Source organism: Bufo bufo, chromosome 4, assembly GCF_905171765.1.
Source record: "Bufo bufo chromosome 4, aBufBuf1.1, whole genome shotgun sequence".
Classification (NCBI taxonomy): domain Eukaryota; kingdom Metazoa; phylum Chordata; class Amphibia; order Anura; family Bufonidae; genus Bufo; species Bufo bufo.
In genome coordinates, this window is record NC_053392.1 from 606349897 (window position 1) to 606421985 (window position 72089).

At 41.9% G+C, this 72089-nt stretch overlaps 1 protein-coding gene across 1 annotated transcript; it reads left to right on the forward strand.

The window, feature by feature from the left end:
* Positions 1-14323: 14323 nt before the first annotated feature.
* CAPN14 (calpain 14) lies at positions 14324-49493 on the forward strand. Its single transcript, XM_040430605.1, has 22 exons — positions 14324-14365; positions 21188-21549; positions 23468-23534; positions 24019-24137; positions 26539-26675; positions 28488-28662; positions 29017-29082; positions 29180-29265; positions 29563-29637; positions 31775-31935; positions 32036-32199; positions 32763-32774; positions 33745-33950; positions 34084-34123; positions 37387-37443; positions 38396-38453; positions 40388-40452; positions 41623-41691; positions 42810-42888; positions 44768-44884; positions 46547-46602; positions 49430-49493. The coding sequence occupies exons 2-22, from the start codon at positions 21268-21270 to the stop codon at positions 49454-49456; spliced, it is 2118 nt and encodes a 705-aa protein (XP_040286539.1). The 5' UTR covers positions 14324-14365; positions 21188-21267; the 3' UTR covers positions 49457-49493.
* Positions 49494-72089: the final 22596 nt, after the last annotated feature.

The following is a 72089-nucleotide window of genomic DNA, read 5'->3' on the forward strand; positions in this document are numbered from 1 at the left end:
GGCTATAGTCCTCCTCACACAGCTGCTATGTTTGTTACAATGTGTCAGTGTAAGTAAAACCTACCAGCATAGAGTCCAGAATAGAAGAGGAATTTCTCACTGCTTTCATTTACCAATAGTAATTTCTGTGAACTCTCTGACCCATATATTAGTAGAGTGCGGGTCTTGGGGCTATTGGTGAAGTGGCAAACTGAGATTGGGCAGGTAAATTAAACTGGGGGTAGAGTTCCCCTTTAACCCTTTATCACGCTATGATGTAGCTGTAGATCATGGTTTGCAGTGCTGTAATGCAGTATGCCCACAGTAGTTTTATCTGGGAGATCACCCACAGGAGCATGACTTTCCTTTTTTTTTCTTTCACACTGTGACCTCTGCTTATTTCTCAGACACTGTAATAATACGTTTCTCACTAGTGCCCGGCCAGGACCTTCCACCTTAACGAGATCATGACAGTAACTTCAGGTCTCAGCACTTCTTAGTGATGAAGTATGGCGATTCAGACATGGTGTGGGCTCCGCGTGTCTCCCTATGTGTTTTTTGGCAGACACTGTAATAATATGTATCTCACTAGTGCCCGGCCAGGACCTTCCATCTTGACAGTAACTTCAGTTATCAGCACTTTTGGGTAATGAAGTAAGGCCAGTCATTCATAGTGTGGGATTTGCTTGTCTCCCTTTCGCTCTATATGTATTTTTCTTCCCCCAATAAGTATCAGAAGGAGCCTGGCAATGCGAGGGCACTTGAAGGATAAGAAGGAGACCAGACTGCAGCCCCACCAGTAACACTGCATTGAGGATCCTACGATGGGCACAGACTTCAAGCACTTTTCGTTATATGGCCAAAGTAATTAGACAGAGAACGTTTTTATTATGTAAAATAGTAACAAAATGCAATAAAACTGCAACCTGTGAGTAACATGGGACGGGAGAGGAACTCTGGACATGTCACCTTCAGAAGAGTTGTGCAACATGAAACACTTCCAGTCCATTCTTCAGGCAGTGTTCCACATAATATATAAGGTCCAAAAAAAGAGCGGCGGGGTCCACTGGTGGGGTCAAAGGTCAAGATAGAAAGTTTTTCCTAAATATTGCATAAAACCAATGAATGACAACTATCTGATCCATATGCTAATAAAGTAGAATCTATAGGGAATGAGTAGAGATGATATAGATATATGTGTGAACAATTATTAGGAGGGAAGGGTTAAATCGGGACCTAAATCGGGAAGTGTATCGGCTAATGGATTCATAATTCGAAGGTAATCGGCCCCTTTAAGCAGGGATAAGTGCTACTAAAGTGAGATACCAGGTGTTTAACCCCTTAAATCCAGTGGTCAATAATGACCAAGACATCTAAGTGGGTAGAGAGAGGACCCCCAGGCCTGCCATGTACAGAGGCTTATTTGGCCCGTCCTTAGTTAGAATTTACTGGAACTGATAAAAGTACAGTGCAATACAGAAGTACTACAGCGTATTATATCGACAAACAGATGATTGCAGGTTCAAATCCCCTACTGGGAGTTAGAAAAACTTTTTTTTTTTTTTAAGTTTAAAAAAGTAGTAATAAAAAAATGATATATATAATGAATAACCAAAAAGAAAACAATAAAAAAAAATCACCCTTTATACTTCCGTAAAAAAATAAAATCCTACATAATTGGTATCATCTTGCCCATAATTACCCATGCAGTGTAATGATCACGTTATTTATCCTGTATGGTAAAGAAAAGGTAACATTTTTCTTCATCTTACCTCCAGAAAAAACGCATTAAACAGTGATTTAGAAAAGTCGTACGTACTACAAAATGGCAAAACAACAATGGGTCTTTGAATGACATAAATATATATATAGATATATAAAAAAAAAGATTTTATTGTGCAAACCCCCCCTCCCCCCAAAAAAATACCAATACATTTGGTATCAGCATTAGGCCTCATGCACACAACAGTATTTTTTCACGGTCCGCAAAACGGGGTTCCGTTGTTCCGTGATCCGTTTCTGTTTTTTTTTTCCGTGTGTCTTCCTTGATTTTTGGAGGATCACCAGACAAGAAAAGTGAAAAAAAAAGTCAAGTTTGCCTTGAAAATTATAGGAAAAAAACGGACACGGATCACGGACGCAGATGACAATCTTGTGTGCCTCCGTGTTTTTTTTACGGACCCATTGACTTGAATGGGTCTGCGAACCGTTGTCCGTGAAAAAAATAGGACAGGTCATATTTTTTTGACGGACTGGAAACACGGATCACGGACACGGATGACAAACGGTGCATTTTCCGAGTTTTCAACGGACCCATTGAAAGTCAATGGGTCCGCAGAAAATCATGGAAAATGAAACAACGGACACGGAACCCAACAACAGTCGTGTGCATGAGGCCTAAGGCCTCATGCACACAACTGTTCTGGTCCGCATCCAAACCCCAGTTTTTGCGGCTCGGGTGCGGACCCATTCACTTCAATGGGGCTGCAAAAGATGTGGACAGCACTCCGTGTGCTGTCCGCATCCGTTGCTCCGTTACGTAGCCCTGCAAAAAAAATATAACATCTCCTATTCTTGTCCATTTTGTGGACCAAAATAGGCATTTCTACAATGGGCCGCCTGTTCCGTTACGCAAATTGCGGAAGGCACATGGGCGGCTTCTGTGTTTTGCGGATCCGCAATTTGCAGACAGGAAAAAAAAACGGAACGGTCGCGTGCATGAGGCCTAATTGTTCTGACCTGCAGAATACAGTTATCATGTGATGTATACCGCATGGCCGCATGGTGAAAGCCATAGAAACAAAACCCAAAATACGACGGCAGAATTGCTGTATTTTTAAACCGAGAAAAAAAAAAACACCATGCAGCAGCACTCTGCAAACAATAATAACGTACAATAATGCCATAGTTCTAGAAAACATTCTGGCGCTAATGCTACGCTTATTTTGTAAATTTGAGATTCTTAGCAAATACATTTTGTACAAAATATTTTGGGCCCGTCTGCCAGCGTCAAGGTGATCTCTGTAAGACGGGAACCTAACACTAAATACTACCTGTTATGTGCCTTAATGACCGCCATAAAATTCAGGGAGTGCAGGTTCCACATGCATGCGGGGTCCACTCTGCCATTTACCATTTTTGGTGCCATAATGGCCTCCATTAAATCCAGGGAATGCAGGTACCAACATGCATGCCAGGCCCACTCCACACCTCTCCTGGTGCCAGACGGCTTTCAATGAGTGCAGTGAGAGCAGGATACAGCTTTAGGGCTCGTTCACATGAATGTATTTTGCGTTCAGTATACGGGCCGTTTTCTGCGTTCCGCGTGCGGTCCGTATACAGAGCCATTCATTTCAATGGGTCCGCAAAAGATGCGGACAGCACTTTGTGTGCTGTCCGCATCCGTTGCTCCGTTCCGTGGCCCCGCAAAAATTGTTGTGTGCTGTCTGCATTTGCCACGGACAACACACGTATCCATTGATTTAGATGTGTCTCTTCACATTTTCAGTATTTTTTTTACTGACATTAGGTCAGTAAAAAAAATCACGGGGACATGCACTACTTTGATTCGTGATGCCGACCAAGCACGCCCATAGAAGCCTATGGGTCTGTGAAAATCACGGATCCTTTACAGACATCTTCACGGATGAAACACGTACACGTAAGTGTCTGTTTTCTTCTGCTTGTGTAGTTGCATCATTGCTATGGACATGCCCGCGGCGCGCCATCGTCAAGGTGCACCGAGGTCACCTGGTCTCATTTTTAAAGAGGAATTTCCTATATTTCCCCCTTTGCAGAGAATAACAATGGGCATAAGAGAACGAATGTTGTGACTGCACATCCTGTGATGCAATGATGTATGGAGAGAATATTCCTTCCAGTAAAGCAGTATTGTGTAATCATCTGCTAATCCGCATAGCACCGTGGCCCTCGTGAGTCAGTCTTTTCCCAGCAGCTGTTACTTTTCTTTCATTCAGGAAGTAGAACTTCAAAGTGAACTCAGGTGACTTGTAACTGACAGCAAGCAGAGGTGTCAACACCAAAGCAAGGAGGAGCGTGAAGAATGGCAGCAGAATGGTGGCTTTTGTACAGCAGACACTGTATAAGGTGCCCTAATATAGAGAAGGGGGGTCAGTGCACCCTAAACATTGGGCGCACCGTGATGGCGATCCTATCAGCTCTATAAGATTGTGCTCATTCCTTGTATTTCTTAGGCCTCATGCACACGACCGTTGTTTTATTCCGTGTCCGTTGTTCCGTATTTCGTGATTTTCTGCGGACCCATTGAAAGGCGGCTAATGCACCGTTTGTCATCCGCGTCCGTGATCCGTGGTTCCAGTCCGTCAAAAAAATATAACCTGTCCTATTATTTTCGCGGAAAACGGTTCGCGGACCCATTCAAGTCAATGGGACCGCTAAAAAACACGGAGGCACACAAGATTGTCATCCGCGTCCGCGTGTCCACGTCCGTTTTTTTCCTATCATTTGCAAGGCAAACCTGTCTTAGATTTTTTTTTACTTTCCTTTATGTCTCGTGGTCCTCCAAAAATAAAGGAAAACACACGGAAACAAAAACGGAAGCGGATCACGGAACAACGGAACCCCATTTTGCGGAACGGAACACAACAACGGTCGTGTGCATGAGGCCTTATCGGGAAGATTCCACAATGGCGTCGTAAGAGTCACAAATTTACGTGTTACCAAAAATGGCGCAAACTGACCCAAAGTTATCAGAGTGGTGCAAGCTAGTATAATATATTTGAAGTTTGTTAGTCATCTTTGACGCATTTCTGTTTCTTATGTCACCTCGTGACCGGCGCCATAAAATGATGCACGTCGTTAATAAATTTGGCGCAAGGCTTAGGCTCCATTCACACGTCCATAGTGTATTGCGGATCCGCAAATTGCGGATCCGCAATACACCCGGCCGGCTCTCCCCATAGAACTGCCTATTCTTGTCCGCAATTACGGACAAGAATAGAACATGTTCTTTTTTTTGCGGAGCCGCGGACGGGAAGTTCGGGGCCGAAGCCCCGAAGTTCAGGGCCGCAGCACGGAAATGCAGATGCTGACAGCACACTGTGTGCTGTCCCCATCTTTTCTGTCCCCATAGAGAATGGATGGGTCCGCACCCGTTCTGCAAAATTGCGGAACGGATGCGGACTCATTTGCGGACGTGTGAATGGAGCCTTATAGTAAAATAACCTTCTTTCATTTTTCAAGACAGTCGATGTAGTTTTATCCCCTTCATCATTAGGGCTCATGCACACGACCGTATGGCTTTTTCAGTGTTTTGCGGGCCGTTTTTAACTGATCCATTTTTCAGTTTTTTGTTTCAGTAGTGTTTCCGGTTCCGTTCCGTTTTTCCGTATGGCATATACAGTATACAGTAATTACATAGAAAAAATTGGGCTGGGCATAAAATTTCCAATAGATGGTTCCGCAAAAACGGAATGGATACGGAAGACATATAGAGTACATTCCGTATGTGTTTTTTTTTTTTGCGGACCCATTGACTTGAATGGAGCCACGGAATGCGGGCAATAATAGGACATGTTCTATCTTTGAACAAAACAGAAAAACGGAAATATGGAAACGGAAAGCAAACACAGTTTTGGTTCAGTATAAGTAACGCATACTGAACAAAAAAAACGGCCAGTATACTGAACGCAAAAAACGTTCGTGTGCATGAGCCCTTACTCCAAGGCCAGATTCACACAGGAAAACAATCTTGCACTTCACACCCCCACCACTAGGGGGCAAAGGAACAGAGACTTAATGTTTGCATATGTGGTTTTTAACCCCTAGGCACATTTTTGCTGAACAATCCTATGTAATCGGCATAGATCAGAGGACCTCCGGTGAGCGCAGCGGCCTCCTCACAGCTTAACAAGCACAGCGCCGTACATTGTATAGTGGCTGTGCTTGGTATTGCAGCTCAACCTCATTGACTTGAATAGGACTTTGCTGCGTCTAGGTCATGTGACCGATGAATGTGATGTCACTGGTCTAGGAAGAGGCTGTGGTGCTCACCAAGCAGCGCAGCCTTTTCATACAGCTGATCAGCAGGGGTGCTGGGAGTCAGACCCCCACCAGTCAGACATAGATGACCTATCCTGAGAACAGACCATCAATATCAAAATCCCAGAGAACCCCTTTAATTTTACTTTTCTGTATTGTCATTTCCCTCTTTGAAGTTGAAAAAATGACATAAAGGTGTATAAAGAGTAAAAAAAAAACCTGGAAGGCCTAATAAAAGTTTCAAACCAATAAATACATTACTCTTTATTATAGCAAAAATTTACTGAAAATCATTTTTGTATATGATTTTAAAAATATTACAATGAAATGTAAAAAACAAAAACAGAGTTAAAAGTATCTGGTCCCTAAAGGGTTTGTCTTATTAAAGAAGCACTCCAGCAAAACATTTGCTTCTCTAGTGCAGCATAAGCTATTATTAAGGAATAATGTAGACGCTTGTGTGTGCACTTGTTTTAGTAGATGTGCCATTTATTGGTTATCTGGCTCCCCTAATTCAGCCTAAATTTCCCATCATGCCTCTGGCTTTGTGGAGTCTCATCACACATGTATGGACTCTTCTCACACTGCACTTGCTCTGCTCTGAGTACCAGCTAATCAAGGCCTTGATTAGGTGGTACATATAGCTGTACAGGGTCCCACAGGCGACCTTAATTAGGTGGTACATATAGCTGTACAGGCTTCCACAGGCGACCTTGATTAGGTGGTACATATAAGCTGTGCGGGCTCCCACGGGCGACCTTGATTAGGTGGTACATATAGCTGTGGGGCTTCCACAGCCGACCTTGATTAGGTGGTACATATAGCTGTGCAGGGTCCCACAGGCGACCTTGATTAGGTGGTACATATAGCTGTGGGGCTTCCACAGCCGACCTTGATTAGGTGGTACATATAGCTGTGGGGCTTCCACAGGCGACCTTGATTAGGTAGTACATATAGCTGTACAGGCTCCCACAGGCGATCTTGATTAGGTGGTACATATAGCTGTACAGGCTCCCACAGGCGATCTTGATTAGGTGGTACATATAGCTGTGCAGGCTCCCACAGGCGATCTTGATTAGGTGGTACATATAGCTGTGCAGGCTTCCACAGGCGACCTTAATTAGGTGGTACATATAGCTGTGCAGGCTCCCACAGGCGACCTTGATTAGGTGGTACATATAGCTGTGGGGCTTCCACAGCCGACCTTGATTAGGTGGTACATATAGCTGTACAGACTCCCATAGGCGACCTTAATTAGGTGGTACATATAGCTGTGCGGGTTCCTACAGGCGACCTTGATTTAGGTGGTACACATAGCTGTGCTGGCTCCCACAGGTGACCTTAATTAGGTGGTACATATAGCTGTGCAGGCTCCTACAGGCGACCTTGATTAGATGGCACATATAGCTGTGCAGACTCCCACAGGCGACCTTGATTAGGTGGCACATATAGCTGTACAGGCTCCCACAGGCGACCTTGATTAGGTGGCACATATAGCTGTGCAGACTCCCACAGGCGACCTTGATTAGGTGGCACATATAGCTGTACATCTCTTCCTCTCATCGGTTGCTTGATGCACAAAGAGGTGACTAGGAGCAGCACACTACATGTGAAGGGTCGGCTCTCCTGAATGTACAGTCGTGGCCAAAAGTATTGAGAATTAGATAAATATTGGAAATTGGAAAAGTTGCTGCTTAAGTTTTTATAATAGCAATTTGCATATACTCCAGAATGTTATGAAGAGTGATCAGATGAATTGCATAGTCCTTCTTTGCCATGAAAATTAACTTAATCCCAAAAAAACCTTTCCACTGCATTTCATTGCTGTCATTAAAGAGGACCTTTCACCGATTATTACCCTATGAACTAACTATACAGACATGTAGAGCGGCGCCCGGGGATCTCACTGCACTTACTATTATCCCCGGGCGCCGCTCCGTTCTCCCGCTATGCCCTCCGGTATCTCCGTTCACTAAGTTATAGTAGGCGGAGATTCCGGTCACTAAGTTATGGTAGGCGGAGTCTGCCCTTGTTCTGCTCTAGCGCTGGCCAATCGCAGCGCAGAGCTCACAGCCTGGGAGGTTATTTTCTCCGAGGCTGTGAGCTCTGCAATGCGATTGGCCAGCGCTACAGAAGAACAAAGGCAGACTCCGCCTACTATAACTTAGTGAACGGAGATACCGGAGGACATAGCGGGAGAACGGAGCGGCGCCCGGGGATAATAGTAAGTGCAGGGAGATCTCCGGGCGCCGCTCTAAATGTCTGTATTGTTAGTTCATAGTGTAATAATCGGTGAAAGGTCCTCTTTAAAGGACCTGCTGAGATCATTTCAGTAATCGTCTTGTTAACTCAGGTGAGAATGTTGACGAGCACAAGGCTGGAGATCATTATGTCAGGCTGATTGGGTTAAAATGGCAGACTTGACCTGTTAAAAGGAGGGTGATGCTTGAAATCATTGTTCTTCCATTGTTAACCATGGTGACCTGCAAAGAAATGCGTGCAGCCATCATTGCATAAAAATGGCTTCACAGACAAGGATATTGTGGCTACTAAGATTGCACCTCAATCAACAATTTATAGGATCATCAAGAACTTCAAGGAAAGAGGTTAAATTCTTGTTAAGAAGGCTTCAGGGCGTCCAAGAAAGTCCAGCAAGCGCCAGGATCGTCTCCTAAAGAGGATTCAGCTGCGGGATCGGAGTGCCACCAGTGCAGAGCTTGCTCAGGAATGGCAGAAGGCAGGTGTGAGCGCATCTGCACGCACAGTGAGGCGAAGACTTTTGGAAGATGGCCTGGTGTCAAGAAGAGGGGGTTAGTCAGCACCTCCCAGTGCGCAGGTGCACGCTGCCATGGCAAAGACCTAGAGGAAAAAGAAGAGACAATGCAGCAGCACTCTGAAAATCAAAGTACAACAATGCTTACAAAAATTATGGTGCTAATACTACGCTTATTTATAAAAGCGAGATGCTTGGACAATGCATTTTGTACAAAACCATCTAAGCCCATCTGCCGAACGTCAAGGCGATCTCTGTTAGACGGGTCCTAACACTAAATACTACCTGTTATGAGCCATAATGACCGCCATAAAACTCAGGGAGTGTTGGACCCACATGCATGTTGGATCCACTCTGCCTTTTTCCATTTTTTGTGCCAAAATGGCCTCCATTACAAGGGATGACGGTACCAACATGCATGCTGAGCCCACTCTATACCCTTCCTGGTGCTAGACAGCTTCCAATGAATGTAGTGAGAGCAGGCTACAGCTTTATATTGAAAATAATTAAAATCAGCATATGGGGCAGACAGGCTAATCAGGAGTGCACGACTCGCTGGAGTGCCACATCTCCAGCATTGTAAATCTGCAAAAAAAGGGGGTTAGTCAGCACCTCCCAGTGCACAGGTGAACGCTGCCATGGCAAAGACCTAGAGGAAAAAGAAGAGACAATGCAGCAGCAGTCTTCAAATCAGACAAAGTACAACAATGCTTACAAAAATTATGGTGCTAATACTACGCTTATTTATAAAAGCGAGATGCTTGGACAAAGGCAGAGTGGATCCAACATGCATGTGGGTCCAACACTCCCTGAATTTTATGGCGGTCATTATGGCGCATAACAGGTAGTATTTAGTGTTAGGACCCGTCTAACAGAGATCGCCTTGACGTTCAGCAGACGGGCTTAGATGGTTTTGTACAAAATGAATTGTCCAAGCATCTCGCTTTTATAAATAAGCGTAGCATTAGCACCATAATTTTTGTAAGCATTGTTGTACTTTGTCTGATTTGCAGAGTGCTGCCGCATTGTCTCTTCTTTTTCCTCATGGTGTCAAGAAGGGCAGCAAAGAAGCCACTTCTCTCCAAAAAAAACATCAGGGACAGATTGATTTTCTGCGGAAAGTATGGTGAATGGACTGCTGAGGACTGGGGCAAAGTCATATTCTCTGATGAAGCCTCTTTCCGATTGTTTGGGGCATCTGGAAAAAGGCTTGTCCGGAGAAGAAAAGGTGAGCGCTACCCTCAGTCCTGTGTCATGCCAACAGTAAAGCATCCTGAGACCATTCATGTGTGGGGTTGCTTCTCATCCAAGGGAGTGGGCTCACTCACAATTTTACCCAAAAACACAGCCATGAATAAAGAATGGTACCAAAACACCCTCCAACAGCAACTTCTTCCAACAATCCAACAACAGTTTGGTGAAGAACAATGTATTTTCCAGCACGATGGAGCACCGTGCCATAAGGCAAAAGTGATAACTAAGTGGCTCGGGGACCAAAACGTTGACATTTTGGGTCCATGGCCTTGAAACTCCCCAGATCTTAATCCCATTGAGAACTTGTGGTCAATCCTCAAGAGGCGGGTGGACAAACAAAAACCCACTAATTCTGACAAACTCCAAGAAGTGATTATGAAAGAATGGGTTGCTATCAGTCAGGAATTGGCCCAGAAGTTGATTGAGAGCATGCCCAGTCGGATTGCAGAGGTCCTGAAAAAGAAGGGCCAACACTGCAAATACTGACTCTTTGCATAAATGTCATGTAATTGTCGATAAAAGCCTTTGAAACGTATGAAGTGCGTGTAATTATATTTCACTACATCACAGAAACAACTGAAACAAAGATCTAAAAGCAGTTTAGCAGCAAACTTTGTGAAAACTATTGCTATATTTGTGTCATTCGCAAAACTTTTGGCCACGACTGTAGATGCCCAACGGCATATGTAGGCTTAGAGTAGGACCTGCCTGACTGAGACCACCTTGGCGCAGGTAGGTGGGCACAGATGTGTTTTGATCAAAATATATTGGCTGAGTCTCAGATTTTATCATATCAGACTGATGGATTAGTCCATATATAATGCTTACATCTATTGTGCATTATTTTCAGTGTTTTTTTTTTTTTTTTGCATGTAGAAGAATAGACTGGAGATTCTGAACACGGTAAACACAGATAATGTGAGTCATTCTAGTAATGTTTATCTAACTCTCACCAATCCATCAAATTTGACTATTCACCTCAGACTAGGTAATTCCCAGCTTCCTCAGAGGACACACTTGCTGACACACAGGGCCACTGACTTCACTGCTTAATTCTCTAAGAAATCTTAGTGTAATACTTCCTGATGATCTCTTATCTAATCATGTATCAACTCCTCACAAGATCATTGCTTGCTGTCATTGAACAGTACTAGGAAAATAGAATGGGCTGCACTTGTCGTCCACAGGTTGAGACGCTTCCGTGAAGTGGATGTAGTCCAAAAAACAATTAGTAAGAGAAGTACCACTGCACACTCAAGGTTTTCATGTAAATAAAAATTATTTTATTATGACATATCCTCCATATAATAAGTAGGCAGAACAAGGAAAGAAATGGCTGTTATTAAACGTGACTACAAATCCAGACCTTGATCACAAAAGTCACAGAGGAGAGATGATAGTTTGAGGAGGACCCCCGTGGCACAGCGTGTGGGACACATGCCTCCAGCCTCCGCAAAATACATACGGTCATGTGCATGAGCCCTTAGACCAGAGTTTGGTTCAGATCATTTGTCTGTATTGCCCCCTCGGTGGTTCTGTATGACCCATTCTACTACTATTGCCGGCATTTGAAGATCTCAGGGCTGTGTGGAAAATTCTTGGTGAATAAAAAGGGCAACTTGACTGATTAGAAGGGGGTGTACATACTTTTGGCCATGGGTGGTTTGATTTAACTCTCAGTAATTGGACCTTCCATAAAACCTAGGTTTAGGAAAGACAATTGTCATGAACATAGTGAATAATGTTGCCCTCTAGTGGTGATCTGCTGTAATAGCGAGCCAGAAGAATCTGCTTTTCCTTTGATGTAGGTTAGAAAAACATGTCTGTCATTATTCCATATGAATAATAACTTGAAGTGACTATCAACAAATTATGATAATCATAGCCTATAAAAATGATTAGCATAGTGTAAGAGGAGCTGAAGAATATTTAGCAACCCTGCTTGCTTTTTGTAAAGGGTTGTGTAATTCTTAGGAAAAAGGGGCTGGATATTTAGCAGAAACAGCGACACTCTTGTCCTTAGGTCGTGTATGGTATTGCAGCTCTTCGCCATTCAACTGGCCACAAGATATAGGCCATGGACAAGTGACGCTGTTTCTAGAAAGAAAAGATCATTCCTCTAATCTTAGGCTGTCTCTTTAAGGATTCCATGCCTCTACAGCTGGTACTGACACATAGGATGTAACTATGGACATGCACATGTAAGAGCCAAAAGTACACAGCTCCTTTAAGCTTTAAGTGAATGTTCACTCTTGAACCTAATTGTATTTCTTACATCTAAACCAATCAAAAATGAAGTGCTGATGCACAGCTCCAAATCCCCTGCATACGCACAGAGATAAATGAAAAAAATCTGTCTACCTGCAGCCACCACTAGAGGGAGTGCAGGAGCTTACTGTGTACAGTATGCTGAAAGCACCTGTTCTCCCTCTAGTGGTGGCTGTAGGTAGATAGAATTATAAGTGAGCTCCCTCTAGTGGTGGTTCCAGTTAGACAGAATAAAAAGTAAGCTCTTTCTAGTGGTGGCTGCAGGTAGACAGAATTATAAGTGAGCTCCTTCTAGTGGTGGCTGCAAGAAGACAGAATTATAAGTGAGCTCCCTCTAGTGGTGGCTGCAGGTAGAATTATAAGAAGTAGGCTCCTTCTAGTGGTGGCTTCCAGTAGACAGAATTATAAGTGAGCTCCCTCTAGTGGTGGCTGCAGGTAGAATTATAAGTGAGCTCCTTCTACTGGTGGCTGCAAGCAGACAGAATTATAAGTGAGCTCCCTCTAGTGGTGGCTGCAGGTAGACAGAATTATAAGTGAGCTCTCTCTAGCAGTGGCTGCAGGTAGACAGAATTACACGTGAGCTCCCTATAGTGGTGGCTGCAGGTAGACAGAATTATAAGTGAGCTCCCTCTAGTGGTGGCTGCAGGTAGACAGAATTATAAGTGAGCTCCGTCTAGTGGTGGCTGCAGGTAGACAGAATTATAAGTGAACTCCCTCTGGTGGTGGCTGCAGGTAGACAGAATTATAAGTGAGCTCCCTCTAGTAGTGGCTGCAGGTAGATAGAATTATAAGTAAGCTCCCTCTAGTGGTGGCTGCAGGTAGACAGAATTATAAGTGAGCTCCCTCTAGTGGTGGCTGCAGGTAGACAGAATTATGAGTGAGCTCCCTCTAGTGGTGGCTGCAGGTAGACAGAATTATGAGTGAGCTCCCTCTAGTGGTGGCTGCAGGTAGACAGAATTATGAGTGAGCTCCCTCTAGTGGTGGCTGCAGGTAGACAGAATTATAAGTGAGCTTCCTCTAGTGGTGGCTGCAGGTAGACAGAATTATAAGTGAGTTTTCTCTAGTGATGGCTGCAGGTAGATAGAATTATAAGTGAGCTCCGTCTAGTGGTGGCTGCAGGTAGATAGAATTATAAGTGAGCGCCCTCTAGTGGCGGCTGCAGGTAGACAGAATTATAAGTGAGCTCCCTCTAGTGGTGGATGCAGGTAGATAGAATTATAAGTGAGCTCCGTCTAGTGGTGGCTGCAGGTAGATAGAATTATAAGTGAGCTCCCTCTAGTGGCGGCTGCAGGTAGACAGAATTATAAGTGAGCTCCCTCTAGTGGTGGCTGCACGTAGACAGAATTATAAGTGAGCTCCCTCTAGTGGTGGCTGCAGGTAGACAGAATTATAGTGAGCTCCCTCTAGTGGTGGCTGCAGGTAGACAGAATTATAAGTGAGCTCCCTCTGGTGGTGGCTGCAGGTAGACAGAATTATAGTGAGCTCCCTCTGGTGGTGGCTGCAGGTAGACCTTGGTAGATTTTCTTATTTGTTTTTGTGTTATCTCTATGCAGGGGATTTGGAGCTGTGTATCAGAAAAATGGAGATCTGACCGCTATAAAGATACATTAATATGAATCAGCACAGTGTTGGACACTTAAGTCTAGAACCAGTGGGATGTTGTACAAGTTCATGCCCCTAGACCTGGATCATGGCCACCCTTATGATTTGGTTGTCACCCAGCTTTCCTGCATTTCTAAATGGCAGAATTGTCCGGTCAGGTATGTGTGACTGTATAACACACATACTGTCACCCAGCTTCTCCAGAAGCTACAAGGCAAGGTATGCACAGTGATCTTGTGAGTACTTTGTGTCCCGCAGGTTGCAACATGCAGAGAACAGGGCGGCCTGTGAGCACCAGGGGGCAGGTGTTATACCTGTGCCTGCATTCTAAGCCGCTGACAGCAGAGGTGGAGCCGCCACACGTCACCGGCCGGGCGCCTTATAAGCTGGGATTCAGAAATTGGGAGTCATTTACTGCAAGAGACACAAGGAAATAGTAGAGAGGACGAAAGCTGCTACATAAAACAGGTCTGTCGCCTGCTCTGCTATACTAGAAGTGGCCGATAGCATTATAAGGATAGATTATTATTATTATTATTATTGTTATTATTATTTTGCCTTTTATAGGGTAATATTATTTTATCTTCTATCTCGTGCCTGTTACATAATTTATTATATTAGTTTTATATTTTATTTTATAATTTTATTTTTATATTTTTTATTTTATCTACTTATAAATCATTTTTATTTATTAATACGTTTTATTTGTTTAGCTTTCTGAAAAATGATTACATTATTATTACATTATTCGCAATTTAATTTCTTAAAATGTTGTTTTCTTCTTCTTGTATAAATTGGTTTTATGATTTTATTAGTTATCCTATAGTCTTCTATAGGGTAATGTTATTTTATCTGTATCTAGGTTGATACATTATTCACTAGATTATTTTTATATTATTTTTGGATAATTGTTGTGTACTTGTAATTGGAAGCAGAGTTGAAACTATAGGGGGTGTGCAGAAGTAGCAGCCGTACCTAGGCCCATCTCCCCGAAAAGGCCATTCTGTATGGAGGATGGTGGGGAGGGGGGCTGTCACTGATTCTGCATTGGGGCCAAGGTGCTTGAAATTACTCCTTTGGCTGTTATTAAAATTGATCGGTCTTCACTAATGATCGGCTAAGGGTCTCGCATACAAACGTTGTCTTTAGCCTGCACTGCATTAAAAAAAAAATCTAGTGCTATTTGGAAACCATCAACAAGCAGGCCAATTGCTGCTGGCAGATTTTGCTATGACTTCATTCTATTTATGCCTTGTGTGAATCCCACCGTGTAAATGATAAGCCGTACAGTAAATGGAGACTGGCGTATATATGAAATAGTTTACTGGTGTGAATACATGTTACAATGTATCATGATCTGGAGCCAAAGCCAAAAAGATCACCTATGTTCTAATCGTACAAAAAAAAAAATCCCCAGCCATCTGCTGGCTGATATGTGGTACTGCATGTGTTCTGTAATATAAGGTGTAGAACTACAAGTCTCAGCATTGCACCAAGGAGACCTGGCAATGCATTATGGGAATATTTACCCAGTTTTTGCTATGATACACTTATTAACCTTTCATTATGAGTCGCTCCAATTATCGGAGACTTTTATAATTGAGCCTTACGCCTGCTCTCTTGAAATCCTGCCAGAGGGCAGCAGTCCAAGTAGTTCAGACACAGTCAGTGTCATTTAGGAGTTTTATGGGTAATATAGATGGTTACATAGATTATTTTTTTTTGCATTACTTTGTGATAAATTAGGTGTTTTGCGGCAGAGAGTAGATTCATTTTATACATTTTGGTATTTAGTGCTTATAAAAGACCCTCTGTTTGTGCGACCCCCACTCCATGTACTCACACCCCACGGGGGGGGGAGGGGGGGGGGGCAGCTATTTTTGCGGACTGGCACTATATATTAGTTTCCTACGAAGTAAACAACATGTGATGTGGCCACCTGCTGTGAAAGGGAAAGAAAGTACAGCAACCGTCACGCGATGTTCATGTCCGTGTTCAGTAAGACTAGAAAAATGCCGGAGTTATGACATCTGCAGATATTTCCAGGTGGAACGTACTGTATTCAGCTTTATGTAAATGCAGATTACTAATACTGCAAAACAGAGACAAGATGAGAGGCAGCGAGGGCGCGGTCACATGGGGACGCTGCATCACCCCAAACATAGCAGTGTGAACTGTGACATACCGCAAAGAGGGTGAAAGCAGGAAGAGATGACAAAAGAGGGAGGGAAATAAAGACCAGGGATGAAGCTGTGAGATGGGGGTTTCTTCATAATCGTTTCCATAGGAGCAGTATTATAGTAGTTATATTCTTGTACATAGGAGCAGTATTATAGTAGTTATATTATTGTACATAGGAGGCAGTATTATAGTAGTTATATTCTTGTACATAGGAGCAGTATTATAGTAGTTATATTCTTGTACATAGGAGCAGTATTATAGTAGTTATATTATTGTACATAGGAGCAGTATTATAGTAGTTATATTATTGTACATAGGAGCAGTATTATAGTAGTTATATTCTTGTACATAGGAGAAGTATTATAGTAGTTATATTCTTGTACATAGGAGGCAGTATTATAGTAGTTATATTCTTGTACATAGGAGGCAGTATTATAGTAGTTATATTCTTGTACATAGGAGCAGTATTATAGTAGTTATATTCTTGTACATAGGGGGCAGTATTATAGTAGTTATATTCTTGTATATAGGGGGCAGTATTATACTAGTTATATTCTTGTACATAGGAGGCAGTATTATAGTAGTTATATTCTTGTACATAGGAGCAGTATTATAGTAGTTATATTCTTGTACATAGGGGGCAGTATTATAGTAGTTATATTCTTGTATATAGGGGGCAGTATTATACTAGTTATATTCTTGTACATAGGAGGCAGTATTATAGTAGTTATATTCTTGTACATAGGAGGCAGTATTATAGTAGTTATATTCTTGTACACAGGAGGCAGTATTATAGTAGTTATATTCTTGTACATAGGGGCAGTATTATAGTAGCTATATTCTTGTACATAGGAGCAGTATTATAGTAGTTATATTCTTGTACATAGGAGGCAGTATTATAGTAGTTATATTCTTGTACATAGGAGGCAGTATTATAGTAGTTATATTCTTGTACATAGGAGACAGTATTATAGTAGTTATATTCTTGTACATAGGAGCAGTATTATAGTAGTTATATTATTGTACATAGGAGGCAGTATTATAGTAGTTATATTCTTGTACATAGGAGCAGTATTATAGTAGTTATATTCTTGTACATAGGAGCAGTATTATAGTAGTTATATTCTTGTACATAGGAGGCAGTATTATAGTAGTTATATTCTTGTACATAGGAGGCAGTATTATAGTAGTTATATTCTTGTACATAGGAGCAGTATTATAGTAGTTATATTCTTGTACATAGGGGGCAGTATTATAGTAGTTATATTCTTGTACATAGGGGGCAGTATTATACTAGTTATATTCTTGTACATAGGAGGCAGTATTATAGTAGTTATATTCTTGTACATAGGAGGCAGTATTATAGTAGTTATATTCTTGTACATAGGAGCAGTATTATAGTAGTTATATTCTTGTACATAGGGGGCAGTATTATAGTAGTTATATTCTTGTATATAGGGGGCAGTATTATACTAGTTATATTCTTGTACATAGGAGGCAGTATTATAGTAGTTATATTCTTGTACATAGGAGGCAGTATTATAGTAGTTATATTCTTGTACACAGGAGGCAGTATTATAGTAGTTATATTCTTGTACATAGGGGCAGTATTATAGTAGCTATATTCTTGTACATAGGAGCAGTATTATAGTAGTTATATTCTTGTACATAGGAGGCAGTATTATAGTAGTTATATTCTTGTACATAGGAGGCAGTATTATAGTAGTTATATTCTTGTACACAGGAGGCAGTATTATACCAGTTATATTCTTGTACATAGGAGGCAGTATTATAGTAGTTATAGTCTTGTACATAGGAGCAGTATTATAGTAGTTATATTCTTGTACATAGGAGCAGTATTATAGTAGTTATATTCTTGTACATAGGAGCAGTATTATAGTAGTTATATTCTTGTACATAGGAGGCAGTATTATAGTAGTTATATTCTTGTACATAGGAGGCAGTATTATAGTAGTTATATTCTTGTACATAGGAGCAGTATTATAGTAGTTATATTCTTGTAGATAGGAGCAGTATTATAGTAGTTATATTCTTGTACATAGGAGCAGTATTATAGTAGTTATATTCTTGTACATAGGAGCAGTATTATAGTAGTTATATTCCTGTACATAGGAGCAGTATTATAGTAGTTATATTCTTATACATAGGAGCAGTATTATAGTAGTTATATTCTTGTACATAGGAGCAGTATTATAGTAGTTATATTCTTGTACATAGGAGCAGTAATATAGTAGTTATATTCTTGTACATAGGGGGCAGTATTATAGTAGTTGTGTTCTTGTACGTAGGAGGCAGTATTATAGTAGTTATATTCTTGTACATAGGAGCAGTATTATAGTAGATATATCCTTGTACATAGGAGCAGTATTATAGTAGTTACATTCTTGTACATAGGAGCAGTATTATAGTAGTTATATTCTTGTACATAGGAGGCAGTATTATAGTAGTTATATTCTTGTATATAGGAGGCAGTATTATAGTAGTTATATTCTTGTACATAGGAGGCAGTATTATAGTAGTTATATTCTTGCACATAGGGCAGTATTATAGTAGTTATATTCTTGTATATAGGAGGCAGTATTATAGTAATTATATTCTTGTACATAGGAGGCAGTATTATAGTAGTTATATTCTTATACATAGGAGCAGTATTATAGTAGTTATATTCTTGTACATAGGAGGCAGTATTATAGTAGTTATATTCTTATACATAGGAGCAGTATTATAGTAGTTATATTCTTGCACATAGGAGGCAGTATTATAGTAGTTATATTCTTGTACATAGGAGGCAGTATTATAGTAGTTATATTCTTGTACATAGGAGCAGTATTATAGTAGTTATATTCTTGTACATAGGAGCAGTATTATAGCAGTTATATTCTTGTACATAGGGGGCAGTATTATAGTAGTTATATTCTTGTACATAGGAGGCAGTATTATAGTAGTTATATTCTTGTACATAAGAGCAGTATTATAGTAGTTATATTCTTGTACATTGGAGCAGTATTATAGTAGTTATATCCTTGTACATAGGAGGCAGTATTATAGTAGTTATATTCTTGTACATAGGAGCAGTATTATAGTAGTTATATTCTTGTACATAGGAGCAGTATTATAATAGTTATATTCTTGTACATAGGAGCAGTATTATAGTAGTTATATTCTTGTACATAGGAGCAGTATTATAGCAGTTATATTCTTGTACATGGGAGCAGTATTATAGTAGTTATATTCTTGTACATAGGAGGCAGTATTATAGTAGTTATATTCTTGTACATAGGAGCAGTATTATAGTAGTTATATTCTTGTACATAGGAGCAGTATTATAGCAGTTATATTCTTGTACATAGGAGCAGTATTATAGTAGTTATATTCTTGTACATAGGAGCAGTATTATAGTAGTTATATTCTTGTACATAGGAGCAGTATTATAGTAGTTATATTCTTGTACATAGGAGCAGTATTATAGTAGTTATATTCTTGTACATAGGAGCAGTATTATAATAGTTATATTCTTGTACATAGGAGCAGTATTATAGTAGTTATATTCTTGTACATAGGAGCAGTATTATAGCAGTTATATTCTTGTACATGGGAGCAGTATTATAGTAGTTATATTCTTGTACATAGGAGGCAGTATTATAGTAGTTATATTCTTGTACATAGGAGCAGTATTATAGTAGTTATATTCTTGTACATAGGAGCAGTATTATAGTAGTTATATTCTTGTACATAGGAGCAGTATTATAGTAGTTATATTCTTGTACATAGGAGCAGTATTATAATAGTTATATTCTTGTACATAGGAGCAGTATTATAGTAGTTATATTCTTGTACATAGGAGCAGTATTATAGCAGTTATATTCTTGTACATGGGAGCAGTATTATAGTAGTTATATTCTTGTACATAGGAGGCAGTATTATAGTAGTTATATTCTTGTACATAGGAGCAGTATTATAGTAGTTATATTCTTGTACATAGGAAACCATTACTGCATGCTGACAGTTGTACCGTAGTTTTGCAGCAGATAGGGACCTACTTTGTCTGTAGGACACGTGAATGCTAATTAAGAAACAGAACATATCATAATTACTTTCAGTGATTAGGCAGAACAGATGTATTGTACAATCCTTTCATTACCGTATCCAATATGATGACATACATACGTGTACCCTCTGACCTGGGTTGGCACATTAATCTGTCATTCTTTGTTATTCTTACTTTCTGCTGGATTAGTTGGTGGCATCACATTGATGGGTTTGGTATTATGGCTCAGAAGGTTGTGCCACCTCATGTGACTGCGCTGGCACTGTTGTTGTTGCTGTCTGCTACACGTGAGTGAACTCTCTATCTTGTGTAGACCAGTGACTAACCAGGTTACAATCCGCAGCCTGCGCCCGGGGTTCCTGACTCATCCACATGGCACCTGTCTTCAGCAGTCATGCCTGATCTCTAGTGAAACTCACTGACTCTACACATTTTGATGCCTGTGGCAAAAAAAGTTTTATTAAAGTTTTAGGATAAAAGCTCCCACTGGAAAAGAAGATGGTGCCACCCTGAGCTATGGGTCCTACTCCATAGGGGGACCATGTACACATCATTTAAAGGGAAGTTCCATGCGATGTGCACCAATGATTGGTTTATCTCCTTTTAAGTAGCCAGATTTAAAATTTAGGATCTCGATAAAGCTGCGTGATAACAGTTCAAATATTTAATTCCACTGCTCCATAATAATTTCCCCTTTCAGTAAAGCTGACTGACAACCAATGATAGCCGCCATAACATTTCCCTACTGGGTGCCACACAGCTTTTCCAGATATCTGACAGTAATTTGCCTAGTGACACAGTTATGGATCCTCTCCTGCCCATAATATTGCTTAAAGGGATGCTTCAAATACACCTTTTCATGCCTGGTGCGGGGCCCAAGAGGGCGGAGCATGACAAAAGGATTCAAAGAAGACCAAAGACAGAATCCCTGTGTCATGCTCCACCCCCTCAGACCCTACCCTTGGCATAACTCATCATCCCTTTAATTGCGTCCGTTTTGGATCTCATATTTACATATTGCATATGTTTGTATTTTTCAGTACACGCCTGGGAATCACCATAATCCTTTTGAGTATTGTCTTGGAGGACTAATTGGAAGGATCTCCATCGATAGACCTTTATGCCAATCAGGTCAGGGAGGCGCAAAACCTCGACCAAACTCTTCAAGATGCCTCGTCTCTCCTTCATCACCGGGGGGAAGAAGGCAAAGCGGATGGTACGAACAGGGACCTTCAGGAAGCCTCGGAAGCTGCAGAGTCAGGACTACCAGACCTTACTGGAGAACTGTCTGAGGAGGAAGCAGCTGTTTGTGGATGAGACCTTCCCGGCCGAGATCAGCTCCATCGGCAGCGGAGACCTGTTACGAAAAGTGCCGCCGTCCGTGGAATGGAGGAGGCCACACGTGGGTGAAATTTTCTATTACAGTGACACGACTTGAGATTTGTTACAATTGTATCCATTCTAGACAATGGTCTGTAAGATAAACAAACTGAACTCCAGACTGATACATTGTAACAAGCTGTCAGGACAAGAGATTCTGATAGAGGATTGACTAGACTGGATACAATTGTAACAAACCCTCAGCTGCAAGCCGTCTTAAGTCTGTACAATTTTAACTGAATCTCCTCCATATATTCGTTGTCATATACGTCCCTAATATCACAAATCACAATTTATACCTGAATGGAACGTTAAAAATGAAAATAATAAATCTTTAAAACGTATGTTTATTTAAAAAAAAGGAGCGAGGACCTAAATCTCCCCCCCTCCCCCATGAGGTCATACCTGCTAGCCTTAGGTAACATAAGCAGTGATGGCCAGTTCGCCGTGTTCGCCCGCGAACATATGCGGGCTGCCATCTTTTTTCACAAGTCCGGCGATGCACGGGTAAGCCCTTAATTCAAAATACCGGAATGCCGGATTCATCCTTCCTGTCTGCGCAGAACGGTAAAAATGTGAAAAAAAATCGAAACGGATCCGTTCTTGCAATGTATCCTGATCAGTCTTAAAATGCCATCAGTTTGCATACGTTTTGCCGGATTCCTCTGCTGCAAGTGTGAAAGTAGCCTTAGTCTTAGGCCTTGCAGTCCTTGCAGTGATATCTGCTGTGCATAGTTGCAGGGTGGCGCATTTGGTTGCACCCTCTGTGCGGCATTCACCTCCTGCAGCCAACCACCAGTCTTCTGTGGCCCAATGTTACCATCAGATTAAGGCCTCATGCACACGACAGTATTTTTTCACGGTCCGCAAAATGGGGTTCCGTTGTTCCGTGATCCGTTTCCGTTTTTGTTTCCGTGTGTCTTCCTTGATTTTTGGAGGATCACCAGACATGAAGGAAAGTGAAAAAAAATCGAAGTCAAGTTTGTCTTGCAAATGATAAGAAAAAATCCGCGGCCGCGGATGACATTCTTGTGTGCCTCCGTGTTTTTTCACCTACCCATTGACTTGAATGGGTCCGCGAACCGTTGTCCGTGAAAAAAATAGGACAGGTCATATTTTTTTGACGGACTGGAAACACGGATCACGGACGCGGATGACAAACGGTGCATTATCCGAGTTTTCAACGGACCCATTGGAAGTCAATGGGTCCGCAGAAAATCACGGAAAACGGAACAACGGACACGGAACACAACAACGGTCGTGTGCATGAGGCCTAAGGCACTTCAGGTCCTTGAACGCTGCTTGTATCTCACTAGATGCAACCAGGGTTAGGGCTCATGCACACGACCGTATGTATTTTGCGGTCCGCAAAAAAAAACGGATCAACAAAAAATACGATGACATCCGTGTGCATTCTGTATTTTGCGGAACGGAATAGCTGGCCCCTAATACAACAGTCCTGTCCGTAATGCGGACAATAATAGGACATATCTTTTTGCGGAACGGAAATAATGCTAAAGGAGTCATTTCCGTTTTTTATTTTTTGCAGACCCATTGAAATGAATAGTACCGCATATGGTCTGCAAAAAAAACCTTGCTATCTCAGGAGGATTCAGGGATTGCTAGTCCAGCGATTGTCTTGTCTATTTTTACATTTTACAGCTCCAGCAACTTTTTTCTCCCGTATGTAATTAAATATGCTCCAGCTCCACAGGGAATACGCCGGCAGCGACGGCGGCGCATTGTGTAATATTTACGGCTTTCATTTTTTTTTTGCGCTTCGTGCACCTCTGTACTTAATTAAGAGACGGGACTGGCTGTAATTATTGCCGCACTGACGGGACTCGCATTTTTTATGTCAGACTGTAAAAGTGCGCGGAATATGCAAAAAGATAATGAGAAAAATGAAACACTGAGCTGTAATGTCCTCATCTTCACAGGAGCTGGTGAAGAATCCGCAGTTCCTCGAAAACGCCAGCCGCTTCGATTTGCACCAGGGGATCACAGGTAATAATGGGACTGTCGGCCTGTAAGGTGTCCAGATCAGTGGAGAATGGAGAGCCCTCAATTATTATTTGATGGGTTCTACTCCAGTCACATCCAAAGCTGCGTTTACAATCCTGCTGAATCCAACATGCTCATTGAGGTCGCTGAGGCCGAGAGCGAACAAAGAGGCAGAATTACAAATGCAGCTTTGAATGTGACTGGGGTACAAGGTATAAAGTAAGTAAAACAACATTTTGACAATATTATTGTTCCGCGGGGGCAGGGCTGTGTCATAATCTACACGTGTGTAGTTATCTTACCCTTATTTACCAGATCTTAGTGAACTTGGGATATTGGGAGTATGGCTTTACCTTTGCCCATAGACCTTAGCCCAAATTTGGCCCTTCTCGGGGATAGAATATATTTGGGGTGTGATAATAGCAGATCTGGTGTATTAAGGCTTCCTAGAGGGCTGGGTCATCTTTTTACTTTTACTCTCTTGTAGAAAATTGCTGGTTTTTGGCCGCCCTCGCCTCCGTCACTTTCCACAAAAATCTACTCAGTAACGTAGTCCCTCGCAACCAGAGCTTTGACAAGAATTATGCGGGAATCTTCCACTTCCGAGTGAGTATATAGCTGTGCCGATGAATTCTTCGTGTTATGCTTAGTGTAGTTCCTCGGGGGTGGTGCTTACTATAGAATTTAACCATAGGATATATGTGTGTCTCCGGAGGCCCCTCATGACACAATGTATCAGTTTTGCCTGGAATGTTACTTTTCATAATTAGCTGTGATCTGAAACAAGCCTGTGCATCGTTGATGAGGCAGTCTTCTGTGCAGCAAATACTAAAATAAAAAAAAGAATTATTTAAAGTTTTCCCTTAGCTGTTTTTTTTTCTTTTCTTTTTGTTCTACATAATTTCTCAGGCTTCATAATGGCTGAGTAGTAGAGATCTAAAAACAAGCCTGTGCAACATGGAGAGGCAGTACCCTGTACAGGAGACGCTAAAGTAGACTTATAACTTACCATCTTTATTCTGTCTGTTTGCCCCTCCGATGTCAGCCTCTCAGTTACATGTTTCTGTTGGCTGTGTAGGAAAGTTCTAGAACAGGTCTGTGCAGCGTGAAGAGGCAGTATACTGTACAGAAGATAGTACATCTAATGAAAGATTATAAGCATTCTAATCTTTATTTTGTCTGGATGCTCCCTCCAATGTCAGCCTCTCAGTTACATGTTTCTGTTGGCTGAGTAGAAAAGTTCTAGAACAGGTCTGTGCAGCGTGAAGAGGCAGTATACTGTACAGAAGATAGTACATCTAATGAAAGATTATAAGTATTCCAATCTTTCTTGTGTCTGGATGCTCCCTTCGTCAGCCTCTCAGTTACATGTTTCTGTTGGCTGTGTAGGAAAGTTCTAGAACAGGTCTGTGCAGTGTGAAGAGGCAGTATACTGTACAGAAGATAGTACATCTAATGAAAGATTATAAGCATTCCAATCTTTCTTGTGTCTGGATGCTCCCTCCAATGTCAGCCTCTCAGTTACATGTTTCTGTTGACTGTGTAGGAAAGTTCTAGAACAGGTCTGTGCAGCGTGAAGAGGCAGTAGACTGTACAGAAGATAGTACATCTAATGAAAGATTATAAGTATTCCAATCTTTCTTGTGTCTGGATGCTCCCTTCGTCAGCCTCTCAGTTACATGTTTCTGTTGGCTGTGTAGGAAAGTTCTAGAACAGGTCTGTGCAGTGTGAAGAGGCAGTATACTGTACAGAAGATAGTACATCTAATGAAAGATTATAAGCATTCCAATCTTTCTTGTGTCTGGATGCTCCCTCCAATGTCAGCCTCTCAGTTACATGTTTCTGTTGACTGTGTAGGAAAGTTCTAGAACAGGTCTGTGCAGCGTGAAGAGGCAGTAGACTGTACAGAAGATAGTACATCTAATGAAAGATTATAAGCATTCCAATCTTTCTTGTGTCTGGATGCTCCCTTCGTCAGGCCCCTCGTTTACATGTTTCTGTTGATTGAGAAGGAGAGATCTAGAACAAGTCTGTGCAGCATGGAGAGGGAGTACATGGCAAGGATATAACCTACAAGCATGTCTTCTGTCTTTATGTTTCTTCTCTCATCTTGCTTGTAATTCTTTAACTCTCTAGTCTGCATATTTTCTGTTGCTCGAGTAGGAACGATCTAGATTCTAGAACAACCATATGAGGCACGAAGAGGCAGTCTGTTGTATAGCAAATATTAGAACTAAAGCAGCAGTAGCAGAATCATTTGCCCTCTTTCGCTGCATACTTTGCAATCTTTTCATGCTTTTGTTATTTTTGGGGTGTGTGGGGGAGTATAAAACAAGCCTGTGTAAAATGAAGATGCAGTCTGTCGTAGAACAGACATCTGGTTGGTTGCTATGTGTTTGCCTCCTGTTTTGCTGCTATTGTTTACTGTGTATTTTATTAAGGCTCCGCATCCCTGCCGATTCTACCAGTGACCGTGCAGAGAGATCATTATAATCTCCTTGTAAAGCTCTGCTTTATGGTCCCGTCAGCTCGCTCTGCTCTCTGCGCAATCGCTTGGCATGCAGTAATGTTAATATTTATTTACTGCTCATCATTACTCTGCGTATTACTCAGCACGAGCCGCTACCTGTTAACCAGGCGGACTGTAAACTGTATTAAGCGTCCATTATCAGGGCTGTGCTCTGCGGAGGCTCCGCTCTACTGACCCCCAGCTCTAGCCTTACAAGGTGTCATCCGAATAAATAACGCAAATCGATGAAGGACGCTGATCTCGGCAGTTTTCTCCACTGATGGAGTAGGATTTGTTGTCCAGGGGCGCAGATGACTATTTCCGTTTTTTTCCGCGCCGGGGATATAAGTGTAGAATGATACAAATGCGCTTTTCTTTAGCAGACCGAGGTTGATTGAATGAGGCGCTGGATGCCTCAGAGGTGGAATTTATTCTATAGGACAATGTCATTATAACAATATAATGGTTGTGATAACGACGCGCGGTTATTCTTTCCAGTTCTGGCGCTTCGGGGAGTGGGTGGATGTGGTCGTGGACGATCGTCTGCCCGTGGACAAAGATGGAAAGCTCCTGTTTGTCTCATCCGCAAGGAAGAATCTGTTTTGGGGGGCTCTTTTGGAGAAAGCCTATGCCAAGTAAGTATTAAGATAGCATTAAGGTGTAGCAGAGCTGAGTTTGTCATTGCAGTTCTTTTCAGGCTACTCCACCAGCGGGTAACATTACTTCATGCCTTTGTGGATATAATTTAGTGTAGAGCAGAGATGCAGGTGGACAGTACTGATAATGCACCCCCCCCCCCCCCCCCAGCGCTTTAAAGGAAGATGGCTGCCGGCGGAACATGTATCCTACGGACGGGGTGTTAGTTTCAAGTTTTTAAAGGTGACATTTGGGTAGCGAGTGAAAGGAGAGACTGAAAGGAGAGACATCTCCTCCTAACCAGAGGGAGCCTTTAAGTGACAGGTTCAGCTCTGCTACATCTGTATGCCTGCATTAGGCTCATTATAGATTTTCCATTAAATTCCCATTACTATATGGACTGAAGACGCAGTCAGGCTAAGTGAGATTTGATGACCCGTCTACCGTCATTAGTAATAACACGTAGGTGTACATGAATTCCTGTCGTGCCTTTGAGGCTTCATAAACCCGAGAACAAGTTCTACAAGATGCAAGATTTGATGAAGCATTGTAAGAAGATCCTGATGTAGCAGAGCTCTGGATGGGGAACGAGGACACGCGTTCATTTTATTTCGAAAATCTCATTCACTGCAGTCGGTCATTGTGTTCATCCGGAGTCTCCTCCTGGTTCATGAATAAAATTCCAAAATGACAGTACAGACTGACACGCAGGCAGAGCCATAAGAATAGGGAGTTGGGAGAGATTGCAACTTAACAATGTACATGCCTGCTGCGTGCATTTCATTGTCTGTAGACAACCGTTAGTGGGCACAGACATTAGTCCATGGCAGGCGTCAGCGATCTCTCCTACCCCAGCTGCTGAGAAACTACATCTCCTGCTCCATTCACTAGGAGTTCCAAGAATAACCGAGCAAGTGTGCCTGCTGGGAGTTGTAGTTTTCCAGCAGCTTGATATGGAATGAAGTGCAAGCAAGACTTTCAGTCAATTTAAGGAGACAGAGACGTTAAATTACATGAGAACTAGAGACCAAACGTTTAATACCAAACTAGCTGCATTTCCTCCACTTGTCCACCAGAGGGCAGTGGCGCAATACCGTTCCCCACCTCTATCGCTTTCTTATATACCCAAGTCAAAAGTTAGCTGTCTCTGAAGGGTTAAAGTTTTTTTTTTTTTGAGCAACACTTGATGCTGTCACTTAAGGCTAGGTCTACACGACGACATTTTGTCGCACCAATGTCGCGCGGCACTTTTTATAACGGCAGTCTATGGTGTCGCACTGCAAAATGCGACATGCTGCGACTGCGACAGTCGCAAAAAATCCATTCGAGATGGATTTTTCTGCGACTGTCGCATCGCAGTGGCGGCATGTCGCAGTGCGACACCATAGACTGCCGTTATAAAAATTGGTGCGACAATATGTCGCGCGACAAATGTTGCAGTGTAGTTGCGCCCTATGTGTCGTCGTGCAGACCTAGTCTAATCAGTCTATCATGCAGTGATCTATTTAGAGCGGTCCTCATTTAACCATGGCGAAAATCACCCCCTAGGATTAGCAGGCAGAGATTGGCATTTTAGTGTATTTCAAACAAAATCCTTCCAAAAAGATGTAATTCTGTTCCTAAAAGAGTGATAATGAGCTCTGACTCATTCGCATCCTCCTATTATATGTTGATGATGATTATTAATATTATTCATCCAGGAGTTTAGTTTTTTTTCTATATTTTGTGTTGTGTCCATCCAGTCTTCATTGAACCTTGCACTCTGATGACCCCTAGTGGCCGGATTTACTTATGACCTTCTTCTCCTGTAGGCTCTGTGGTTCTTATGAAGATTTACGGATCGGACAAGTGTCTGAAGCCCTGGTAGATTTCACCGGCGGAGTCAACTTAACCATCAAATTAGAGCAGGCCCCCGCGGACCTATGGCAGATCATGATGAGAGCGGCGTACAGCGGCTGTCTGATGGGATGCCAGACCCGCTCAGGGGTAAGTTCGCTCTGGTCTGCTCTACAAATCCATATGAATTCATAAGACATATATACTTTATACTAAAAATCATCAAATATTATACAGTATAACGGAGCCTGACTAATATTCATGACGGCTGACCGATACACACGATATACAGGAGACATGACTGACCGGACCCAGGTCCACGATGACCGCTTCACATTCACAGCGCCTATTCAGTTCTGGAAATACATTTATTTTGGTTTCAGAACTATTTTTTAAGTCTTCCCCCCCCCCCCCCCCCCCCCCCCCCTTTTTACATATTATAGAATTGTATCACTGACTGGAGGATGGCGGTTATAATAATCTCTGTCCTATCTTATATTTTAGCCTGAAAGAGTCCTGGAGAACGGGTTAGTTGCCGGACACGCGTACACTGTGACCGCCATCAGATCGGTAAGATCCGCTATTATAAATGCCGCCCTCTCTCCACCGTAAAGTAACGTTCTCCTTGTGGCATAAATGAGTAAATTCTTCCATCACTTCTCTCCAGGTGACCTGCAAATCCGGAACAGAAAACCTAGTCAGGCTGAGAAACCCATGGGGAAAGATTGAATGGAAAGGGAATTGGAGTGACAGGTAAGTGGAGAAAGCGATCTATATTAGAAGTCCTGACTGCCCTCTAGTGGACAGATGTGACACTACAGGGTGACAAAAGAGCAAATTTGAAGTGATTGAGTTTTTATTTTCAGATTTCAGACATTACCTTCTAGAGCTGAAATCCTAAAATCATTTTCTGTGCTGTGTGTTTTTTTTTAATTTTTTATGTGATTTGAAACCAGGATCCCAGCATGAAACTAATTTCAGGCAACCGAAGCACGGGCTGCATTTTTAATGCTTATTTCTGTGCATTTATTTGATTTTCTTTTTAACCAGTTCCTCAAAATGGGACCAACTCAGCCTCAAGGAAAGACTACTGCTGCGGAAGACCAGAGAGGATGGAGAATTCTGGTATGAAAACAGAATGACTTAGAGGCAATGTTCAGTTAGCACTGTTCTGAAACTGAGCTTTAAATCCATAGTTCAGACAGAGTTACATGAGGAAATTCTGACTTCCTGTAGACACCACTAGAGGGAGCTCAGGAGCTTAATACATACAGATACATACAGCCACCACTAGAGGGAGCTCAGGAGATTACTACATACAGATATATACAACCATGACTAGAGGGAGCCCAAGAGCTTACTACATACAGATGTATACAGTCACTACTAGAGGGAGCTCAGGAGATTACTGCATACAGATATATACAGCCACCACTAGAGGGAGCTCAGGAGATTACTGCATACAGATATATACAGCCACCACTAGAGGGAGCTCAGGAGATTACTGCATACAGATATATACAGCCACCACTAGAGGGAGCTCAGGAGATTACTGCATACAGATATATACAACCACCAATAGAGGGAGCACAGGAGCTTACTGCATACAGATATATACAGCCACCACTAGAGGGAGCTCAGGAGATTACTGCATACAGATATATACAGCCACCACTAGAGGGAGCTCAGGAGATTACTGCATACAGATATATACAACCACCAATAGAGGGAGCACAGGAGATTACTACATACAGATATATACAACCATGACTAGAGGGAGCCCAGGGGCTTACTACATACAGATGTATACAGTCACTACTAGAGGGAGCTCAGGAGATTACTGCATACAGATATATACAGCCACCACTAGAGGGAGCTCAGGAGATTACTGCATACAGATATATACAGCCACCACTAGAGGGAGCTCAGGAGATTACTGCATACAGATATATACAGCCACCACTAGAGAGAGCTCAGGAGATTACTGTATACAGATATATACAGTCACCACTAGGGGGAGCTCAGGTGCTTACTGCATACAGATATATACAGCCACCACTAGAGGGAGCTCAGGTGCTTACTGCATACAGATATATACAGTCACTACTAGAGGGAGCTCAGGAGATTACTGCATACAGATATATACAGCCACCACTAGAGGGAGTTCAGGAGATTACTGCATACAGATATATACAGCCTTTACTAGAGAGAGCTCAGGAGATTACTGCATACAGGTATATACAGCTACCACTAGAGGGAGCTCAGGTGCTTACTGCATACAGATATATACAGCCACCACTAGAGGGAGCTCAGGTGCTTACTGCATACAGATATATACAGTCACTACTAGAGGGAGCTCAGGAGATTACTGCATACAGATATATACAGCCACCACTAGAGGGAGCTCAGGAGATTACTGCATACAGATATATACAACCACCACTAGAGGGAGCTCAGGTGCTTACTGCATACAGATATATACAGTCACTACTAGAGGGAGCTCAGGAGATTACTGCATACAGATATATACAGCCACCACTAGAGGGAGCTCAGGAGATTACTGCATACAGATATATACAGTCACCACTAGGGGGAGCTCAGGTGCTTACTGCATACAGATATATACAGCCACCACTAGAGGGAGCTCAGGAGATTACTGCATACAGGTATATACAGCTACCACTAGAGGGAGCTCAGGTGCTTACTGCATACAGATATATACAGCCACCACTAGAGGGAGCTCAGGTGCTTACTGCATACAGATATATACAGTCACTACTAGAGGGAGCTCAGGAGATTACTGCATACAGATATATACAGCCACCACTAGAGGGAGCTCAGGAGATTACTGCATACATATATATACAGCCACCACTAGGAGGAGCTCAGGAGATTACTGCATACAGATATATACAGCCACCACTAGAGGGAGCTCAGGAGATTACTGCATACAGATATATACAACCACCACTAGAGGGAGCTCAGGAGATTACTGCATACAGATATATACAGCCACCACTAGAGGGAGTTCAGGAGATTACTGCATACAGATATATACAGCCACCACTAGAGGGAGCTCAGGAGATTACTGCATACAGATATATACAGCCACCACTAGAGGGAGCTCAGGTGCTTACTGCATACTGTCTTATTATTGAGTTCAGTGGATACACTGTATACTGTAACATTTCAATGTTGTCATATTGGACTATTATGCCCCTAAAACGATTCACATTGACCCTCTTTTTGGCTTTTGGCACAGGATGTCTATTGAAGATTTTGAGGCTCATTTCGTAGAGTTGGTCATCTGCAAGCTCACCCCTGACATGATGAGTCACGAGAACGGCAAAGAGTGGACATTATCAATGCAAATAGGGAAATGGGTGGAGGGCCGGACGGCGGGCGGCAGAATGACCTATACAGGTATTGTCCGGCTTCACCCCGACTGCTCCTGAGGCAGCACTGACCTCTGACCTGTCACCAGTTACTGATACATTGTATCCTTATATATATATATGTGCAGAATCCTACTGGAAAAACCCCCAGTACCGACTGAAGATCCTCTTAGGAGATGAGATGGAGAAATACACAAATGCCTGCAATGTTCTGGTGTCCCTTCTTCAAAAGCAGAACCACAAACACAGAAACCAGTGCCCCCCGCACTACATCGGGATCTCCATCTTCAAGGTGAGGGCACCATGGGCTTTTCAACCTTTTGCATATTTTCACTTTTGTGTATTCTGCTCCAGTCACACCCAGAGCTACTTTCAAAATGCTCTTGACTGCCCATCAGCTCCGAGCTCATAGAACCAGCTTCTATCTGCTCTCATAATTGATTCTGTTGCATTTTGGGAGATGTAGTTTTCGGTATCAGATCACTGATCATTGCCTGGTGCAAATGTCACAGCTCTGGTACCGAACCTAAGCAGAACATGCTCAGCTGGGTGGGAAGATGGTAAAAGGGCAGCTGCAGAATTATGAATGCAGCTTTGGATCTGACTGGAGTAAGACAGTGTAATTTGCAAAAATTATTTGGGGTATGAGTCATAGACTTTATATAAAACATTACCCCAGTTTTTAGAAGATGCAATGAGCTGCTATACAGTCTGACAGCCAGTGGGGGCAGTGCTGGGGTGTAAATCCATCCACACAGTCCCTATTTTCCTACAGTCCTGATTTCACTGTGAGCATTGCATTCTGGGAGATGTAACTTTTCTATCTCTGAATACATTCTTCTTTCTCTCTTCCAGGTGCCACTTGAGGTGAGTTGCAACAATGTTTCCACTGGAACTGTTCGTTGATACAATGTAGCAGAAGGAATCCATTCCTGACAATGGACTGTAAATTCTGCCTCCATTATTATGCCACCCCTGGAAGACTTAAAGTCAGAATCGTAAATTTAAATTGGCCAAAAAATTGATGGTCTTGCGATTATGAACTAAGTGTCGCGCCGGTCTGAACGCTTCGTCATAATTCAACAATAATAATTTTTAATCTGTAATTGCAGGTTTGGCTAAAAGTAGAAGGATGGGGGGAGGGGGCGATGAATGGAACAATAGAAATCACTAGAATCCGGGAGGTCAAATGCAGGTTTTATTGAACGGGGAGATTAATGCTGCAGGTTGTAGAAGCCGCCATCGCTTCCAGGGATCTGAAGGATAATAAATCCTGATATTGACTGGAACCTGCGGACATGTATTTATTTATCGGACAAATCGCGTCCAGTGAGATTATGGGGAAAAGAGAATATAAAGCTGAAAGTGTGAAATTATATTATTATTAGATATGAGATAGATAGATAGATAAATAGATAGAGATATAGATAGATAGATAGATAGATAGATAGATAGATAGATAGATAGATAGATAGATAGAGATAGATAGAGATAGATAGATAATAGATAGATAGATAGATAGATAGATAATAGATAGATAGATAGATAGATAGATAGATAATAGATAGATAGATAGATAGATAATAGATAATAGATAGATAATAGATGGATAGATAGATAGATAGATAATAGATAGATAGATAGATAGATAGATATGAGATAGATAGATAGATAGATAGATAGATAGATAGATAGATAGGAGATAGATAGATGATAGATAATAGATAGATAGATAGATAGATAATAGATAATAGATAGATAGAGATAGGAGATAAGACATTGATGATCTGTACAGATTTCTGACCTTGTACACACTGTATATCTCTCCCCTGCTCAGTATCAGGGTATAAGGACTCGGCTTCCACAAGAATTCTTCCTACTCAACCGTCCAGTCAACAACAAGTGCGTGTTCATCAATGAGCGGGAGGTGACCCAAGACTTCCACCTGCCCCCCGGCTCCTACGTCATTGTCCCTTCCACTGCGGAGCCCGGACAAGAATGCGAGTTCATCCTTCGTGTTTTCTCCAGAAATCATCTCCTAGAGTACGTGATCATGTCACCTTAACCTTTTCTTTTTCACTACAACTCCCAACATTTCTTTTCCTGATAAGTCTCAGATTAATGACAGATCGGTCACCCACAGTGTATTTATCTTATTTATGTCTACTTATTTTAGGGTTCAAGGAGAAAGTTCAAATACAGTTCTGTGCTGCAAGGTAAGGAAATTATGGCTATACTGGGACATATTAGAGTATAGTACCATTTATATTATACTACATAGGAGGCAGTATTATAGTAGTTATATTCTTGTACATAGGAGCAGTATTATAGTAGTTATATTCTTGTACATAGGAGCAGTATTATAGTAGTTATATTCTTGTACATAGGAGCAGTATTATAGTAGTTATATTCTTGTACATAGGAGCAGTATTATAGTAGTTATATTCTTGTACATAGGAGCAGTATTATAGTAGTTATATTCTTGTACATAGGAGCAGTATTATAGTAGTTATATTCTTGTACATAGGAGCAGTATTATAGTAGTTATATTCTTGTACATAGGAGGCAGTATTATAGTAGTTATATTCTTGTACATAGGAGCAGGATTATAGTAGTTATATTCTTGTACATAGGAGCAGTATTATAGTAGTTATATTCTTGTATATAGGAGCAGTATTATAGTAGTTATATTCTTGTACATAGGAGGCAGTATTATAGTAGTTATATCCTTGTACATAGGAGGCAGTATTATAGTAGTTATATTCTTGTACATAGGAGCAGTATTATAGTAGTTATATTCTTGTACATAGGAGCAGTATTATAGTAGTTATATTCTTGTACACAGGAGGCAGTATTATAGTAGTTATATTCTTGTACATAGGAGGCAGTATTATAGTAGTTATATTCTTGTATATAGGAGCAGTATTATAGTAGTTATATTCTTGTACATAGGAGCAGTATTATAGTAGTTATATTCTTGTACACAGGAGGCAGTATTATAGTAGTTATATTCTTGTACATAGGGGGCAGTATTATAGTAGTTATATTCTTGTACATAGGAGGCAGTATTATAGTAGTTATATTCTTGTACATAGGAGCAGTATTATAGTAGTTATATTCTTGTACATAGGAGGCAGTATTATAGTAGTTATATTCTTGTACATAGGGGGCAGTATTATAGCAGTTATATTCTTGTACATAGGAGCAGTATTATAGTAGTTATATTCTTGTACATAGGAGGCAGTATTATAGTAGTTATATTCTTGTACATAGGAGCAGTATTATAGTAGTTATATTCTTGTACATAGGAGGCAGTATTATAGTAGTTATATTCTTAACCAAATTTATTTTTATTCAAAGTAAGTAAGGCATATCAATCGATCACAAACCATCGTAGCATCACTTGTAAGGCAAAGTCACAAATCGGTCATGGAAGTGACCACAAATGCATGTCAGTGCAACACATGTTGTACAAAATGATACATCAAATGTGACAGACAATAAAAATCAAATATAACACAAATAAGAGGAAAAGAGAGGGACAGGAAGGGAAAGGAAAGGGGGGGGAGGTAGGGGAGTTTTCCCCAACTCCGTCAGGGGAACTTCCTATATGTCTTCCAGGGCGACCATAGTAGTTATATTCTTGTACATAGGGGGCAGTATTATAGTAGTTATATTCTTGTACATAGGAGCAGTATTATAGTAGTTATATTCTTGTACATAGGAGGCAGTATTATAGTAGTTATATTCTTGTACATAGGAGCAGTATTATAGTAGTTATATTCTTGTACATAGGAGCAGTATTATAGTAGTTATATTCTTGTACATAGGGGCAGTATTATAGTAGTTATATTCTTGTACATAGGAGCAGTATTATAGTAGTTATATTCTTGTACATAGGAGGCGGTATTATAGTAGTTATATTCTTGTACATAGGAGCAGTATTATAGTAGTTATATTCTTGTACATAGGAGCAGTATTATAGTAGTTATATTCTTGTACATAGGAGGCAGTATTATAGTAGTTATATTCTTGTACATAGGAGGCAGTATTATAGTAGTTATATTCTTGTACATAGGGGCAGTATTATAGTAGTTATATTCCTGTACATAGGAGCAGTATTATAGTAGTTATATTCTTGTACATAGGAGCAGTATTATAGTAGTTATATTCTTGTACATAGGAGCAGTATTATAGTAGTTATATTCTTGTACATAGGAGCAGTATTATAGTAGTTATATTCTTATACATAGGAGCAGTATTATAGTAGTTATATTCTTGTACATAGGAGCAGTATTATAGTAGTTATATTCTTATACATAGGAGCAGTATTATAGTAGTTATATTCTTGTACATAGGAGGCAGTATTATATTAGTTATATTCTTGTATATAGGAGGCAGTATTATAGTAGTTATATTCTTGTACATAGGAGCAGTATTATAGTAGTTATATTCTTGTACATAGAAGCAGTATTATAGTAGTTATATTCTTGTACATAGGAGCAGTATTATAGTAGTTATATTCTTGTACATAGGAGCAGTATTATAGTAGTAATATTCTTGTACATAGGAGGGCAGTATTATAGTGGTTATATTCTTGTACATAGGAGGCAGTATTATAGTAGTTATATTCTTGTACATAGGAGGCAGTATTATAGTAGTTATATTCTTGTACATAGGAGCAGTATTATAGTAGTTATATTCTTGTACATAGGAGCAGTATTATAGTAGTTATATTCTTGTACATAGGAGCAGTATTATAGTAGATATATTCTTGTACATAGGAGGCAGTATTATAGTAGTTATATTCTTGTACATAGGAGCAGTATTATAGTAGTTATATTCTTGTACATAGGAGCAGTATTATAGTAGTTATATTCTTGTACATAGGAGCAGTATTATAGTAGTTATATTCCTGTACATAGGAGCAGTATTATAGTAGTAATATTCTTGTACATAGGAGGGCAGTATTATAGTGGTTATATTCTTGTACATAGGAGGCAGTATTATAGTAGTTATATTCTTGTACATAGGAGGCAGTATTATAGTAGTTATATTCTTGTACATAGGAGCAGTATTATAGTAGTTATATTCTTGTACATAGGAGCAGTATTATAGTAGTTATAATCTTGTACATAGGGGGCAGTATTATAGTAGTTATATTCTTGTACATAGGAGCAGTATTATAGTAGTTATATTCTTGTACATAGGAGCAGTATTATAGTAGTTATATTCTTGTACATAGGGGCAGTATTATAGTAGTTATATTCTTGTATATAGGAGCAGTATTATAGTAGTTATATTCTTGTACATAGGAGGCAGTATTATAGTAGTTATATACTTGTATATAGGAGGCAGTATTATAGTAGTTATATTATTCAACATAGGAGGCAGTATTATAGTAGTAATATTCTTGTACATAGGAGGCAGTATTATAGTGTGTTTTGTAATATAACAATTATTACATTTTTTTCATCAGAAAATTGCTGATAAACAGGATGATCTGGACAATGTCATCATCAAATATTTTGAAAAGGTAACCACTTTATTAATAGCAACTGCATTATATTGTAAAGACGATGCCCTGCAGATTTCATTTCTGTTCACATAAAGATTTAAATGAATATTTTCTTTTTTAATTAAGTTATTCCAGAATTCAATACCAATTTTTGTAGCCTACATAGGTCCAAACGTTCTACTCCGTTATTACACAGTTTATCTAGGCTTATTTTTTCTTGGATTTATATACCTCTATCTGACGATATCACTAGAGGGCTATAAAGAGCTTACTGTTTAATATTTGGATTTAATATATAAATGTATGCAGTAAACTCCCTCTTGTGGTGGCTACAGGAACCACGTCTGTGCAGGGGATTTGGAGCTTTGTATCACAAAAGCAGAACTTATATTATAAAATTAAATTCAGCAGAAATGGAGACACATAGTAATGATGGCAACAAGAATAACAACAGACCCATCAACAGCAGCTTGCTGATAGTTTCCATGTACAAAGGATATTTTTGCTCTCTCGAAACATGTGAAATTCACAATGAAAATACATAAGAGCGCGGCTGGAGTTCACTTTCCGTGATGATAATGCGGCTACATTCTCAAACTACGGCCCTCCAGCTGTTGTAAAACTACAACTCCCACAATGCCCTGCTGTAGGCTGATACCTGTAGAGTGTTCGGGGCATGCTGGGAGTTGTAGTTTTGCAACAGTTTGAGGATGCCTGCCTTAGGATATAGATTTTTCATCAGTACATCTCCAACGCAGGGGCATAGGAGGGGTTTCCAGATGTGTTATATCCCAATTTCAGTGGGTGAGGAGGACCTGCATAGGGATGTACTGAGTGCAATAACAAGTGGATGGTGTCAAGTAGCTCCTCAAAGGGTCTAATTTTTAACTTTGCTCCCCCCCCCCCCTCTTTTATGAACCCCAGTGCTTATAGAGCAGGACACGTATCAATTCTATATATTGTGTTGCAGCATCCGGAAATCCAAGTCTCCCAGCTGCAGATGTTGCTGAATAAAGCATCGTGGTCAAGTAAGTCACAAGTCCTGACAAGGCTTAAAAGGGGTTCTAACTTCTACTTAAATTATGCTTAAAGGGGTTTTCCTATGAACACCATGTATTCCTTATCCCACAGTATAGTGATTGGCGAGGGTCTGACTGCTGGGGCCCCCACCAATCACGAGAATGAGGAAGGCGCTTGAGTGGTCACACATGTCCTGATATTTTGCCACAATGTATCAGTGCAGGTTAGGCTTCCTTCACATCTGCTCTGTGCAAAAAAAACTATAAAAAACAAAACAAAAAAAAAAACGGATCTGTCACAGAACGGGGACACATTGTGTCCATCATTTTTTTTTTAGACAAAGCAGCCCTGCTGCACAACATCTGCGGTGTGAACGAAGCCTAAAACGATCAGTCTGGAGTTTGGAATGTTTGTCTAGACTGGATACAATTGTAGCAAAACTTCATGAGGGTAAGGCTCTTTCACACTTGCGTTCTTGTCTTCCGGCATAGAGTTCTGTCGTCGGGGCTCTATGCCGGAAGAATCCTGATCAGGATTATCCTAATGCATTCTGAATGGAGAGAAATCCGTTCAGGATGCATCAGGATGTCTTCAGTTCCGGAACGGAACGTTTTTTGGCCGGAGAAAATACCGCAGCATGCTGCGCTTTTTGCTCCGGCCAAAAATCCGGAACACTTGCCGCAAGGCCGGATCCGGAATTAATGCCCATTGAAAGGCATTGATCCGGATCCGGCCTTAAGCTAAACGTCGTTTCGGCGCATTGCCGGAGCCGACATTTAGCCTTTTCTGAATGGTTACCATGGCTGCCGGGACGCTAAAGTCCTGGCAGCCATGGTAAAGTGTAGCGGGGAGCGGGGGAGCAGCATACTTACCGTCCGTGCGGCTCCCCGGGCGCTCCAGAGTGACGTCAGGGCGCCCCAAGCGCATGGATCACGTCATCCATGCGCATGGGGCGCTCTGACGTCACTCTGGAGCGCCCGGGGAGCCGCACGGACGGTAAGTATGCTGCTCCCCCGCTCCCCACTACTACTATGGCAACCAGGACTTTAATAGCGTCCTGGGTGCCATAGTAACACTGAACGCATTTGGAAGACGGCTCCGTCTTCAAATGCTTTCAGTACACTTGCGTTTTTCCGGATCCGGCGTGTAATTCCGGCAAGTGGAGTACACGCCGGATCCGGACAACGCAAGTGTGAAAGAGGCCTAAGCATCTGTTTCTAGCCTTAAAGGGGTTATCCTATGAATATTGTAAAAACATGAAAATCATACCTAATCTAGTACACGACGACCTCTTTCTAACAAAGCTAGAACCAGCCCTGTACCTCACATGGATCCAGAGATCTCCTCTTCATTTCTCCAATTGTTCTGCTAGATTTATTTCCAGCTGTCAGCTTAGGAGGCGTGTCTTTTCTCAGAGGCGTGTCTTTTCTCAGAGGCGTGTCCTTTCTCAGAGGCGTGTCCTTTCTCAGAGGCGTGTCCTTTCTCAGGGGCGTGTCTTTTCTCAGAGGTCTGTCCTTTCTCCTGCAGCTGGCAGCAGTTAAAGAACGGAACTGAGCATGTGCGGCCACCTCTGTGAACAGGAGCCCAGAAATTAGTAAAAGAGCAAACAGCAGGTGGCGCTATACAGATAGATTTCAGTGAATAGCTCAGTAGCTATAATAATTTTTTTATTACATCCAATTACAAAAGTATTCAGACCAAGGCGCTGGTTTGAAAAATGTAGAATATTTTTTTTTCGTGGAACAACCCCTTTAACAAAATTGGATGCATTTTACAGGCACCATGCATGGTAAAACCGCAGTTATTTCCGGTAAAAAGCACATGGCGCTAATTGGCCATTTGGCATTTTAATCAGCAGGCTGCATTAACCCTTGAGGTGACATAAGTTTCCGACAGTGTGCGGTCTGTATGATAACGCCGCTTGTTTCCCTCTCTCTCGCAGGTCTCAGGCACGCTCCAGTCAAGTTCAGCTTAGACGCCTGTAAAGTCATTATGGCTCAGTTGGACGTATCCTTCCCGCACTGCAAAAAATATGTTGATTTGTGAACTTCTCCCAATGCCCGGGGGCCCTCTCAGCCATTACACTGAATCACAGGCGCTTTTACTTCCAGCAAATTGCGCACAGCTTTTCATTACGGCCACAGTATCGTCTCCACAGTCGAGACCCATAAAACCTTCTCTGTTTTAACCCATAAGTGGCTGCAGTGGTATTAGCTATTGATTATTCACAGAACGCAGGCACAGCGTGCCACAGAGATAACCACTAATCTACCAGTGGGGATCTAGTGACCCCTACAGGATGCATGTAGTATGACACAGCACCGCACAGCTTAATCACGTACCAGTTCCTCACTCGTTGCTTGCTGTCATTGAACAGTACTATTCCTGGCTTCATATAGAGGCAGGAATTGTTCTGACTTTGCCTTTCTCACACAGCTGAGGGTTTGTTACAATGTATACAATGTACAAAGCAGCAGTACAGATCTCTCTTCTATGATGGCGCTTAACCTGCATTGTAAAAAAAAAAATCGGCGTCGCCGGTAAGTGGTGCACACACTGCACCCCCCACAATCTGCAAAGAAAAATTGGGGGTCAGTCAGCACATCCAGTGCGCAGGTGCGCGTTGCCATGGCTGAAAGCACAAAGGCAAAAAAAATATACAATGCAGCAGCGCTCTGCAAACCAAATAAAGTACAATAATGCCAAAGTAATAGGAAGTATTCTGGTGCTAATGCTACGCCATTTTGGCACCATAATAGGCATAATATAATGTGGGCTCGGCATGCCTGTGGAACCTGCATTCCCTGAATGTAATGGAGGCCGGTATGGCACCAGCTAATGTGGGATTTAGTGTTAGGTTCCCGTCTTACAGAGATCGCCTTGACGTGCGGCAGACGGGCCCAAATAATTTTGTACAAAATGATTTGCCAAGCATCTCTAATTTATCAGCGTAGCATTAGCACCAGAATACTTCCTATTACTTTGGCATTATTGTACTTTATCTGGTTTGCAGAGCGCTGCTGCATTGTATATACACCCCCCACACTGCGGTATGCTGCTGAGCGACACCAATCAGAGGGTCCGCTGTAGAAGAATTGGGAATGCTGCTCTGGATGTGATCTGACGTGAATTTGCTCTTTTTATATGTATTGTTATACGCCTTAACTCACAGCGCAGGTAAGTGCCTCCGGGACTCTGAACATGATCGAGTTCTACAGTCTATGGCAGCGACTTATCTCTTACCAGGTAAGAAGATCTATCTCATATCTATTATCTATCTAATATCTATCTATTATCTATCTATCTATCTATCTATCTATCTATCTATTATCTATCTATCTATCTATTATCTATCTATCTATTAATCTATCTATCTATCTATTATCTATCTATCTATCTATTATCTATCTCATATCTATCTATCTATCTATCTATCTATCTATCTATTATCTATCTATCTATCTATCATCTATCTATTATCTATCTATCTATCTATCTATCGATCTATCTATCTATTATCTATCTATTATCTATCTATCTATCTATTATCTATCTATTATCTATCTATCTATCTATCTATCTATCTATTATCTATCTATCTATCTCATATCTATCTATTATCTATCTATCTATCTCATATCTATCTATTATCTATCTATCTCCTATCTATCTATCTATCTATTTACCTATCTATCTATCTCATATCTATCTATCTATCTATCTATCTATTATCTATCTATCTATCTATCTATCTATCTATCTATCTATCTATCTATCTATTATCTATTATCTATCTCTCTATCTATCTATCTATCTCATATCTATCTATCTATCTATTATCTATTATCTATCTATCTATCTATCTATTATCTATTATCTAACTATCTATCTATCTATCTATCTATCATCTATCTATCTATCTATCTATCTATCTATCTCATATCTATCTATCTATCTATTATCTATCTATCTATCTATTATCTATTATCTATCTCTCTATCTCTCTATCTATCTATCTATCTATCATCTATCTATCTATCTATTATCTATCTCCCTATCTATCTATCTATCTATCTATCTCTCTAGTCACTGGACTGATAGAATGCTATTACATAACACTGACACATTAGGAGAGACGAGCGGCGCCCCCTGTCATCTATGTGTAATTACTGCGCCCTCCACATCCAGGATTTACCCTTGTATTACACACAACCATTGAAAGGTCAATTCCCGCTAATCTGCCCGGGCGCATTGTATAATGTTCTGTTTGCTCGGACTGAAATTGAGATTTATGCGAGCGGCGCGCAGACTGCAACGTTTCTCCTCTAAGGAAGCCTAACCTTGTAATCTCATTGCTTCCACAGGAGATTTTCCAGAGGAGAGACATTGATAAATCGGGATATCTGGAACTGAATGACCTGCGGGCCGCCGTGCAAGAGAAAGGTAAAGTATGGAAAATCTCACCTTCACCAGCTGCAAAGTCAGGCAAGAGCTAGAACTGCCTCCTATCTGCTATTTCTGTGATGACGTAGCAGAGCTGAGTTTGACATTTAGAAACCTAATAGCATTGTGATCATGTAAAAGTTAACCTGCAGCCCTATGTAAATGGGAAGAGTTAGGGAACTGCTTGTATAGGTGCTCTGGAAAGAAGTGTCTCATCTCTACTGCATCTTTTATGATGTAGTTGAGTTGGGTTTGTCATTTAAAGACGTGAATGGGTACAGTGGTAATGTAAAAGTTTACATGAAGAGGAAGAGTTCAGGGGCACTGGAAAGGAATATGTAATCTTACCTGTACTATGTCTACAATGATGTAACCGTGAGGAGTTTGATATCTAGCGCTTTAGAACTGTAAGCTTTCTGCCTTGCAATAATGCAGAGTGTTTACCTGTAGTCCCATGTAAAATGAGTTATGAAACAGCTTGTAAAGGGGCTCTGGAAGGAAAACGTACTCATTTCTGCTACATATGTTATGTAGAGGAGGTGGGTTTGCCATTTAAAACCCTGAATCCCATGTGCATTTCAATACTGTAAAGCATTACCGTCAGTCCTATGTAAAAAGGGAAGATTTACAGAAATAATTCTGCCTCTTAAAAGCAGAACTATCTTATAGGTGCTGTATCTTTAATGATGTAGCAGAGCCGAATTGTTATTCAACCCTTTGGAACTGCAGTCTTTGTGGATTGTGATAATGTAGAATGTCACCTGCAGTCCTATGTAACACACTCAGCTTTGCTGCCTCTGTATCTGCAGCCTGTGGGTTGAGGGCACTGAAAGGTGGCAGAACCCATACAGCATTAATCAGGCCCAGTCCAGATAAGAGAAGCGCAGGGAGATAGAGACAGGTGTGACGCTCTCTAATATGTTCACTCACCGCCTGCTCTCTGTTTGTCTCTCTCTCTTGTATCCATCTGCCCTTGACCCTTTCCCTTTCTTGCACTCTCCTCCTTCTCTTAAATGCCCCTCTCTCTTTTCTCCACTCTCCTAACCATTGACCGTTCTCCTGCTCTCTCCTTGACTCTCTCTCATCTCCTCTCTATCACATGCTTTCCTCTCGACGCTCTTACCTTCAATCTGCCTTCTCTCACTCTCTCTCGCCCACCCTTAATTCTCTGCTGTCTCTCCTATCTCTTCCCTTGGCTCGCTCTCCTCTTCACTCTTCTCTCTCTTAACTGTCTTCCTTTCGGACTCTCTCTTCTTGACACCTTTCTATTTATTCTCTTGACTCTTCCTTTTTTGACTCTCTTCTTAACTCTTCTCTCTCTACCTTTGAATCTCTTCTTTCTTGACTCTTTCTCTCGACTTATAATCTCCGTTCCTCTGATCCTCTCCTCTGGATTCATACTTCTCTTGACCCTCTCTCTTCCTTGTTGACTCTCTCTCTTCTTGACTCTACTCTCTCTTACTTGACTGTTTACCTTTTTGACTGTCTCTTCTCTCTTCCCTTTGCTATCTCACCTCTTGACTCTCTCCTCTTAACTCTTACCTTGATTCTCTCTCATGTTCACTCTTCTCTTCCTTACTCGATTCTCTACATTTTTGACTCTCTCCTCTTGACTCGTTCTCCCCTTGACTCTTCTCTTTTCCCCTAATTCTTATTTTGTCTTCTCTCTTTTGCTTGACTCCTGTACTGACTCCCTTCCATTGACTGTCTTCCTTTTGACTCTCTCCCCCCTTTACCACTCTCCCTCTGATTCCCATTCCCCTGGCTCACCCTTCCCTTTTACTCTTAATCCTCTTTACCCTCTTTCTTCTTGACTCTCCCTTTGACTCTCTCCCTTTGACTGTCCCTCTTTCTGACGCTCTCTATATAATGGCTGTAGGAATCACATTAAGTCGTCAGATCTACAACCTCATGGCGCTGCGATACGGCAACTCATCTCTGAAAATCGATTTTGAGAACTTCGTCTGCCTCATGCTGAGGATGGAGATCAATGGAGGTACGTCACAGCGATGATTGTGTGTGGGAGCCGCTGTATATATATATACATGTGCCAGTTATCACCCAGCTTTCCTAGGCTCCTGCATGGCCAATCCACCCGGGTTTGTGGTGCTTACATCCTTTGCTGCAAAGGTTAGGATTTCAGGATCCTAAAAAGCTGTGTGACCAGAAATGGTGGACATATTGGTTGTCACCACTGAATTGAAACATTTATTATAATTTGTATTTTTTTAATTTTTTTTATTCATTAACCCTTTCTAGTTATTGTTTAGGAAGAGGCTCCGTTAATGCGGACCCTCTTAACCTTTGTATTTTTCTCTTAAAGAGACAGTTGCCTAATCCAATCTCTTCCCAGTGTTCAGTTCTAGGTACAGGAGGTCTCATAGAGGGTGGAAAGGAGTCAATTGGGAGTCAGAGTACTTCCACTAATGCCTACTGTGCTCCTCCTCCCTCTAGCAGCGCCTCCCCGGCTCCGCCGTACAATGTCCCTGCCACCGGCTCCACCAACCTCATCTGGTCCTGGTTCAACCCGTCCCTTCCCCATATTATACCATCGTCACCGCCAGTCAGCGGTACAGGTACGACGTGGGGAAGGGACGTCATTATACAGTTGGTGCATGGTACATATGGACACTAGGGGGCAGGCATTCCCAAGAGAGGCGTGAACAGCAATAAAAGGTCATTGACTGCACACCGATGTAGCAGAGCTGAATGTGTGGTTTAACACGTGATGATGATTTCTGCTAAATGACTAACTCAGCTCTGCTACATCTGACCTCTGTTATACTAGAATCATAGAAGTAGCTAAAGCCTAAGAAGAAATTGCTCCCCTTTCGTCATGCCAGCCCTCTTCTGCTCATGGTGAATATATATATAGATAGATATAGATATGTCTATATATACACTTGCATACATGTATATATATATATACATACATGTGCATATTCCCTGATGACACATCATTTAAAGGGCACCTAACCAAAATAATACAAGATGTCCTATATAAAATAAACGACCTTACAACATTCACAAATATAGAAGAAAAGTTTTGATCACGACACAACCATCGAGCGCGGCTGATAACATAGAACATCAGCTATTATGTAGGGCTGGAAGCTTTTACAATTATATCTGTGAATGGCAGCAGTCTCTTTCTTGTACTTTGATTCGGTGCCCCTTTAAATGCCAGCATACTGTAATACACGGGATTTTGATTCACATCCTTCATTGCTACTGTTCAGATGCTGCGGCTGCTCATTAATCTGCATGCTTCGGATAATGAGGACGATACATTGTAATAACGTGTTCTGTGTTTACTATAACAAATGCTACATTGAAAGGTCTTGTATCATTTGCATTAAGCTCTGAGCCTCCCCCCCCCCCCCCCCATCCACCGATCCAATTTTATTCATGGGGCTCATTAGATGAAACAAGGGATTAACCTCACTGTTTGGAGCTTTATAAGGTTCAGTCTCTAAAGCAGTGTTTCCCAACTAGTGTGCCTCCAGCCAAAGGCTGTGCGGGCATGCTGGGAGTTGTAGTTTTGCAACAGCTGGAGGCACATTGGTTGGGAGCGAGAACATGGCGGCGGCCGCCTGTCTGGATTTATGGTCATCATCGATTATTCTCTCATATGAAATTTTCTCTCTCCTACTTCCAGAGGTCTTTCAGAACTTGAGCAAAGATGGAAAAGGAATCTATTTAAATGAAGCAGAGGTAAGATCACAATCACACACTTTCATGTCTTAGAAGGAAGGATAATTTTAAGGGCAACTGATCTGAATAATACTGCCCCTATGTACAAGAATATAACTACTATAATACTGCCCCTATGTACAAGAATATAACTACTATAATACTGCCCCTATGTACAAGAATATAACTACTATAATACTGCTTCTATGTACAAGAATATAACTACTATAATACTGCCCCTATGTACAAGAATATAACTACTATAATACTGCGCCTATGTACAAGAATATAACTACTATAATACTGCTCCTATGTACAAGAATATAACTACTATAATACTGCTCCTATGTACAAGAATATAACTACTATAATACTGCCCCTATGTACAAGAATATAACTACTATAATACTGCTCCTATGTACAAGAATATAACTACTATAATACTGCTCCTATGTACAAGAATATAGCTACTATAATACTGCCTCCTATGTACAAGAATATAACTACTATAATACTGCTCCTATGTACAAGAATATAACTACTATAATACTGCTCCTATATACAAGAATATAACTACTATAATACTGCTCCTATGTACAAGAATATAACTACTATAATACTGCCTCCTATGTACAAGAATATAACTACTATAATACTGCCTCCAATGTACAAGAATATAACTACTATAATACTGCTCCTATGTACAAGAATATAACTACTATAATACTGCTCCTATGTACAAGAATATAACTACTATAATACTGCTCCTATGTACAGGAATATAACTACTATATTACTGCTCCTATGTACAAGAATATAACTACTATAATACTGCCTCCTATGTACAAGAATATAACTACTATAATACTGCTCCTATGTACAAGAATATAACTACTATAATACTGCTCCTATGTACAAGAATATAACTACTATAATACTGCTTCCTATGTACAAGAATATAACTACTATAATACTGCCTCCTATGTACAAGAATATAGCTACTATAATACTGCTCCTATGTACAAGAATATAACTACTATAATACTGCTCCTATGTACAAGAATATAACTACTATAATAATGCTCCTATGTACAAGAATATAACTACTATAATACTGCTCCTATGTACAAGAATATAACTACTATAATACTGCTCCTATGTACAGGAATATAACTACTATAATACTGCTCCTATGTACAAGAATATAACTACTATAATACTGCTCCTATGTACAAGAATATAACTACTATAATACTGCTCCTATGTACAAGAATATAACCACTATAATACTGCTCCTATGTACAAGAATATAACTACTATAATACTGCTCCTGTGTACAGGAATATAACTACTATAATACTGCTCCTATGTACAAGAATATAACTACTATAATACTGCCTCCTATATACAAGAATATAACTACTATAATACTGCTCCTATGTACAAGAATATAACTACTATAATACTGCTCCTATGTACAAGAATATAACTACGATAATACTGCTCCTATGTACAGGAATATAACTACTATAATACTGCTCCTATGTACAGGAATATAACTACTATAATACTGCCTCCTATATACAAGAATATAACTACGATAATACTGCTCCTATGTACAAGAATATAACTACTATAATACTGCTCCTATGTACAAGAATATAACTACTATAATACTGCTCCTATGTACAAGAATATAACTACTATAATACTGCTCCTATGTACAAGAATGTAACTACTATAATACTGCTCCTATGTACAAGAATATAACTACTATAATACTGCTCCTATGTACAGGAATATAACTACTATTATACTGCTCCTATGTACAAGAATATAACTACTATAATACTGCTCCTATGTACAAGAATATAACTACTATAATACCGCTCCTATGTACGAGAATATAACTACTATAATACTGCTCCTATGTACAAGAATATAACTACTATAATACTGCCTCCTATCTACAAGAATATAAGTACTATAATACTGCCTCCTCTGTATAAGAATATAACTACTATAATACTGCCTCCTCTGTACAAGAATATAACTACTATAATACTGCCTCCTATGTACAAGAATATAACTACTATAATACTGCTCCTATGTACAAGAATATAACTACTATAATACTGCCTCCTATGTACAAGAATATAACTACTATAATACTGCTCCTATGTACAAGAATATAACTACTATAATACTGCTCCTGTGTACAAGAATATAACTACTATAATACTGCTCCTATGTACAAGAATATACCTACTATAATACTGCCTCCTATGTACAATAATATAATTACAGTTGTGACAGTCTGTAGATTGCTCTGGATACATTCTGTGTAAATTCTTGTATTTGAGCGCAGGTTTGTAGGTAAATTTACACAATTCTGTCCGTTGTCACTGACTCCTCATTCGGCAGTAAACCCTTAATTAGGTCTCATTCTGACTAATCACCACGTAACATAATTGCACATTTTAGATAAATTCCGTCCTTTGGACCCGGGGAATGCCTGTAATTTGTGCCCCCACCGGTGACAGCCTCTTTGCTCTGGTTTTAATGTACAGTTCCAAAGAGCAGCAGATTATGATGATTAGTTTATAATTAAGTTCAGTATGAAGAGTTGTGGGATCACACCGCCATCATCGCTTCATGTGTCTCCAGCTTTATTCTCATCAGTTCAGTATAAAATTTAGGGTTCTGCTGGACGTGCTGGCTGCGTTCATTTTGTAAAGTGTAATTACCATGCATTTCCTGCAGGTGTCACTATTCTTGATATGATTTAGTAGTCAGTGACAATTCCTTATAATTGCCAGATGCCTAATACTGCCTTTGTCATCTGCAGTGGATGATGCTGACTCTCTACGCCTGATGTCGAAAAAAAAAAAAACAGGATCTTTTTAAGGATATTTGCACTGAAGTTATACAATCAATTTTTAATAGATTTTTACAATTTATTTTATTTAACAATCAAGATCGATTTATACTGAAGTCCGAAGACATTTCTGAAGCACAAGTTCGATTTTTTTTTGCTTATCATTTTTTTTTAAATACATATATATATATTTTATTCATCTGTGACCGAGCACTCCCAGTAAATGTTAAGGTAAGGATGCTGCAATACAATATGTGAACAGTATTTTGAGATTTTATTGGTAGTCATTTTTTCTGTTTATTTTAACCAGCAGGGGTCACTGTTGCTAATAACAGTGACATCTAAAGGGTGGAAAGGGAACTACATGATAAAAAAAAATATAACAACCCTCCAACCCATATGATGCATATTTACCAAAGTGGGTTAGTTTTATACGAATGTTCAGAAATTCAATTGAATTGGTCAGAAGGTGCCATCCAAAACTCCAGAGCATTATCCCTGTACTGTGACATCACTGTGTTTATTATCCCTGTTCTGTGACATCACTGTGTTTATTATCCCTGTTCTGTGACATCACTGTGCACATTATCCCTGTTCTGTGACATCACTGTGCACATTATCCCTGTTCTGTGACATCACTGTGCACATTATCCCTGTTCTGTGACATCACTGTGCACATTATCCCTGTTCTGTGACATCACTGTGCACATTATCCCTGTTCTGTGACATCACTGTGCACATTATCCCTGTTCTGTGACATCACTGTGCACATTATCCCTGTTCTGTGACATCACTGTGCACATTATCCCTGTTCTGTGACATCACTGTGCACATTATCCCTGTTCTGTGACATCACTGTGCACATTATCCCTGTTCTGTGACATCACTGTGCACATTATCCCTGTTCTGTGACATCACTGTGCACATTATCCCTGTTCTGTGACATCACTGTGCACATTATCCCTGTTCTGTGACATCACTGTGCACATTATCCCTGTTCTGTGACATCACTGTGCACATTATCCCTGTTCTGTGACATCACTGTGCACATTATCCCTGTTCTGTGACATCACTGTGTTTATTATCCCTGTTCTGTGACATCACTGTGCACATTATCCCTGTTCTGTGACATCACTGTGCACATTATCCCTGTTCTGTGACATCACTGTGCACATTATCCCTGTTCTGTGACATCACTGTGCACATTATCCCTGTTCTGTGACATCACTGTGCACATTATCCCATTTCTGTGACATCACTGTGCACATTATCCCATTTCTGTGACATCACTGTGCACATTATCCCTGTTCTGTGACATCACTGTGCACATTATCCCTGTTCTGTGACATCACTGTGCTTATTATCCCTGTTCTGTGACATCACTGTGCACATTATCCCTGTTCTGTGACATCACTGTGCACATTATCCCTGTTCTGTGACATCACTGTGCACATTATCCCTGTTCTGTGACATCACTGTGCACATTATCCCTGTTCTGTGACATCACTGTGCACATTATCCCTGTTCTGTGACATCACTGTGTTTATTATCCCTGTACTGTGACATCACTGTGCACATTATCCCTGTTCTGTGACATCACTGTGTTTATTATCCCTGTTCTGTGACATCACTGTGTTTATTATCCCTGTACTGTGACATCACTGTGTTTATTATCCCTGTTCTGTGACATCACTGTGCACATTATCCCTGTTCTGTGACATCACTGTGTTTATTATCCCTGTTCTGTGACATCACTGTGCACATTATCCCTGTTCTGTGACATCACTGTGTTATTATCCCTGTACTCTGACATCACTGTGTACATTATCCCTGTTCTGTGACATCACTGTGCACATTATCCCTGTTCTGTGACATCACTGTGTACATTATCCCTGTTCTGTGACATCACTGTGCACATTATCCCTGTTCTGTGACATCACTGTGCACATTATCCCTGTTCTGTGACATCACTGTGCACATTATCCCTGTTCTGTGACATCACTGTGCACATTATCCCTGTTCTGTGACATCACTGTGTGCATCGTCTCTGTGCATTAGGGAAACCAAAATAATCATACATTTTTCCATATTCTGAGCTTGCAGCTTGAGGTTCCATTCACACGCCCGTATGAATGGGTCCTCATCCGTTCCACAACATTGCGCACACCATGTTCTGTCCGCAATCGTAGTTCCTTTCCGAAGCCCCAAAAAAAAGATAGAACATGTCCTATTCTTGTCCGCAGTCACAGATAAAAATAGGCATTTTCTATCACAGGGCCGGTCATGTTCCGTCTGCACAATGTGGAACGCACATGGCCGGTGTCCGTGTTTTGTGGATCCGCAATTTGCGGACTTGTGAATGGACCCTAACTTGGTTATGGTGGAGTGGGGCCCTATTACAAGTTTTGCTATGGGCCTCATGGTTACCTCTTATCCCCCTGCCGCTATGTTCCCCCATAATTTCTTAGGGGAGAAAATGCTGACTGTTCCCCTTTAAGATGATGTTAAATCTTCATTTAAACAGGAAATGCCCGGATACGACCTGGTATTATATCGGCCGCTCTTTACTTAAGTAGTCAGACTTGGAAAGCCCCGAAAAGCTATCGAGCCATAATAGACTGCGGAGCCCTCAGTGCGCTGAACCTGCGTGGGCAGACTGCTGCCGTTTAGCGAGCCGCGCACCGCACTTTCCATTATATCCTACAATTAGCCTGACAACGGTTCCGCTAATAACATCTGACTTGTTTACTGTTAATCAGCGCGGCGACGGCGTCGTGTTTTCTATCAACAGTTCTTTCAGCCTCTACCTGGGTGGGATCAGCGCATTAGCCGTGGACCCGGCTGATAACATCTTGGTTATTACAGGGGGCGACAGGGACGAACGTGGCTCATCAGTCTGTTAATGTCAGGGCTCTGCGCAGTGGAGGGGAATCAGGGGACGCGCGTCCATTTATATTAAAGCTTTATTAACTTGTGTCTCTGTAATGAGCATTGTGCCGGAGAGCAGTCACCGCGCCGAGGAGGTCATAGATTCCAGGCTGCCACCATTTTAGTGATCTTACTATCTTTCCATTGTTGTATATTTGGATAGTTATATTGTGATACTTACAACTAGGGGGCGCTAACCTCAGATATACCGCACATAGCGATCCATAGACGTTATTGTTACATAAGTACATACTTATATGAGAACAGATCTGCACTGCAAGAACCTAATCTCCCAACTAAACCGCAGATATTACACTTCTGACACTCTGGGTACAGGATAATGACACTGACACTTGGGGTACAGGATAGTGACACTGACACTTGGGGTACAGGATAGTGACACTGACACTTGGGGTACAGTATAATGACGCTGACACTTGGGGTACAGGATAATGACGCTGACACTCTGGGTACAGGATAATAACACTGACACTTGGGGTACAGTATAATGACACTGACACTTGGGGTACAGGATAATGACACTGACACTTGGGGTACAGGATAATGACACTGACACTTGGGGTACAGGATAATGACACTGACACTTGGGGTACAGGATAATGACACTGACACTTGGGGTACAGGATAATGACACTGACACTTGGGGTACAGGATAATGACACTGACACTTGGGGTACAGGATAATGACACTGACACTTGGGGTACAGGATAATGACACTGACACTTGGGGTACAGATTAATGACACTGACACTTGGGGTACAGATTAATGACACTGACACTTGGGGTACAGATTAATGACACTGACACTTGGGGTACAGGATGATGACACTGACACTCGGGGTACAGGATAATGACACTGACACTTGGGGTACAGGATAGTGACACTGACACTTGGGGTACAGGATAGTGACACTGACACTTGGGGTACAGGATAGTGACACTGACACTCGGGGTACAGGACAGTGACACTGACACTCGGGGTACAGGATAGTGACACTGACACTCGGGGTACAGGATAATGACACTGACACTCGGGGTACAGGATAATGACACTGACACTTGGGGTACAGGATAGTGACACTGACACTTGGGGTACAGGATAGTGACACTGACACTCGGGGTACAGGATAATGACACTGACACTTGGGGTACAGGATAATGACACTGACACTTGGGGTACAGGATAATGACACTGACACTTGGGGTACAGGATAATGACACTGACACTTGGGGTACAGGATAATGACACTGACACTTGGGGTACAGGATAATGACACTGACACTTGGGCTACAGGATAGTGACACTGACACTTGGGGTACAGGATAGTGACACTGACACTCGGGGTACAGGATAATGACACTGACACTTGGGGTACAGGATAGTGACACTGACACTTGGGGTACAGGATAATGACACTGACACTTGGGGTACAGGATAATGACACGGACACTTGGGGTACAGGATAGTGACACTGACACTTGGGGTACAGGATAGTGACACTGACACTCGGGGTACAGGATAATGACACTGACACTTGGGGTACAGGATAATGACACTGACACTTGGGGTACAGGATAATGACACTGACACTTGGGGTACAGGATAGTGACACTGACACTCGGGGTACAGGATAATGACACTGACACTTGGGGTACAGGATAGTGACACTGACACTTGGGGTACAGGATAATGACACTGACACTTGGGGTATAGGATAATGACACTGACACTTAGGGTTCAGGATAAGGACACTGACACTTGGGGTACAGGATAATGACACACTGACACTTGGGGTACAGGATAATGACACTGACACTCGGGGTACAGGATAATGACACTGACACTTGGGGTACAGGACAATGACACTGACACTTGGGGTATAGGATAATGACACTGACACTTGGGGTACAGGACAATGACACTGACACTTGGGGTATAGGATAATGACACTGACACTTGGGGTACAGGACAATGACACTGACACTTGGGGTACAGGACATAACACACTGACAGCTGGGGAGGGGTGAATAAAAAAAAAAACACATCCCATGAAACAAAAAAAACTCTAGGAAACTGTTTGTCGGACGTTTTATAACCTCCTGTTGGGCAGCATGTAACATCTGGAAAGGTGTTTTTGTCTAAAAAAAGAAAAAAAAAGAAACGTGTGGAACTATCTGTAAATTTTACATCAGTGATTTGTTTTTCGTGTACAGGGGGATTGGAAGCGATACTCTCTGATACTCGGGAGATGCTCTGCTGATGCCTACAGCTGCTACAAATCATGATGACATTCATATTATCCGGTTACACATGAAGATTCCTCTATAATCTGCCTTCCAATACTCCGGCCATTCCCATAATCTGGCACCGCACTGCCCGATGGAAGTACAGGACATACAGCGGTGGATTATTACACTCACTGACTGCAGATGAGCCGATAAGAACTGTGAATGTAGATGATGAAGATGCTGCTGGTTGGTGTCTGCGCCTCCATGTAGCACTTTTTATGCCTATTTATTTTTTATTGTTACATTGTTTTAGATCCTGTTATTTATTTATTTAAAAGATTCTTATTTATTCCTTTCATTTTGTATGTATTTTATATTCAGTGCTTTTTTTACTTTATTGTATAAATGATGATTATTGGGCGATTTATGATTTTTTAAATAAATATTTACAAAAAAAAACTGAGTTTTGTCGGTCTCATCACTACATACTCTGCTGTTCTGCTTTATTTGCCCATTTATACTACTGACCTCCATTCCATTCCCTTCTTCATACTATGAAAGGATAGATCAATGCCCCCACAGGATCAGCACACTCCTCTCCTGAAATACTCTGTGCTGATAGGGATCGTGCTACTATGTAACTCTCAGCCTGTGACCTCCCAGTTGTCTCCATTCCCCTCCTCACATCATGACCCTACTCTGTGCTGCTGTGGTTTTGCTCCTTCCTCTCTGTGACTCTGGCAAGATCAGCACACTCCCTTCCTGAAATGCTCTGTGCTGCTTCCACTGTTCTCAGTCTATGATCTCCCCCTGTTTCCTTCCTCCCCCGGTTACCCTGCCCTTGTCACATAGACCTGTCTTTACTAGCCTCATTATATGAAAGGACAAGTCACTGCTCACACAAGATTAGCACACTCCTGTCCATTAAATACTCTGTGCTGCTGAGGATTCTGCTCCTACCACTATGTAACTCTCAGTCTGTGACCTCTCACTTGTCTCCTCACATCATAGTACTGCCCCTGTCCCATCCTGCTCTGTCCTCACTAACATCACATTTGTGGACATGCCTTGCCTCCCACTCCTCTCCTGAAATACTCTGTGATGCTGAGGAATCTGCTCCTACCACTATATAACTCTCAGTCTGTGACTTACCTCCTGTCTCCTCAAATCCTGACACTGCCCCTGTCACATGCAGCACTGTCCACACTAGCGCCAGCACACGAATGGACAGTTTTGATCTTCCACTCACTCCTGAAATACTCTGCGCTGCAGAAGACCCTGAGTCTCCCACTATGTAACTCTCTGTGACCTCTCACCTTTCCCTTTTTGCCCTGCTCACATCATCACCCTGTCCTCATTAACACCATCACATGAATGGACAGGTCACTACCTCACACAAGGTCAGCACACTCCTCTCCCGCTGCCGTCATTAAATTCTGTTTGGTTAAAAAGCGTTCTAACCCCCGTTAACCCCTTAGTGACCAACAATACACTTTTTTATGGCAGTCACTAAGCGTCCTTAGGCTGGGTGGCCCTATCTAGGTGCTGCACAGGTCTCCCATGAAGCGGAGTGCGTGGGCTCAGCTCTCACATGAAAGCCGGGCTCCAGCTTTAACAAACTGCACTGATGCTGACCATTTAACCCCTTAGATGCTGCAGTCACCAGCAATCACGGCATCTTAGTAGTTAAAGAAGGAGCAAATCCCTTCTGTCTCCCATTGGCGGCCCGCAAAATGAAATAGTGGGGTGCCAATGTCTGTGCACAGCAGCCTAGGGCCCAATGAAGGTGGATGTCAGTATAGCACTGACAGAATAATACATGCATTGCGTAAGTCCAGCGGACCGGACAGCAGGGGCGGTATGTGAGTGCTCGGTGGGCTGATGGGGGTAATCACGGTTTTGCAGCTCCCTGGGTCGGCGTGCAGTGATGAGGAAGACAGCACTGAATCCTCCGGGGCACTCTCTATTGCAGGGAACACCAGCCAGATGGAAGTTGAGGAGCCCTGTCACGGCTGAGGATGGGGAAAACCCTCAGCCGTGCGGTATCAGGAGATGTAAGGTCGCTACTTGACCAGTACCACAGAATTAGGGAGCAGGTCACCTCCTAGAGCTTCCCTAATCTGACCCTGACTCCTAGCTGCATGAGCCGACCTCGAAGGTAGGAGGGCTCATGCTCAGGAACCTTGGATCCCTTCTGACCCTCCGTCGATCCCTGTACTAGGAGCTGGGTAGACAGCCCGTTCCTCCTGGACACGGAGTAACAGGAGTCTAATGGTGGCCAAGCTATAAAGGGGAACAGAAACAGAGATATGGCAATGACAGGTAAGTGAGACTAGTACCACACTTACCTGCCACAGACACACAACCTGGAACCCACGTGCAAGTGCTGCTGTCCACAAACAACACCGCACACACAGACATCACACGGGAACCCAGGACACCATATTCTGCAATAAATAAAGACCACACAAACATCTTCTAAACACCATACATAAACCTACACACTTCACCTGTTGCCGCGGGCAACGGCATGCGTGGCAATCATGTCCTGGGGATCAGCCATAGGGCTGAGACACTGCCACCACATGTACACAACACGACACGTTGCCACGGGCAACCAAGTGAAGGAAAGTGTCACAAAACAAACCACTGGCCGTGACACTCTGACCCCTCAAAGCCCCCTCACCCACACAAAAGGGAAAACAAGTGAGGGACCCCAAACATGGAAGGGGGAAGGGAAAAACGAGCAGGATCAGTGTCAGCGAGTCTCCTCAGGACTGCTGCCAGCCCCTGGAACAACAAACAGGGACCAGAGACCAGCACAGAAACAGCCCGGAGAGACCGCACTGAACACTGCGTCCACTCTCAGCAAACGGTTCCCACAAAGTCGCTGCCAGCATGCATCCTCTCCCAGCACACACTAAAGCCAGTCCAACGAGGACTGCAGCCAGCCACACCGACACAAGTGAGAGAACCACTGAGACGTGGACGAGGAGAAACCCAACCACTAGTGTCAGTTCACACACACTGCAGCCACAGCCACAGAGAACTGCACAGTATAAGGGTTCTCCTTACACCCTCCCTCCGGAGGATAAGCATGTGTGCCAGAAAGCGGCAGGCACCACATGCTGCGCCCTCTTCCGAAGGCCGGATACTCCCACCCCTCAAAGCCCCTCCCAACAAAAAAAGGGGAAAGTTGGTGAGGCATAAAAAACAATGGGAGGGGGGGAGGGGAATGACAAACAAGGGGACACCAACACGGACAACGGTGAGAAAGGAATGGCGGGTAATGGCACTCACAGCGCCGTAAACGGTGAAACCCCCATAACGCTCTCCCTCCGGAGAACGCGCATGCACCCCATCCGCAGATGGCGGTACATGCTGCACCCTCTTTCGAGGGATTGCCATGTGAGGAGCCTTTGTGGTCATATTGTCACGGCTGAGGATGGGGAAAACCCTCAGCCCTGCGGTATCAGGAGATGTAAGTCGCTACTTGACCAGTACCACAGAATTAGGGAGCAGGTCACCTCCTAGAGCTTCCCTAATCTGACCCTGACTCCTAGCTGCATGAGCCGCCGTTGAAGGTAGGAGGGCTCATGCTCAGGAACCTTGGATCCCTTATGACTCTCCGTCGATCCCTGTACTAGGAGCTGGGTAGACAGCCCGTTCCTCCTGGACACGGAGTAACAGGAGTCTAATGGTGGCCAAGCTATAAAGGGGAACAGAAACAGAGATATGACAATGACAGGTAAGTGAGACTAGTACCACACTTACCTGCCACAGACACACAACCTGGAACCCACGTGCAAGTGCTGCTGTCCACAAACACCACCGCACACACAGACATCACACGGGAACCCAGGACACCATATTCTGCAATAAATAAAGACCACACAAACATCTTCTAAACACCATACAAAAACCTACACACTTCACCTGTTGCCGCGGGCAACGGCATTCGTGGCAATCATGTCCTGGGGATCAGCCATAGGGCTGAGACACTGCCACCACATGCACACAACACCACACGTTGCCACGGGCAACCAAGTGAAGGAAAGTGTCACAAAACAAACCACTGGCCGTGACAAGCCCTTGACGGTAATGGGTACTCTTAGGGTGCTTTGGTGGCCTGTGTTTGTGACGCCAGCATCGTAAGGTGTAATTAGGACATGATGTGGAATAAGGAGACCAAGTTTCTTAACAAACTCCCAGCATTTTACTGAAGCTGATCCAAAGGTCAATAATGTATACAAAAGTCATTTACAGCAAGGCAGCTTTTACAATGATTCAGATCAGTGCCCAGAGGTGCATAAGGGGCAGTTTTCTATGACAATCAATCTTTCTCCCTTGTTTCTCCAGGCTGGAGGGATGGACAATCTCTGCTGTACTGTATAATTATATACCTCTGTATCCTCTCTAGGAATGCTATATTCTGACAGATGGCCTTTCTGTCCTTGGTTATGGTGGGCAGCTTGTAGCTTAGAATCTCTCCACCTAATGCAAAGGAGACTGGAACCTGATAAAGGACAGTTACCTTCCTTTTCCAATATTCTCACTCCCTCTCTGAGTTGCCTGGTTCTTCTGTAATCTTTCCCTTCTATGGGCTTGTTCATGGAACATCACACACACTGACTTCCTACTCCTCTGTACTGTGTGCAGGGCGGAGTCAGCCCTGGGAGGCTTGTTAGAACCTCCCCCTCCCTATGCAACTTTATTGGAACTCATATACAAATACAATTTACATGAAACACAATCACAGTATTAGGGCTCATGCTCACGTTCCGTTTTTTTTTTGCAGACCGTATGCGGAACCATTCACTTCAATGGGGCTGTAGAAAATACGGAAGTTACTTCGTGTACATTCCGTTTCCGTTTGTCCGCATGGCCGTTCCGCAAAAAAGTAGTGCATGTCCTGATATTGTCCGCAAATCACCGTCCGAGGCCCCATTCAAATCAATGTGTCCACAAAAAATACAGAACGCACACGGAACTTATTGCAGATCGGAAATTACTGTTTCCGATCTGCAAAAAAACGATCAAATACGGAAACCGTACGGATATGTTTTGTGCAATAATGGAACAGAAGAGGTCTTAGATCAGAGAAAAAAAAACTCAGATACAGAACAACGGATCCGTAAAAAACGGACCGCAAAACAACAACGGTCGTGTGCAGGAGCCCTTAAGCAGTGTGTTTCAGGACACGGCATAAGCAATTGCAATGCATTATAGAAGCGATAAAGAGACTACCTATTAAACAGGACCTGTCACCACAAAATGCAGTGCAATCTGAAAGCACCATGTCATAGAGCCGAATAAACGGATATAGAGTTTTGTGGGAAAAGCTTCAATAAAACTTGTAATTTATACATTTGTATCTTTGCTATTTCCACTTCCTGTGAACAGCTATCGGTAAAGGAGGAGGGTTATCAGGGACTGACAGCTATCTCTTATGCTCACTTATATACATAATCCATATATACATATTATACCTGTACTGTGACATCACTGTGTTTATTATCCCTGTACTGTGACATCACTGTGTTTATTATCTCTGTAATGTGACATCACTGTGTTTATTATCCCTGTACTGTGACATCACTGTGTGTATTATCCCTGTACTGTGACATCACTGTGTTTATTATCACTGTACTGTGACATCACTGTGTGTATTATCCCTGTACTGTGACATCACAGTGTTTATCTGTACTGTGACATCACTGTGTTTATTATCTCTGTAATGTGACATCACTGTGTTTATTATCCTGTACTGTGACATCACTGTGTTTATTATCCCTGTACTGTGACATCACAGTGTTTATCTGTACTGTGACATCACAGTGTTTATTATCCTGTATTGTGACATCACTGTGTTTATTATCCCTGTACTGTGACATCACAGTGTTTATCTGTACTGTGACATCACAGTGTTTATTATCCTGTACTGTGACATCACTGTTTATTATCTCTGTACTGTGACATCACTGTGTTTATTATCTCTGTAATGTGACATCACTGTGTTTATTATCCCTGTACTGTGACATCACTGTGTTTATTATCCCTGTACTGTGACATCACAGTGTTTATTATCCCTGTACTGTGACATCACAGTGTTTATTATCCCTGTACTGTGACATCACTGTGTTTATTATCCTGTACTGTGACATCACAGTGTTTATTATCCCTGTACTGTGACATCACTGTGTTTATTATCCCTGTACTGTGACATCACAGTGTTTATCTGTACTGTGACATCACTGTGTTTATTATCCCTGTACTGTGACATCACAGTGTTTATTATCTCTGTACTGTGACATCACTGTGTTTATTATCCCTGTACTGTGACATCACAGTGTTTATTACCCCTGTACTGTGACATCACTGTGTTATTATCCCTGTACTGTGACATCACTGTGTTTATTATCTCTGTACTGTGACATCACTGTGTTTATTATCTCTGTACTGTGACATCACAGTGTTTATTATCCCTGTACTGTGACATCATTATGTTTATTACCTCTGTACCATGACATCACTGTGTACGTTATCCCTGACTATGCACCCCAAAATGCAATACCAATGAAAAGTCCTAGTCATCCTGCAGAAATCAAGCCCTCACACAGCTCTGTAGAACCAAAAAAGTAAAAAGTTATAGCTATTGGAAGGCGACAATATAAAAATAAATAAAAAATATCACTTGGTCACTAAGGCCCAAACCAGGCTTGTGACTAAGGGGTTAAATCTAGCCGAACAGATACAAAACAAATCAATCTACTTAAAGGCCTGGGACCTTTAATTATTGCGATGAATTGCCTCGATTCGGTTGTGACGGCTTTCTCTATTCCGAGAGCAGGGTGATGGCGGGACAGAGTTAATGCGAGCTCTGTGTGAGAGGTAATGAGGCCTGAAGGAGCCCGTGGAGCCTGTGAGAGCCTCGTGGTCTGAAGTGCTCATGGTTTCCATTGTGCGGTGGTGAATGAGCAGCGTCTGAGGATCTTCTGGTCGTGCAGAATAACACCGGCTGAATATTACAAACTGCTCATATCGCAGGGTGACGCGTCTCGCTCGCCATTTTTCCAGAAGGCTTTATGGCGCCACTTCCTATCTCCTCCTTTGTGGACTGTGCAGCGGATGCGGCAGTTTGTTAACGGAAAGATAGAAGTCTATTGTGATGGGGATCGGACGTCATCTTAAAGGGGGTGTCTGATTCTTTAAAACCGATGACCTGTCCTCAGGAAAGCTGATTTGAGGAGACCACGGTGCTCTGGTGAACGCTGCGCCTCTTCCTAGACCAGCGACGTCACGTTTATCAGTCACGTGGCCTAAACGCTGCTCAATCTAATTCAAGTGAATGGGGCCGATCTGCAATACCAAGCACAGCCACTATCCAATGAACGGCGCTGTGCTTAGTAAGCTATAAGAGGGGTGTGGGGCTCACCAGAGGGCAGCGGCCTCTTCAGCTGATTGGCGGGGGTGGCTGTGTCAGCTCCTTTCAAGCCCCTGAACATGATATGAAAGTTGGGAATAACTTCCTTTCTGACCATATTACAGAATTTTTAAGCCCAAGTCACCCTATGACAACACTTCTATAAATATCTGGGTCTATATCATCATTTGCTTCAATGTCTACCTCATGCCTTCTGGTAGTCAGGCCACCAAGAATGTGGACCGTGACGTGGATGGAGATTTGGACTTGCAGGAGATCCCTATGACAGCTCTACCTGCCATAGCAAGAGATACAGTATAAAGAGACAGATCTCCAAGCAGGGACAGAAAAGCAGAATAACCCCCACTGTCACCAGCGCGATCTCTGCAGTCCCCTTAGGACCTGGCTTCTTTTCTGAAGGACTTCCATAAGAAATAATGACAGCCTTGTGCTGCCTGACATACAACTCCATTATCTTCTGTGGGAACATCAGTCTCTGTGACAGGGAGATATCAACATAAACTACATGTGGAGGTGACACTGACCTCACCAGCCGTCCGTGACGCCCCCGAAGGGAATAATGGAAATGTCTCATATATGGACTTACATCTAATGAATGATAGATAGATAGATAGATAGATAGATAGATAATATGAAGTAAAAAATAGATGAGCAGCACACAATATGTCAGTAGGTGCAATACCTTGAAGAGGGCCACGGACCTGGTCCAGATTAGATACAAAAAAGGAAGAATCCAAGGCAGCACACAAATTTCCGTGAAAAAAAAGGGTGTTTATTAACCCATATGTGGACAGCCACATATGGGTTAATAAACACCCTTTTTTTTCACGGAAATTTGTGTGCTGCCTTGGATTCTTCCTTTTTTGTAGATAGATAGATAATAGATAGATAGATAGATAGATAATAGATAGATAGATATGAGATAGATAGATATGAGATAGATAGATAGAAGATAATAGATAGATAGAGTTAAAGGGGCGAGGAACTGTGGAAGTTAAAGTTAAGCAGGTGGGGTGCTGTAGAGGTCACTGTTAAGTGAGAGGGCCTCTGTGGAGATCACTGTTGAGGGGGTGGGCTGATGTGAAGGTCAAAGGTAAGGGGGTGGGCTGCTGTGGAGGTCAATGTTAAGTTGCAGGGCGCTGTGGAGGTTCAGTGTTAAGAGAACAGGCAAAGGTGGAGGTCACTGTTAAAGGGGTGGGCTTCTGGGGAGGTCACTATTAAGGGGGGGGGGGGGGCTGCTGTAGAGGTCACTGTTATGGGGAACACTGTGGATAACTTTTAACTTCACACCCAAACATTAAATGAAATACTGTAAATATACCCGTGCGAAGCCGCGTCACCCTGCTAGTACAGTACATGCGGCCCCCATCAATGTCGCTGTAGTTAATCCTCTGGACATTGACTTGATGTTTACAATGAAATTCTGTGAAAAATGCATTGTGTCAGCGCCATCAATTTTTATACCTGGCTGAGCCCCCTCCGTGCCCGGGTTGCCATGGTAACCATCCCCTCACCTTTAACTTGCAAATATTAAACAATGCACTGGCAGAATAGGCAACAGCTGTGGTCAGGAGAAGCGACCCATTGTCTGCGGCGTTGGGCTCACATCAGGATTTCTACTTCCAATTTAATTCAGGTAAAAGCTTCAAATTATCAAACAGGTTTATAATAGTTTGATAAATTATCAGACACATCGGATGCCGCCTGGCGCAAGCAGCTTGAATAGGAATAAACTGCTGTGAGCTGCAGTAGCAGGCACAGCCACAACCAAATATATGGCGCTGTACCTGGTAGGCAATGCAGGGAGCACTTCATACAGCTGAATGGTGGCGTGTCGGGAGCTGTGCCTGCTGCATCAACTATGGGTGCCGGCGGTGTTACACAATCGGTACCTGATAATTTAACCCCTTAGATGCTGCAGTCATTGCTGACCTTGGCATATAAGAGGTTAGAGAGAGGAAGGGGGCTATTAGACCATGCATTATGTCTGATTTACTGTAACTGACATAATACAGTGCAATACAGAAGTACTACAGTGTATTATATGGGCAGTCAGATTGCAGTGTAAAAAACATATTTGAAAGTAAGTTACTTCTTACAAATAATTGCATTTACATAAAAATATAAAAAATAACTATACGTGATTAGTAGCTCCACATCCATAACAAGCCATATAATAAAATGATGATATTTTATCCTATATGGTATCAACTGAAAAAACATAAAAATAAAAAAATCCAAAACAGCTGTTTTTTGTTTATTACACCTCCCAAAAAGAGCAAAAAAAAAGGGATTGTATGTATCTCAAAATGGAGCCACTGAAAACTGCATCTCCTGCTGCAACAACCAAGCCCTCACTCAAACAGTTCTGTCGACATAATCATAAAATTTTGATGGGTTTTCAAATGCAGAGGCACATAGCATAAAATATAAAAAACAAAAACAAAACTCAACACAATGGTGGAATTGCTGTGTTTATTTCACGCCGGTGCCCCTAAAACATCTTAAGCATTATACAATAGATGTACCCCAAAATAGTGCTGTTGAAAATATACAAAAAAAATAAAATCATACGGTTATGTTAAGACAGAATTTACAATGTTATGGTTTGTGAAATGCGAAGATGAAAAAATATATTCAAAAATTGCCGTGTTCTGAAGTCCACAACACAGAATGGCCTCCATTAAGTTAAAAATAGTTTGGATGGATTACAATGAATTGGATCCGCACACTGGACAGAAATCCTCGCCCTCCCTCACCGAGCGCTCTCCATGGTGCTGAAATCCCCTAATATTTAGACATTTACCAAGGAATTTAAATTTACAGGTAGCTCCAAACATTTGGAAAAGTGATCTCATGTGAACATGTCACTCCCAGTAATACATGCTGGATCTGTGTGTCCAGGATGCTGCTGCCTTCCCCCTGCAGACTGTCATGTGTCAACTTTTCTCTCTATCTACAGCCAGTGTGAGCTGCAGAGAGTGGATGTTTTCCACCTCTCCAGACTCTGATCTGCCATGTACAACCTCTATTCCCTCCCTGCTGCTGTCTCAAATAATGAAAGCAGGGAAGGAGAGAGCAGTCAGAAACAGGAGCAGAGTTCTGATGGATTTATATCACAACATTCAGTAGCACTAGCAGCTAGGTGAGGACTTATACACACTCTGCAAATGCAAAATGCTAAGAAATTTTAATGAAGACTCTTTCGAAAGCAAGTCAGGGATAAAAAAAAAAGTGCAAGAGGTGGCCATAGCCTTTAAGACTTCCCTTTAATTTCTTGACTTCATCTCCAAAACTTGGTCATTACCTTGAGACAATGTTGTCTCTTCATTTAAGACACCATGTAGCTACTTAACTGTCTCCAGTCACATAGGACTGGCTACTGTTTCTACCTTTGGTACTCCTGACAAGACAGAGAGAATGCCCTAGCTTCATGTTCCTGACATTGACCTTCACCTCTTGAATGAGGAGCATATTGCTCACCTTCGCCTGCCCCAATTCTGATATCACCTACAGCTTTAGTATCTTGCTCCATCCATGACCTGGCCCACCATCTCAACACATGTATTTCCTAGTGTGTTTTTCCCCAGGAACCCCTAGTAGAGAACTACAGCACGTCAAGAGTGGTGCCACCTTTAAAAATGATCTTGGTAGTGTCTATACACTAATAGTGGTGCCATTTATGTAGTAGTAATAATAGCCTCTAGCCTGATACAAGATGAGGTATAGCCTTTAGCCTGGATACAAGATGAGCTATAAGTTCTATCCTGGATACAAGATGAGATATGGCCTCTATCCTGGACACAAGAGAAGATATGACCTCTATCCTGGATACAAGAGGAGATATGGCCTCTAGCCTGATACAAGATGTGGTATAGCCTCTATCCTGGATACAAGATGAGATACAGCCTCTATCCTGAATAGAAGATGAGATACGGGTTCTAGCCTGGTACAAGATGAGGTATAGCCTCTAGCCTGGACACAAGATGAGATATGACCTCTAGCCTTGACACAAGATTAGATATGGCCTCTAGTCTGGATACAAGGTGAGATACAAGATGAGATCTGCTTCAAGCCAGGATACAAGATAAGATGCGGCCTCTAGCCTGGATACAAGGTGAGAAACAGCCTCTAACCTGGATACAAGATGACATACAGACTCTAGTCTGGATGCAAGATGAGATATGGTCTCTAGCCTGGATACAAGATAAGATATGGCCTCTAGCCTGATACAAGATGAGGTACAGCCTCTAGCTTGGATACATGATGAGATATGGCCTCTAGCCTGGATGCAATAGGAGATACTGCTTCTAACCTGGATACAAGATGAGATACGGCCTCTAGCCTGGATACAAGGTGAGATACAGCCTCTAACCTGGATACAAGATGACATACAGACTCTAGTCTGGATGCAAGATGAGATATGGTCTCTAGCCTGGATACAAGATAAGATATGGCCTCTAGCCTGGATACAAGATGAGGTACAGCCTCTAGCTTGGATACATGATGAGATATGGCCTCTAGCCTGGATGCAAGATGAGATACCGTCTGTAGCCTGGATACAAGAGGAGGTATAGCCTCTTGCCTGGATACCAGAGAAGATACAGCCTCTAGCCTGATACAAGATGATGTATAGCCTCTGGCTTGGATTCAAGATGAGATATGGCCTCTATCCTGAATACAAGATGAGATACGGCCTCTAGCCTGATACCAGATGAGGTATAGCCTCTAGTCTGGATACAAGATGAGATATAGCCTCTATCCTGGATACAAGATGAGATCTGGCCTCTATACTGGATACAAGAGGAGATATGGCCTTTAGCCTGATTGAAGATGAGGTATAGACTCTAGCCTGGATACAAGATGGGATACGGTCTCTAGCCTGATACAAGATGAAGTATGGCCTCTAGCCTGGACACAAGATGAAATACGGTCTCTAGCCTGGAAACAAGATGAGATATAACCTCTAGCATTGACACAAGATTAGATATGGCCTCTAGTTTGGATACAAGGTGAGATACAAGATACAAGATGAGATCCGCCTCAAGCCAGAATACAAGATGAGATACGGCCTCTAGCCTGGACACAAGATGAGATACGGCTTCTAGCCTGGACACAAAACTGCAGGATCTACCTGTGTATCAAATGATATTCTATACTGGTGGTCTGTCTGTGCTGTCTGGAGCCTGTTCAACATATGTTTGCCCTCACGTTTCCAACGTCTCCTAACATCTTAGTCAGAACGGCCTAGATGACGGGCAATTCATCAAAACGACCATTCTGCTTCTCTCAGTCCAGTGACTTGCCCCTCTCAAAGTTTATCAACTGTGAAAAATGTCTTTTAGTGCGTCATAGAGCAGTCAACGATCTCTTACCCAAAGGTACACTACCCATAAGTAGCCCCTGAGAGTCTTATTATAGGGCAGTGGGGCTTTCTTGCGGCAAGACCCAGTATCTTATCAGACCAAAGCTGTGATCATTTACATATCTGAGACATAACTGCAGGCCGAGTTTTGCAGCAATCCGACTTTTTTTATCTGGGTGCGGTATTTATTTATTTTTTGTGAGTGAGTGTACATTTGTATCACGGATACAGAAGTGGCTTATATTTGTACGGCAATACACGTAAATAGAAAACTATGCAGATCGTAAACACATTCCAAACTTTTTATTAACTAAAGACTGGACCGGGAACAGGTGGTGAACTAATTTCTTCATATACTATGTATGTAAATTTATGTAAATGTATATAAATATGCAAAGCATGCCTCATTGCAGCACTTCTAGAATCCGGCTCAATGGGGGGAGAGTCTTAAAATCACTATATTAGGAAATGAGAGAAGATCCTCTGCTCCACTAGATAATGAAAAGCTTAAAGGGAAGGATCACCTGTACAGGACGACATATCAGGATGTATCATGCATGAGGGGAGGCTGGAAGAAGGCTCGCAATAAGCTAGATACAACATTTCCTGTTGCTCTTTATATTAAAGGATTGGGATAATCTCGAGGGACAACTTGAAGATATGCTTCAGTGATCTTGAGGTTTGATTACTATGTAGCCTTGAATCTAAATAGGTCGAAAATTCTGTCCTGATTCCTTTCTTAATATTTATTAATATCACATTTTTTAATCCTTTCACCCCCAAGTTTTTTTTTTTTTTTGGGCGTTTTCGTTTTGCACTCCCTGCCTTCCCTTTTTATTTGTCTGTTCACATAGCCATATGAGGGCTTGATTTCTGCTGGACAAGTATTACTTTCCAACGCCACCATTTAATATTGCATATGATGCAGTGAGAAGTGGGAAAAAAAATCCAAATGGGGTGAAATTGCAAAAAAAGAAAAGCAATTCCACTGCAGTTTTACGTTTTTTTTTTTATTTATGATGTTCGATGTATGATAAAACTGACCAGTTACTTTTTATTCTACAGGTCAGTACGAATCCGGCAATACCTTATATGTATAGTTTTTCTTGCGTTTTGATAGTGATAAAAAAACTAAAAAGTTGAAAAAAAATCTGTTTTATTTTTTTGTCGCCCTATTTTGACCACTATAACTTTTTTTTTTATTATGAGTATGTATGGGGGCTAATTTTTTGCAGGGCGATCTGAACTTTTGATTGGTACCATTCTGGGGTGTTTATGACTTTTTGATCACTTTTTATTAATTTATTTGTAGAAAATGAAGCGACCAAAAACGGCTAATCAGCCATTTGGACGCTTTTTTCCGTTTTGCTGTTTGCCGCATGGGAAATAGATTTAAAAAAAAATGATACTATGGGCGTTTTCGCACATTGCGACACCCATGATGTGTATTTTTTTAAAATTTTTTGTTCTTTTATTTTTATTTTGGGAAAAGGGGGGTGATTAGAATTTTTATTTTTTTAACTTTTTTTTTTAACACTTTTTTTTTTATAGTTCCCATAGGGAACTATAACATGCAATCATTAGATTGCTATTCTCATAGGCTCCAATGCACTAGCATTGGAGTCTATGAGAAAATTGCTTGTTTCCTATGGAGCCCTATTACAGGCAAGGTCTCCATAGGAAATACTATGCAGCAGCCTCCTGTCATTCACAAAGATGGGCTGCTGCACACAAGCTCCGGCTTCTCCGATCACCACATGGGGGTAGCCGGAGCACTACTGGAAGCGCGCACTTTTGCTTTTCAGAGCGCTCGGATGCCGTGGTCAGGATTAACGGGGTTAAATATCCGCAATCGGCATTACTGCCGGTTTCGGACATGAGCTGTGGGTGTCTGCTATAAGAAGCAGGCGGCCACCCGCGGCTATAGCGCTCAGGAGCGGGGCGCCATCTTTAAAGACCCGGCCAGCGCGGTACTATTACGGCGCTGGTCGGGAAGGGGTTAATATTTCTTTATTGTGGCATGATTTTAATAAGACAGAGCTTTTCTGAATCATAGAGTTAAATTATAAAATTCAGTCTGCTTGCAGCCACCACAAGGGGGAGCTCCGGAGCTTACATCAGTAACCTCAATAATAAGTAAACTCCTGAGCTCCCTCTATTGGTGGCTGCAGTTAGTTAGAAATGTATAAAGAGGTTCTCCAGCATGCAAAAAGTTTCCATTATATGGACTATCTTGAATTTGGGTCGCTCTGGAATTGTCACGTGAATAGGCTTTCTTCAGAAATCCTACATCTGCTGACAGCACGTTCTTCAGTCGAATTCTGGTCTGGAGGAGATGCTGTGCATTGGGTCAGAACCATTCATCTCCCTGGGCCTGGCGCATGCGCAGATGAGGTGTATTCAGGTGTTTGTGCATGCACCAGGGAGAGGAATAGTTCTGGCCCTGTCCACAGAATCTGTTCCGTCTTGGGCTGAAGATCAGAACAGAAACCGGGTTTTCAGACTGTAGAACGTGACGTCTGTGGATGTAGGTTGCTTGCGGATGCAATGCGTTTTTCACGCAGCCCCATTCACTTCTATGGGGACAGGGCTGCGTGAAAAAAACGCAGAATATAGAACATGCTGCGATTTTCACGCAACGCAGAACTGATGCGTGAAAAACAACGCTCATGTACACAGACCCATTGAAATGAATGGGTCAGGATTCAATGCGGGTGGCTATGCGTTCACGTCACGCATTGCACCCGCGCGGAAAACTCGCTCGTGTGAAAGGGGCCTAAGTTGCCTGTCGGTTTGGCAATGATGCTTTGGTGCACTGATTGCACGGTGAGGTCCCCTAGGAGGACTAAAGCATATGTTAATCAAAGGTTAATAAAGTTTATTAAAAATGTTCTATTTTGCAAAAGGAAAAAACAAAACAAAGAAATTTTATTGGCCAGATCATAAAAATGTTATGTAAGGCTACTTTCACACTAGGGTTAATATTTTCCGGTATTGAGATCCGTCATAGAAAATCAATACCGGAAAAAAACGCTTCCGTTTTGTCCCCATTCATTGTCAATGGGGACAAAACGTAACTGAACAGAACGGAGTGATGCTCCAAAATGCATTTAGTTCCGTTCTCACACCGGAGAGAAAACCGCAGCATGCTGCGGTTTTCTTTCCGTCGTGGGATGCGGAACAAAACAGATCCGTCATGACCCGCAATGCAAGTCAATGGGGACGGATATGTTTTCTCTGACACAATCTGACACAATAGAAAACGGATCCCATTGACTTTCGATGGGGTTCATGACGGATCCATCTTGGCTATGTTAAAGATGATACAACCGGATCCGTTCATAGCGGATCCAGATGGTTGTATTATCTGTAACTTATCAGAACCCTGCCGGATCCAATGTGAAAGTAGCCTAAACCGCAAAAAAAAAGACATAGATGCTATTTTTTCATTGCCACTCAAAAATAATAAAGTTAATGAATCATTTATTAATGAAAGCAAAAACAAACACAATGTAACAGCTCTCTGCAAACACAAATAACAAAGTAAATACAATAGTGCCATACTCACTATAGAGAGCATACTAGTGCTATACTATCATCACTATATAAATGGGAGATTCTTGGCAAATATATTTTGTACAAAATTATTGGTGCCTGTCTACCAACGACAAGGCGATCCCTTTAGGACAGAAACCTACACTGAATACCACCTCCACTGGTGCCATACCGGCCTCCATTAAATTCAGGGAATACAGGATACACATGCATGCTGAGCCCACGCTGTATTATACAGTACCTCTTTTGGTGCCATACTGGCCTCCATTAAATTCAGGGTTCCACATGCATGCTGAGCCCACTCTGTATTATACCGGCCTCCATTAAATTCAGGGTTCCACATGCATGCTGAGTGTGAAATGTGTTGGGCAGAAATAATTGGAGGGGTTGGCTCATCTGGGACATGGATGGCATAATGCTTGAATATGCCATCAATGTGAGAAAGGTGAGGGTCCCATCTCTGGGACCTGCTGCTATCTCCAGAACGGGGCCCCCGAGGTAAAGGAAAACAGAGTGTGCTCTCCATTCATTGCTATGGGACAGATGGAAGTAGCCGAGCCAATGCTCATCTATTTTCAGACCTCTCATAATGGTGAATGAAGGATGCTTTTTGTTCACTTCGGAGGGCCCGTTCTGGAGATAGGAGCGGGTCCCAGACGTCGGTCCTCCTGCACCTATCTGACATTGACGGCATATCATAACGCAAATAGAACAATGGCAGATTGCTGTTTTTATTCAATTCCCCCAAGAAAGAGATATAAGGGATATGCTATATATATATGTTTGATAGGTGTCATTAAAAAATGCAGCTCATCCTACAAAAAACAAGACCTGATGTGATGACACTGATGGAAAAAAGAATAGAAAATATGGATCTCAGAAGGAAGGGATGCAAGAAATTAAATGAGACCAAGACTGGTTATAACAGCAAAGGGTGAGAGCTGCTTGGAGTGTAACACAATGTATCACTGGATTGGTTCGCACACTGTAACATTGTGATTAGTCACCAATCAGGCTGGCACCTTCATTGAGGAGCGTTCCCCTCCTCTGTCCCTTCATCTGTATTTGTGTCTGTGTGAAAGAAGCG

What these genes read in the sequence shown, in the direction of transcription:
- CAPN14 (XM_040430605.1), top strand. Translation starts at nt 21,268, where the DNA reads ATGCCAATCAGGTCAGGGAGGCGCAAAACCTCGACCAAACTCTTCAAG. An exon ending in TTTGCACCAGGGGATCACAG is followed by an intron (nt 23,535 to 24,018) that starts GTAATAATGGGA and finishes ACTCTCTTGTAG; the next exon opens with AAAATTGCTGGTTTTTGGCC. An exon ending in GAGGATGGAGATCAATGGAG is followed by an intron (nt 44,885 to 46,546) that starts GTACGTCACAGC and finishes TCCTACTTCCAG; the next exon opens with AGGTCTTTCAGAACTTGAGC.